General features: G+C 39.3%; 1 pseudogene, besides 3 other annotated features; it reads right to left on the bottom strand.

Annotated features, from left to right (window-relative positions):
• On the bottom strand, positions 12,928–13,032 carry RNU6-556P (RNA, U6 small nuclear 556, pseudogene; annotated as a pseudogene).
• Positions 24,206–25,097: an enhancer, noted in NCBI's record as "OCT4-NANOG hESC enhancer chr5:156229076-156229967 (GRCh37/hg19 assembly coordinates)". NCBI's record gives its function as "activates a minimal SCP1, AML or CMV promoter by ChIP-STARR-seq in primed H9 embryonic stem cells {active_cell/tissue: H9 hESC(primed)}" and the evidence as "EXISTENCE:reporter gene assay evidence [ECO:0000049][PMID:30033119]".
• Positions 28,496–28,997: an enhancer, noted in NCBI's record as "NANOG hESC enhancer chr5:156225176-156225677 (GRCh37/hg19 assembly coordinates)". NCBI's record gives its function as "activates a minimal SCP1, AML or CMV promoter by ChIP-STARR-seq in naive H9 embryonic stem cells {active_cell/tissue: H9 hESC(naive)}" and the evidence as "EXISTENCE:reporter gene assay evidence [ECO:0000049][PMID:30033119]".
• Positions 43,759–43,938: an enhancer, noted in NCBI's record as "active region_23494". NCBI's record gives its function as "activates an Ori minimal core promoter by ATAC-STARR-seq in GM12878 lymphoblastoid cells {active_cell/tissue: GM12878}" and the evidence as "EXISTENCE:reporter gene assay evidence [ECO:0000049][PMID:35858748]".

Genomic DNA, 52,754 nt, shown 5'->3' with positions numbered 1-52,754 from the left:
TATTTAAATTGATCAATGCTCACTCCAAGTTGTTTCATCTGGGCTACTCTACAGCTGAGGTCTTTATTTTGATTTCTTGGCTGGATTTCATTATTTCAACAAACAATTTTTTCTCTTTATTTTAAGGAGGGGTTATAGATTACTAGAGGTTTTGAGTTCATTTTCTGCCCCCAAGCTTGAAGAATTCTTTTATTTTTATTTTATTAATTTATTTTTTAAAGACAGTGACTCACTCTGTTGCCCAGGCTGGAGCACAGTGGCACAATCATAGCTCACTGCAGCCTCGACCTCCCAGGCTCAAGCAGTCCTACCACTTCAGCCTCCAGAGTAGCTGGGACTACAGGTCTGCACTAACATGCCTGGCTAATTTTTTAAATTTTTTTTGTAGAGATGGGGTCTTGCTAGGGTGCCCAGGTTGGTCTCAAACTCCTGGCCTCAAGTTATTCTCCTGTCTTGGCCTCTCAAAGTGCTGAGATTTCAGGTGTGAGCCACTGAGCCTGGCCCCCAAATATTCATCTTTTTAATTTCTTTTTTATGCTGTGCTGCCTTGGATATTTTCAGGTTAACACATTATTTCTTTTTGCATTACTCTTCTCTAAGAGATCTGCTCTGTATCTTACTTCCTCCTCTGATGTTCTGAATGAATTCTCTCGAGCCCTCCTTCCACCATTTTCTGAGACTAGCCTCATCCTCTGGCTGCAGCTGGAAGGCTCAGGGGTTTTTCCATCCCCCTCTCTCTAGCCTGTGGATGGGGTAGGGCAAGGGAACAGTCAGCTAGGATTGGGTGCAATCATTCTTACAGGAACTGGTTTCTGTTCCTCTTTCTTACATTTTGTTTTCTGTCCTAAACCTGCGATTGCTCCACTTAATGAAGTGCAGGGTGATACCTTCTAAATGCTTCCCCCAATTTAGCATGGAGTCTAGTAGCCTGCGCTTCTGCACAAGGGGGTCGATTTGACTATTCTCTTCTCTTTTCATTTTTCCCCACCTCAGGCCATTTCTGTGTACTTCCTTGAAATCAAAAGGGGCAAAGAGGACATCATCCTCCTTGCGTTTCTTATCCAATTTGGGAGTATCAAGGAACAGTCTCGGGAGTTTCAGCACCTTCTGGGAGCCAGCCTCCTTTCTTGGCCACTGTCTTTTGCATATTATGGCATTCAATTCTCTTTTTTGGTTGTGGCTGATTTATTTATTTTTCTATTTTTTCCACTAGTTTCATTGTGTATGACAGGACAGGGAGTCTGTGAGTCATTTTACTTTTTTTTACCTGAATGTCTGTCTTGAGCCTTTCATTTGTGTCATGATACCAGCTGTTGCCTTTTTCACTAACAAAAAGGCACGTTCCTTGGGTGTTTTTTTCACTAGCATGAAGTCTTCCCACGCTGCTCACCAATGCCATATTCTGAAGTCTGATTTAAAGTATTACAATGAGATGTCAGCTTATGTCAGCATTGGAAGGCCAGGCCACTTATCCTTTTTGACAAAATCAAAAGCGTTCAATGTGAAATAAAAATTACTAAAATACATTTTTTTTTACTCTTTTATTTTACTTCAATCAACAGTCAGACTAAATGTCATCAAGTGTTATATTTGAGATCGTGCTGATTTTAAAACTCTGGTAGTTATTAGCCTATTGGAAGTGAAAGACGTTCTCAAAATGTGTTTTTCCTGCCATTTCTGCCTCGGCCTTCACTGCTGTAGTAACCTCATTATTCCAAATTTAAGGATGTGAGGCTGTGGTGAGATCCTCACAGAAACTAGTCAAATGGAGTTCCTGTCCTCATAATCTCAGATGTTTATTATTTACTTTTCAGGGTTTAGAAGACTAATTAACAAATCAAAGAAATCATTATAAAACAGTTTAGGGTATTTGGGCTTTTACCTCCTGGGAAATAAGCCTTGTATTTTTAAAAGCGTATTTGTTTTCATGATGTAAGGGAAATACATTGTTGAATACAAATGCTTTGATATAATGAATATGTTTAAGCCAAACAAGATATAGCCAGATCCTCACCAGAGAGGCTTAGAAAACAAACCAGTACATGCTATCTTTTGTTTCAGTGTCATTAATTTTTGTTGATCTTTTGTTTCCTGTATCTTTGGGACATGAAGAAGGTTTTGGCAGCACCTAAACGTTTACTCAGCAGTCCTTGGGAATTTTAGGGCATTAAATGGAGCTGGTTAATGGACCACTGGGTGTCAGTATTGTCTTTACTTACCCTGGCAGGAACTGAATCAGGTTGTCCTTTTCAGAGACTTTTGGGTTTTGTTGGAATACAGAATCTTAGATTTTCTGTCCAAACCAGGAGGGGACCATCTAGCACAACCAGCTTTGTTCGTGGATGAAGGGGCTAAGTCATGGAGAAGGAACAGCTGATTCCTGTTCAGGGGTGGTTTCTACCACCCTGAGCTTCCCAAATTTCTACATCAGGATCTCAAACTTAAATGCCCCTAGGGTCAGACAGGCAGGAAAGTCAAGTGGACCCTCCTTAGCCTAATGAATAGAAGGGGTGCTCTTTTTTCTGCATACACATTTGCTGTTTCCTGTTTTCTTGATCAGGCCACTTGGTGTATCTTTACTATCTCCAGTACTGATTCAGAAAAAAAATTTCTTCTATGGTTTAAAAAAGGACTGCAAAAACATGATGATAAAACTCAAACAACCCTTGGCCGCATGTGAGGGAGGCAATAGGGAATGTATAAAGGCGCCAGCAGCGTCACATGCCAGCGAGGTGAGGGTGTCCTCACACAGGTGGGATCTTCAGATTTTTCAAGAGAAATGGGAAATCTGGATTTTTATGTGAATTTTTGTCATTTACATAGGCTGGTTCAAACTTAAAAAATCAAGACCCATCTGTGGGCCAGATATGACACTCCTAGGATAACAAGTTATAATCTCTGTGGACTATAACTTGGATGTTTTATCTTCTAACTTGAATTATTTTGCCTCCAACTTCTAGTTTGAGCTAATTGGCTCTAGCATGATGAGAGAAAGTTCCTTGGGAGATGCATAGGAATTCCTTGTCTTTGGCAACTGCATCTTTTTTTTTTTTTTTTTAATCCAAAGAAAAGAAAATGCATTGTTCAGCTGTCTGACGGGATGGTAGACTAGAAATGTTGAATATCCAGTTAACCTCATTTGATCTAGGAGAGGTTGGGAAAGTTAAGATTACTAACAAATTTTCAGTGCTAGGTAATTTTCTATTGTGAATGTACTAGGAAGGAAGCCATAGAAGGGAAGCACCTAGAAGCCTCTCCCAACCCTGAGAATCTGCCTCTTATAGACAGGAGAGCTGAAAGTCTGAGAGAGCCATTTTCGGACTCATAGCCACAGGACAGGCTTTGGAGATGGCCTACTCTAGACACTTTGATTTGACACTTAGGAAAGTGAGGTACAGATGGAGCAGTCATTTATTCAAGGTCATGTAGCTGATGGCAAAGCACTTTGGATTCCTGATCTCGGAGGGGGGGTTAGTGAGGAAGAACATGCCGTTCTGTCATTGGACAACACAGTCTGTTTTGTGCAAATATTCACAGACAATAGCGTTCAGGAGAAAAAATAGTCATATGAAGGAAGAAGTTGACTCTGGGAGAAGAATATTCCTATCTAGGAAGGAATAGACTCTCCAACAAATGCACAGAAAGGCAAATTGGTCATTTTTTTTTCTTTTGTTTTTTAACATTTAAGTTTGAAAGTCATCTGATAGTTCACCCACTGTGTTTCTCTGGTGTATTTTATTTAGTAAGAGTTCTTCTAGAGTTAGGAAGGAGGAAAATGATCTGTTATAATCTGCAGAATGAATAATGTTAATTATAAAGGAGGATGCAGGGATGGTACATGGGCTTAATTTGCAGCAAGAAAGACTTAAGTGAGATGCACTGAAGAACTTGACAGGGAGGGTTTCTTAAGATTGGAATGTAATCTTGGCAGAAATTATGGGATTTTCTTTAATTCTGTTATTATAGCTTTCATAGTGCAAGCTAACCATCTCTGCTTTTAGCATTATCTTTGTAAAACACCAATCTAACCATATTGATAGCCTTTTCTTATAAAATTATTTTAGTTATTTACTCCTGATGCCTGGGTTTGGCATGCAAGTGACATTATAACATGAATTGGTGTTATTTTTCTTATCTGGAGGTAATCTACTGGTTTCATTTTTGATTAAAAACATTAAATGATACTGTCTGTAGTTAAATACAGTTAGGAAGAATTATGTCTCCTAAAGATCACTTGAGGTCGGGAGTTCGAGACCACTCTGATCAACATGGAGAAACCGCATCTCCACTAAAAATACAAAATTAGCCTGGCGTGGTGGCACATGCCTGTAATCCCAGCTGCTCGGGAGGCTGAGGCAGGAGTATCCCTTGAACCCGGGAGGTGGAGGTTGCAGTGAGCCGAGATCGTGCCATTGCACTCTGGCCTGAGCGAAAAGAGAGAAACAGTCTCAGAAAAAAAAAAAAAAAAAAAAAAAAACAACAGCAAAAGAAACAGTCCTGAAGTTAGGAAAGCTCTGCCACGCACAGCTCCCCTACTCACTGCCTGTTGCTTGAATACTCCAGCCCTACTGAACTTTTCCTCAGATAACTGCTATTTTTCCTCTTCCTTGACTAACAAACTTTTACTCACTCTTTAAATCCAACTCAAATGCCAGTTTTATTTTGCCTTTTCTGTTAAGCTTTCTCCAACTCCCAATAAAAGGGTTGGATACTTCTTTCAGTAGTTGCATACCCCTTTGTTCATAGTGTGTTTATCACACTTATCATGTGGAATTATAATAGCTGGGGCTGCTCCCCACTGTAACCTTATCTGGCCCATCTTGGAATCCACAGGTCCTGCCAACAGGTGCTACCTAATACATGTTTGTTAAATGAATGAAAATTAGTCTAAATTAAGGAACACAAAAGCCAGGAAGCGAGTTCATGTCTATCTTAGTCATTGTTGTGTAGTTATTGTTGTGTTCCCTTGGCCCTCTGAAGTTTTGCTGAAAAAGCAGCTCACAAAAGGCAGATTAATTTTTTTAACGCATTTCTTTTCCTTTTTGAGATAGGATCTCGCTATGTTGCCCAGGCTCTATTGCCCAGGCTAGAGTACAGTGGTGTGATCACAGCTCACTGCAGCCTCAGTCTCATGAGTATCTGGAACCACAGGCACATACCACCATGCTGGCTATTTTTTTAAAATTAATTTATGTAGAACTAGGGTCTCCCTATGTTGCCCAGGTTGGTCTCAAACTCCTGGGCTCTTGCCTCAGCCTCCCAAAGTGTTGGGATTACAGGCGTAAGCCTCTGTGCCCAGCTAAAGGGCAGATTTATTGAAGAAAACGCATACATATTTACTTAATGGGTATACACAGAAGCCTGCAGAATGAAGACCCAGGATACAGGGGAAACTGTCCTTTTTTTTTTTTTTTTTTTTTTTTTTTTTCAGAGTCTCGCTTTTTTTTTCGGAGTCTCGCTTTGTCCCCCAGGCTGGAATGCGGTGGCGTGATCTTGGCGCACTGCAAGCTCCGCCTCCCGGGTTCACACCATTCTCCTGCCTCAGCCTCCCAAGTAGCTGGGACTATAGGCGCCCACCACCACGCCTGGCTAATTTTTTGTATATTTAGTAGAGACGGGGTTTCACCATGTTAGCCAGGATGGTCTCGATCTCCTGACCTCGTGATCCACCCGTCTCAGCCTTCCAAAGTGCTGGGATTACAGGCATGAATCACCATGCCTGGCCAACTGTCCATTTTTATGCTTAGGTTCAACAAAGTATGGACAGCCGTGTGGAAATAGGATTGGACAAAAATGTATAATCTACTGCTAATAGAGTGGGGAAACCCAGCAAGGCCTGTTTGTCTAGATTCTTGTCTATCAGATTCTGTCTGTGCAGCATTCCGTCCTTCTGGGTACGGGGTGGAACCCCCTGTGGAATGGGGTTATATGACCTACAGTCAAACAAGGTAGGCCAGATCATGTCTTTACGGCCAGTTTTTGCACAGAAAGGCAGAGGAAAAATAGAGTGATATTTTTAGGCTTTATGGTTGTCTTCAGGGAATAAAAGAGGGTTCTGGTTTCTATGACCAGCCTTGGGAAGAGGGATTCTAGTGCCTATGGCTAGCCTCAGGGGAGAATGGGACTGAGAGACAGAAGAGCAGAAGAAGGTCAGAAGAAAACCTTTTACTTCTGGGGCCTTCATTTTGAAGTGTTGTTTTCTGAGCCCTAACAGTTAACTTCTCTTCGAACATTTTCTAGATTTTTAGAGAAGGAAATGTTACTGAGTGCTGGGCATTTTAACCTAAGGAACAGACTTTTGGGGTGTAGCCATTAGCTTATGCATCCCTAGTATAGAGACAGGTACGACTGGAGGGTTTGTTTAATTTTACGCAGTCATCCAAAGCTTGCTGAGTGTGTGTGAATATTTTGCACAGTTTGTTTTTCACCTCTGGCTTTACAACAGGTCAACATTCTTCCACCTGCCTCTGGTCCTTGTGCTCCCAACTGACATGTCTAAGCCACAATCACCTCACTGCATTAGTGCAATCAATGTCTACTCTTCCCTTCTCTACTCTTGCACTTCTGTATCCACCCCCAACAGGACTCCCCACTGTGCTCCTGCCTCTGATCTCCATTCTGGTCCTTGAGCACTGCAGTTTTTCCCAGCCTCAGCGCCTTTCCACTGACTGTTCCCTCTCCTAGCTCTTCACCAGGTGGCTTCTTTCATTCTTCAGTTCTCAGCTCACATCTTCAGAGAGGCCCCTGTCTTACTCACGTTCCCCTCGGAGCACCCTGAGACAAGCAAGCAGATGGCAGCAGGTGGCTTGGGAGGCACAGAAGGCAGTAGCAGGGGAAATCAGTGGCAAGAGGCACCAGCCACCACCGCAGGCCACCAAGCTTCATCCTGTGGGAAGCTCTGGGAAAGGCATAAAATGCTGCCTCTGGGTTACCCCTATGAGTGCTGAGGGACTTGAACATTTACATACCCCCTCCACTGGTACTGGATCCTTGGGGAGGGAGAGAGCACTTCTGATTGCTCCTCGTTATGCAGAAAGAGCAGTGGGAATATGCAAATACGGGCAGTTAGAAACAGTCCTGAAGAGTAGTTTTCAAACTTTAGTGTGCTCACAAACCCTGGGGATCTTGTTAAAATGCAGATTGGTTAAAGAGTTCTGTTAGGAGGCCTGAGATGCTGCGGCTCTTAGAAGCTCCCAGATGATGCCCTTGCTGATGTTCTGAGGATCACATTGTGAGGAGCAAGCAGCTGCCGTGCATGGCCAAGGGACGTCAGAGGGACAAGGAGGCCCCAGTGGTGTCTGCTCTGCCTTCCTCCATGCCCATCCTCAAGTAGGAATCTCCAGACCCCCAAATTTGTTTCTTTTGCATCACAAGTCACTGTCTGAAATGACTGTCTTTGTGGTTTGGGTGTCTTGTTTAGTGCTGGGCTTCTTTATTAGAACGTAAGTTTCATAAGGGCATCATCTTATTGTGAGTCATTTTCCCAGGGACTAGCACAGTGCCTGGTGCACAGAAGACTGCTCAGTAAATATTTGTTGGATGATTTGCTTTTCACAGATGATATTCTCATAAAGACACTTATATATGAAGTATATATTTACATATAAGAAATGTTAGGGGCTCCTCCCCTGAGAAATGTTCTATGATTAACACAAATGATGTGGCAAATACCAAATGCCACATTTAGTTATTCTTTCTGAAGGTTTTTATGTTCTCTCTTAAGGCTATAATAAAATGTCAGTATTTAAGTTGCTCATGGTGCTCCATTACCTGTTGCAAATGTGAGTATAATTATGCTTTCTTTCTCACATCAGCAGTTTCCCAGCCATAGGGGCTCTTATCCTTCAAACCCTGCCACTTGTCTAGTTGGCTTCCAGGCGTTTTTCTTGCTGCAAGGTGGTAGTGTGTGGAGGGATCTGACATATAACGGGACATGCCTTGACAGCAGTTTCTTCTTTCCACCTAGTCCCTGCCAGGCAGATGGATGGGTGGCCATAGGAAATACACCTCCCTCTGTTCATCTCTTCTTCATTTTAGTGCCAGCAAAGCTGTGGTTCCCAGCGTAGTACTCAATGATCACTCACTGCCTCTCTTCCTCTGTTATTAAGTGTTCATTGGGAGCCTAGTATGTCCAGGCACTCTTACTCCTGCTTTGGCTACAGGAGTGAACAAGGCAGACAAGAATCCTTGCCCTGATAGAGCTCAGTTTGTATTAGAGGGATACAGGTGATGATCCAGATAAGGAAGTAAGGTATAGAATACCAGATTAGTGGTCAATGCTATGGAGAAGATAAAGCAAGGAAGGAAGGTGAGGAGGCAGGGGAAGGTATTATACTGGTGCAGAGAGCCATGGAAAATGGGGGCTCCCCTAGGGTCTGAGCTTCCTCTGGAAACAGGAATGAAAGGCATAGAGTGATTAGGCCTCACTGTCTCAAGGCAGAGAGTGAAGGAAAGGCAGTGAAGGTTGGGTTGGGGAAATGGTTGAGGGTCTTGGGGAAAAACACATGGAATCTCTCTTGGCTCTTGCTGATGGAGGTATTACAAAGGCAAAGGGCAAACTTCTTCGCCCTCCAAAGGTTCGCTGATAATCAACCAACGAAAGGCAGATTCATGGAAAAAAAGGCATACAAATGAATTAATGTGCATGGGAGCCTAAAGAATGAAGACCCAAAGATACAGGGGAAATTGTCCATTTTTATGCTTAGGTTCAACAAACTATGGACGGCCGTGTGGAAATAGGATTGAACAAAAAGTGTGAGATCTAATGCTAATAGACGGAGTGGGGAAACCGAGCAAGGCCTGTCTGTCTAGATTCTTCTTGGCCTCTCTGAGCAGCATTCCTTCCTTCTCAGTATGGGGCAGGACACTCTCTGGAATGGAGGTCTTACAATCTATAATCAAACAAGATAGATCAGATAATTTCTGTATGGTCAATTATTACACAGAAAGGTGGGGGAAAAGTTTGAGCAATATTTTTAGGTCCTATGGCTGGCTTTGGGGAAAAGTGGTTCTGGTTTTTTGATCCACCTTGGGGGAGGAGAGATTCTAGCTTCTATTGCTAGCCTCAGGATAGAATTGAGGGGTCAGAGATAGCAGGCCAAGAGAACGTCAGAGAGAAACTTTTGGAAGAGAAGCTTCTGGGCTGCTTCTGAAGCTTTCATTTTGGGGTATCATTTTAGCCCCAATAGTATAATAGAATTCTTTATTTTTTTTAAATTTTATGTGTGTATTTAAAAAAAAAATCAGCGATATACTTACATGGGTCAACATTTAAAAAGTACAAAAGGATATCTAACCAAAACAATAAACTCCCACCTTTATCCTCTAGGATCTCAGTTCCCCTTCTCGGATGTAACTTTCTAAACAGTTTCTGTATTTTTTCAAGACATTTTGCTCATATACACGGAAACACACACACACACTACATACACACATATATATGTGAATATCTGTAAGCCTATCTATATAAATATCCATAGAATATGTGTATATCATATATATACATGCACGTATGTATATTTGTACATGTATGCATGTATTAAATCAAGTTTAGCCTAAAGCTGCCTCCTTACATATTTAAGTTCAGCCTAAAGATTTTTCTGTACGTCATGAACTATAACAAGTGGAGGTATAAACCAACCATAACACACAACTGTACCAATCGCTGAGTTTCAGCCAATCAAATGTAGCCAACGTTATTTGAACCATGTTCAAACAAGGCAAACACGGAGCTGTAACCAAACCAGTTGTTTCTGTATCTCACTTCCATTTTCTGTATATCACTTTCCTTTTGCTGTCCATAAATCTTCCACCATGTGGCTGCACTGGAGTCTCTCTGAATCTTCGGTGATTCTGGGGGCTGCCCGATTTGCAAATCATTCATTGCTCAATTAAACTCCTTTAAATTTAACTCGGCTGAAGTTTTTCTTTTGACACGTGTGTGTGTATATATACACACACACATAAATATACGTATATGTATATATACATCTATATACATGTATATATATACATGTATATATACACATATATGTGTATATATATTTTAAATTTAAGATTATTTAGGAAGCTCTCATGTTATGAGGAGTCTGTTGGTTGCTGGATTCTTTCCACTGTAGGTAACACTTCCACAAATCAAATAAGGCTTTAGTAGGTTGCCTGTCTATTTCAATTTTAGGAACACCATGATCAGTTAGGCAATATCAGAGATATCTGCAGGGCAAAAACATTCTGAAAAATGCTTTAGCTTTTCTTCCCATTATGGTAGCTATGTCCATCTTGTGATTAAAGGCATAGACTGAAAAATCTAGAAGCAAATCCTAGTTGGATATCTATACTAATTTCCCATTACTGCTATAATGAATTATCATAAACTTAGTGGTTTGAAAATACAGTTTTATTACCTTACAGTTCTTTGTGTCAAAAGTCTGAAATGGTTTTTAATGGGCTGAGGTCAAGGTATCAGCAGGGCTGTGCTACCTCATGAGGCTCTAGGGAAAAATCCATTTCCTTACCTTTTCCAGCTTCTAGACGGTGCCTCCATCCCTTGGCTTAAGGTGCCTTCCTCCATCTTCAAAGCTGGAAATGTAGCATTTTCATTCATTCTCAGTCTGTCTACCTATCCCCCTTCCTTCTGTCACCTCTTCTTTCATCATAATGTGTCTTCTCTGACTCTGACCCAACCGCCTTCCTCTTATAAAAGCTCTTGTGATTACATTTGACGCACTAGGATAATCCAGAATAATCTTCCCATCTCGAGATCCTTAACACATCTGCAAACCGTTTACCCATGTGATGTAACATATTCACAGATTCTGGGGATTAGAACGGGGACATCTTTGGGGAGCCACTATTCACCTTATCAAAGGTAGTGTTAGAGAAACTTACTTAACTTCTAGGAGTCTGTTTCCTCATCTACAAAATTTTCATAAAAACAAAGCCTCTTCCCAGCAGATGGCAGTAGCAACTGTCCTCCCACTCCAGTTGTGACAGGGTTCCTTGGCTGGGGCCTGGGTAGGGGAATTACCAAAGGTTGAAAACAACTGCTGTAGTGATTACTGTATGCATCCTCAACTTAACACCCCAATTTATCACAAGAATCAATTAGTATTTCGCTTCTTTGCAAACAATGTAAAAACTTTGCACAAAAAATTCCACTAATCTCTCTCTAGTTCGTTGTGCTATTGATGTCACATATTTTATTTCTGTCTATATTATAAACCACTAAACTTTATTGTGTTTTGCTTTGGCTTTTTTGTTTGTTTTTGTTTTTGTTTTTTTGTTTTGAGACAGGTTCTTGCTCTGTTGCCCAAGCTGGAGTGCACTGGCACAATCTCAGCTCACTGCAACCTCCATCTCCCAGGCTCAAGCCATCCTCTCACCTCAGCATCCTGAGTAGCTCGGACTACAGGTGTGCACCACCACACCCAGTTAATTTTTGTATTTTTCATACAGATGGGGTTTCACCATGTTTCTCAGGCTGATCTTGAACTACTGAGCTCAAGCAATCCACCTGCGTCGACCTCCTAAAATGATAAGATTACAGGTGTGAGCCACTGTGCCTGGCCTGTGGTTTCTAATAGTCAATAATTTTGAAAATTTAAAGTATTCTTTTATGTTTATGCACATATTTGACCTTTTTTGACATTGTTCATTCCTTCCTGCAGATCTTTGCTTTCATCTTGAGTTATTTTCTTTTAGCTTCAAAAGCTGGTGACATATTTTCTCACCTTTTGTTTTTTTAAACATCTCTATATGCACTTCATTTATAGAATTCTGTTTTTCTTTCTTTCAGCACTTTGAAGATGTCAATTCCATTGTCTTTTGTCTTCTATTGTTTCTCTCTTTTTTTTTTTTTTTTTTGAGACAGGATCTTGCTATGTTGCTCAGACTGGACGTGAATTCTTCAGCTCAAGCAATTCTCCTGCCTCAGCCTCCCAGGTAGCTGGAACTACAGGTGCACACCATTATACCCAGCTGTCACCCATTGTTTTCTGATGAAAGTCAGCCATGATTTTCATTGTTGTTCTGCTAAATATAATCTATTTTCTATGTCTACATTTAATAATTTATTTTATGTGTGCATCTTAAAATTTTTCCTATATTTTTGATTTTCAACCAGTTTGTGATGACCTGGATAAAATGACTGATGCTGTTTTCTCTGCTGTGTCCATTCTGCTTTAGCTCTATAAATACATTTTTAATTTCATGCACAGTAGATTTTTTTTTTCAGTTCTGGAATTTTCACTTTGTTCTATTTTAGCAGTTTTATCTTTTGAAATTGTCATTCTTTTTATCCATTTTGTCAATCTTATCCTCAAATTTCTTTAATATATTTCAATAGTTATTTTAAAGTCTTTGCTTATTCCGATATTTGAACCATTAGTGGATCTGCTACTGTTCAGTTTTTTTTCCTTTTAATTAGGAGTACATCCCGCTTCTTCACTTATTTCATAGCTGTTTATTGCCTGCCAGAAATTGTATAATTAAAAATAAAACCCTACAGCCCTTGGTATAAATACTGTCTTCTATCTTATTCTTTTTTAACTTTTAAATATATATATATATATAATTTTTTAAAAAATTATACTTTAAGTTCTGGGATACATGTGTAGAATGTACAGGTTTGTTACATAGGTATACATGTGCCATGGTAGTTTGCTGTGCCTATGAACCCGTCATCTAGGTTTTAAGCCCTGCACGCATTAGGTATTTGTCCTAATGCTCTCCCTCCCCTTGCCTCCAACCCCCTGGCGATAGGCCCTGGTCTATGATGTTCCCATCTCTGTGTCCATGTGTTCTCATTGTTCAACTCCCACTTATGAGTGAGAACATGCGGTGTTTGGTTTTCTGTTCCTGTGTTAGTTTGCTGAGAATGATGGCTTCCAGCTTCATCCATGTCCCTGCAAAGGACATGAACTCTATTTTTAAAATATGAAAGGCTTCATGAGTTTGTGTCATCCTTGTGCAGGGGCCATGGTAATCTTCTGTGTCTTGTTCAAATTTTAGTATATGTGCTGCCAAAGTGAGCACAATACTATCTTCTAAAAGGGAGGGTGTGTTCTTTTGTCTGTAAGTTAGGGAAATGGGTCAATCTTTATAATCCAGAAAGAATTTGAGCTGATTTGTGGCTGGGATACAGCTTTAGTAAGCTTTATTTCACCTGTGTTTTCACATGTATTTAGGGCTAACTGGGTCTGTACTGTATATATTATAAACTACTCTCTCTAGTAGGACCTTGGGATCTAATCACCAGAAGACTACAGAGTTCTCTCTCTCTGCTTTTCCAGTTCCATTTTCATACCATTTCCACACACTCACCAAAAGTTTCATGGGGGAAAACTCAGCAGGTAAGAAGAACAAGTTCTTTGCATTTGAAACTCCTACAGACTTCAATCCATTTATACTAGCCCACAAGGTCTGCAGGCTTTCCTGTATCATAGCAGAGTTCCAGAGACTGTGATAAGCCCAGTCTTCCACCAGCCCCTGTGGAAATTCAGCAGAAGAGAATTTCGCCACTGATACCTGCTCAGCTAGAAATACCTTATCCTCCCCTGTAATTGAATTTTGGATCATTTTTGATCTGCAACCCTCCAATCTCTTAAATATGGGGGAGATGGGCAAGCTGATCCAGTAATTTTTGTGGTTTATCTAGTGGGAGAAATGGTCCATCAAGACCTTCTACATATTATCTGAAGGCTGGAAGTTCTTAACTTTTAAATATTTTAAGATCTCTAATGATGTCCCTTTTTAATTTCTGAAAATTTTAAGTATAGTTTTCTCACATTTCTTTTAATGAATCTTGATAGGTGTTTATCTGTTTTATTAATCTCCAAAAATACCAATTTTTAAATTGTATGTTTTTTATTTTTTTCCTCTTTAACATTTCCTTCTACTTTTTCGCATGTAATTTATTGTACTTTTTTAGCTTTTTAGGAGATTATTAAATAATTTTTTCAGTTTTTTTCCAAAGTGTGTGTTTGATTTTATAAATTTCTCTGTCAGCACTATTTTATCTACATTGCACAAATTCTGATAGCTATACTCAGTTCAAAATATTTTCTAATTTGCTCTGTTATTTCTTCTCTGACTTCAGGGTAATTTAGAAAACAATTCCTTAATTTATAAACATTTGGTGATTTTCTGTTTATCTCTTGGTTACTGATTTCTAACTTAGTTCCACTATGGTCAGAGTACTGATTCTGGCTTCATGGCCCATTTTGGTAAATGTATCATGTGCATTTGAAAAGAATGTGTGTTCTGCAGCTGTTTGGTATAGTGTTCTATATACATACCAGTTAGGGCAAATTGGTTAATTGGATTGTTCAAAAATACATCTTTTTATTTTTCTTTTTTTCTTTATTAAATTTTTTTTATTATTATACTTTAGGTTCTAGGGTACATGTGCACACTGTGCAGGTTTGATACATAGGTATACATGTGCCAGGTTGGTTTGCTGCACCCATAAACTCATTTACATTAGGTGTTTCTCCTAATGTTATCCCTCCCCTAGCCCCCTAACCCCCGACAGGCCCCAGTATGTGATGTTCCCCACCCTGTGTCCAAGTGATCTCATTGTTCAGTTCCCACCGATGAGTGAGAACATGCAGCCTTTGGTTTTCTGTCCTTGTATAATTTGCTGAGAATGATGGTTTCCAGCTTCATCCATGTCCCTGCAAAGGACATGAACTCATCCTTTTATGTGGCTGCATAGTATTCCACAGTGTATATGTGCCACATTTTCTTAATCCACTCTATCATTGATGGACATTTGGGTTTTTGTTTGTTTTTTTTTTTGCTATTTTCTTTGCTATTGCTAATACTGTCTTCTATTTTATTTTTTAACTTTTAAATATATATATATATAATTTTTTAAACAATTATACTTTAAGTTCTGGGATACATGTGCAGAATGTGCAGGTTTTGTTACATAGGTATACATGTGCCATGGTGGTTTGCTGTGCCTATCAACCTGTCATCTAGGTTTTAAGTTGCAATAAACACACATGTGCATGTGTCTTTATAGTAGCATGATTTATAATCCTTTGGGTAGATACCCAGTAATGGGATTCCTGGGTCAAATGGTATTTCTAGTTCTGGATCTTTGAGGAATCACCACACTGTCTTCCACAATGGTTGAACAAATTTACACTCCCACCAACAGTGTAAAAGGGTTCCTATTTCTCCATGTCCTCTCCAGCATCTGTTGTTTCCTGACTTTTTAATGATCGCCATTCTAACGGGGGTGAGATAGTATCTCATTGTGGTTTTGATTTGCATTTCTCTGATGACCAGTGATGATGAGCATTTTTTCATGTGTCTCCTGGCTGTATAAATGTCTTCTTTTGAAAAATGTCTGTTCATATCCTTTGCCCACTTTTTGATGGGGTTGTTTGTTTTTTTCTTGTAAATTTGTTTGACTTCTTTGTAGATTCTGGATATTAGCCCTTTGTCAGATGGGTAGATTGCAAACATTTTCTCCCATTCTGTAGGTTGCCTGTTCACTCTGATGGTAGTTTCTTTTGCTGTGCAGAAGCTCTTAGTTTAATTAGATCGCATTTGTCTATTTTGGCTTTTGTTGCCATTGCTTTCGGTGTTTCAGTCATGAAGTCCTTGCCCAAGCCTATGTGCTGAATGGTAATGCCTAGGTTTTCTTCTAGGGTTTTTATGGTTTTAGGTCTAACATTTAAGTCTTTAATCCATCTTGAATTAATTTTTGTATAAGGTGTAAGGAAGGGATCCAGTTTCAGCTTTCTACTATAGCTAGCCAGTTTTCCCAGCACCATTAATAAAATAGGGAATCCTTTCCCCATTTCTTGTTTTTGTCAGGTTTGTCAAAGATCAGATGGTTGTAGATGTGTGGTGTTATTTCCGTGGCCTCTATTCTGTTACATTGGTCTATCTCTCTGTTTTGGTACCAGTACCATGCTGTTTTGGCTACTGTAGCCTTGAAGTATAGTTTGAAGTCAGGTAGCATAATGCCTCCAGCTTTGTTCTTTTTGCTTAGGATTATCTTGGCAATGCGGGCTCTATTTTAGTTCCCTATGAACTTTAAAGTAGTTTTTTCCAATTCTGTGAAGAAAGTCATTGGTAGCTTAATGGGGATGGCATTGAATCTATAAATTACGTTAGGTACTATGGACATTTTCATGATATTGCTTCTTCCTATCCATGAGCATGGAATATTCTTCCGTTTGTTTGTGTCCTATTTTATTTCATTGAGCAGTGGTTTGTAGTTCTCCTTGAAGAGGTCCTTCACATCCCTTGTAAGTTGCTTTCTTAGGTATTTTATTCTCTTTGGAGCAATTGTGAATGGGAGTTCACTCACGGTTTGGCTCTCTGTTTGTCTGTTAATGGTGTATAGGAATGCTTGTGATTTTTGCACATTGATTTTGTATCCTGAGACTTTGCTGAAGTTGCTTATCAGCTTAGGGGGATTTTGGGCTGAGACGATGGGGTTTTCTAAGTATACAATCATGTCATCTGCAAACAGGGACAATTTGACTTCCTCTTTTCCTAATTGAATACCCTTTATTTCTTTCTCCTGCCTGATTGCCTTGGCCAGAACTTCCAGCACTATGTTGAATAGGAGTGGTGAGAGAGGGCATCCCAATTTTGTGCCAGTTTTCAAAGGGAATGCTTCCAGTTTTTGCCCATTCAGTATGATATTGGCTGTGAGTTTGTAAAAAATAACTCTTATTATTTTGAGATACATTCCATCAATACCTAGTTTATTGAGAGGTTTTTTTTTTTTGAGATGGAGTCTCACTCTGTCACCCAGGCTGGAGTGCAGTGGTGCAATCTCAGCTCACCGTAAGCTCCGCCTCCTGGGTTCACACCATTCTCCTGCATCAGCCTCCCAAGTAGCTGGGACTACAGTTGCCCGCCACCGTGCCCGGCTAATATTTTGTATTTTTGGTATAGAAGGGGTTTCACCGTTTTAGCCAGGATTGTTTCAAACTCCTGACCTCGTGATTTGCCTGCCTTGGCCTCCCAAAGTGCTGGGATTACAAGCATGAGCCACCACGCCTGGCCTATTGAGAGTTTCTAGCATGAAGTACTGTTGAATTTTGTTGAATGCCTTTCCTGCATCTATTGAGATAATCATTTGGTTTTTGTCATTGGTTCTTTTTATGTGATGGATTATATTTATTGATTTGGGTATGTTGAACCAGCCCTGCATCCCAGGGATGAAGCCCACTTGATCATGGTGGATAAGCTTTTTGATGTGCTGCTGGATTTGGTTTGCCAGTATTTTATTGAGGATTTCCACATCCATGTTCATCAGGGATATTCATCTAAAATTCTCTTTTTTTGTTGTGTCTCTGCCAGGCTTTGGTATCAGGATGATGTTGGCCTCATAAAATGAGTTAGAGAAGATTCCCTCTTTTTCTGTTCACTGGAATAGTTTCAGAAGGAATGGTACCAGTTCCTCTTTGTACCTCTGGTAGAATTTGGCTGTGAATCCATCTGGTCCTGGAGTTTTTTTGGTTGGTAGGCTATTAATTGTTGCCTCAGTTTCAGAGCCTGTTATTGGTCTATTCAGAGATTCAACTTCTTCCTGGTTTAGTCTTGGGAAGGTGTATGTGTCCAGGAATTTATTCATTTCTTCTAGATTTTCTAGTTTATTTGCATAGAAGCATTTATAGAATTCTCTGATGGTAGTTTGTATTTCTGTGGGATTGGTGGTGATACCCCTTTATCATTTATTGCATCTATTCTTCTCTCTTTTCTTCTTTATTAGTCTTGCTAACAGTCTATCAATTTCATTGATCTTTTCAAAAAAACAGCTCCTAGATTCATTGATTTTTTTGAAGGGTTTTTTGTGTCTCCCTCTCTTTCAGTTCTGTTCTGATCTTAGTTATTTCTTGCCTTCTGCTAGCTTTTGAATGTGTTTGCTCTTGCTTCTCTAGTTCTTTTAATTGTGATGTTAGGGTGTCAATTTTAGATCTTTCCTGTTTTCTCTTGTGGGCATTTAGTGCTATAAATTTCCCTCTACACACTACTTTAAATGTGCCCCAGAGATTCTGGTACGTTGTGTCTTTGTTCTCATTGGTTTCAAAGAACATCTTTTATTTCTGCCTTCATTTCGTTATTTACCCAGTAGTCATTCAGGAACAAGGTGTTCAGTTTCCATGTAGTTGTACCGTTTTGAGTGAATTTCTTAATCCTGAGTTCTAATTTGATTGCACTGTGGTCTGAGAGACAGTTTGTTGTGATTTCTATTATTTTACATTTGCTGAGGAGTGCTTTACTTCCAATTATGTGGTCAATTTTAGAATAAGTGTGATGTGGTGCTGAGAAGAGTGTATATTCTGTTGATTTGGGGTGGAGAGTTCTGTAGATTTCTATTAGGTCTGCTTGTTGCAGAGCTGAGTTCAGGTCCTGTGTATCCTTGTTAACCTTCTGTCTCCTTGATCTGTCTAATATTGACAGTGGGGTGTTAAAGTCTCCTATAATTATTGTGTGGGAGTCTAAGTCCCTTTGTAGGTCTCTAAGGACTTGCTTTATGAATCTGGGTGCTCCTGTATTGGGTGCATATATATTTAGGATAGTTAGCTCTTCTTGTTGACTTGATCACTTTACCATTATGTAATGGCCTTGTTTGTCTCTTGATCTTTGGTGGTTTAAAGTCTGTTTTATCAGAGACTAGGATTGCAACCCCTGCTTTTTTTGCTTTCCATTTGCTTGGTGGATCTTCCTCCATCCCTTTATTTTGAGCCTACGTGTGTCTCTGCACGTGAGATGGGTCTCCTGAATACAGCACACAGATGGGTCTTGACTCTTTCTCCAATTTGCCAGTCTGTGTCTTTTAATTGGGGCATTTAGCCCATTTACATTTAAGGTTAATATTGTTATGTGTGAATTTGATCCTGTCATTATGATGTTCGCTGGTTATTTTGCCCATTAATTGATGCAGTTTCTTCATAGCATCGATGGTCTTTACAATTTGCCATGTTTTTGCAGTGGCTGGTATGGGTTGTTTCTTTCCATGTTTAGTGCTTCCTTCAGGAGCTCTTGTAAGGCAGGCCTGGTGGTGACAAAATCTCTCAGCATTTGCTTGTCTGTAAAGGATTTTATTTTTCCTTCACTTATGAAGCTTAGTTTGTCTGGATATGAAATTCTGGGTTGAAAATTCTTTTCTTTTTTTGAGACGGAGTCTCGCTCTGTCTCCCAGGCTGCAGTGTAGTGGTGCAATCTCAGCTCACTGAAAGCTCCACCTCCTGGATTCACGCCATTCTCCTGCCTCAGCCTCCCAAGTAGCTTGGACTACAGGTGCCCGCCACCATGCCCGGCTAATTTTCTTTTTGTATTTTTAGTAGAGACAGGGTTTCACCGTGTTAGCCAGGATGGTCTCGATCTCCTGACCTCATGATCCGCCCACCTTGGCCTCCCAAATTGCTGGGATTACAGGCGTAAGCCACCGCGCCTGGCAAAAATTCTTTTCTTTAAGGATGTTGAATATTGGCCCCCACTGTCTTCTGGCTTGTGGGGTTTCTGCTGAGAGATCTGCTGTTAGTCTGATGGGCTTCCGTTTGTGGGTAACTCGACCTTTCTCTCTGGCTGCCTTAACACTTTTTTCTTCATTTCAACCTTGGTGAATCTGACGATTATGTGTCTTGGGGTTGCTCTTCTTAAGGAGTATCTTTGTGGTGTTCTCTGTATTTCCTGAATTTGAATGTTGGCCTGCCTTGTGATGCTGGGGATGTTCTCCTGGACAGTATCCTGAAGAGTGTTTTCAAACTTGGTTCCATTCTCCCATCACTTTCAGGTACACCAATCAAATGTAGGTTTGGTCTTTTCACATAGTCCCATATTTCTTGGAGGCTTTGTTCATTTCTTTTTATTCTTTTTTCTCTTACCTTGTTTTCTTGCTGTATTTCATTAATTTGATCTTCAATCACTGATACCCTTTCTTCTACTTGATCGAATCGGCTATTGAATCTTGTGCATGCGTCATGAAGTTCTCGTGCTGTGTTTTTCAGCTCCATCAGGTCATTTAAGGTCTTTACGCTGTTTATTCTAGTTAGCCTTTCATCTAATCTTTTTTTAAGGTTTTTAGCTTCCCCACGATGGGTTTGAACATCCTCATTTAGCTCGGAGAAGTTTGTTATTACCAACCTTCTGAAGTCTACTTGTGTCAGCTCATCAAAGTCATTCTCCATCCAGCTTTGTTCCGTTGCTGGCGAGGAGCTGCAATCTTTTGAAGGAGAAGAGGTACTCTGGTTTTTTAGAATTTTCAGCTTTTCCTCTCTGGTTTCTCCCCATCTTTGTGGTTTTATCTACCTTTGGTCTTTGATGTTGGTGACCTACAGATGGAGTTTTGGTGTAGATGACCTTTTTGTTGATGTTGATGCTATTCCTTTCTGTTTGTTAGTTTTCCTTCTAACAGTCAGGTCCCTCAGCTACTGGTCTGTTGGAGTTTGCTGGAGTTCCATTCCAGACCCTGTTTGCCTGGGTATCACCAGCAGATGCTGCAGAACAGCAAATATTTCAGAACAGCAAATATTGCTGCCTGATCCTTCTTCTGGAAGCTTCGCCCCAGAGGGGCAGCCACCTATATGAGGTGTCTGTCGGCCCCTACTGGGAGTTGTCTCCCAGTTAGGCTACACAGGGTTCAGGGATCCACTTGAGGAGGCAGTCTGTCTGTTCTCAGAGCTCAAACGCCATGCTGGGAGAACCACTGCTCTCTTCAGAGCTGCCAGACAGGGAAGTTTAAGTCTGCAGAAGTTGTTTGCTGCCTTTTGTTCAGCTATGCCTTGCCCACAGAGGTGGAGTCTAGAGGCAGTAGGCCTTGTTGAGCTGCGGTGGGCTCTGCCCAGTTCGAGCTTCCTGGCTGCTTTATTTACCTACTCAAGTCTCAGTAGCGGTGGAGGCCCCTCCCCTAGCCAGGCTGCCATCTTGCAGATTGATCTCAGACTGCTGCGCTAGCAGTGAGCAAGGCCCTGTGGGTATGGGAGCTGCCTAGCCAGGCACTAGAGAGAATCACTTTGTCTGTCGGTTGCTAAGACCTTGGGAACAGCACAGTATTTGAGCGGGAATATCCTGTTTTTCCAGGTAGTCTGTCATGGCTTCCCTTTGCTAGGAAAGGGAAATCCCCCAACCCCTTGTGCTTCCTGGGTGAGGTGACGCCCCACCCTGCTTTGGCTCGCCCTCTGTGGGCTGCACCCACTGTCCAACCAGTCCCAATGAGATGAACCAGGTACTTCAGTTGGAAATGCAGAAGTCACCTGTCTTCTGTGTCAATCACGCTGGGAGCTGCAGACCGGAGCTATTCCTATTCTGCTGTCTTCTCTTTTTATTTTTCTTTTTGTTCTATCAGTTACTGAGATGGGAGCTGTTCTCAACCCTATAAATGTATATTTTTGTTTTTCCTTTTAGTTTGATCAGTTAGTGATTTATATATCTTGAGCCTATGTTATTAGGGGTATACACAGTTATGTTCTACCAAAATTAGCCTTTTTTTGTTACAAGCTCTGCCTTTTTATTGGTAATAATACTTCTCATCTTGAAATCTTCTTGGTTTCATATTAGTATACCTATGGCAGCTTTCTTTCGATTTGTATTTGCAAGGATCTTCTTTTTTGCCCCCTCTGGTTCTTATTTATTAGATATGTCTCCTGCAAACAACATTTGGTATAGTTATTTTTTTTTGTTATTTACCAATATGGCCATGTTTGTGTTTTTAAAAGATATTTAATGTCCATTTATGTTTAATGTAATTGTTGATATATTGGGGTTTAAATCTGTTATCTTACTGTGCTTTCTATGTGTCCCAGCTGTTATAATTTTTTCTGCTCTTTTAGTCTTTTAATCAAATATTTTAATATTAGTCTTTTTCCTCTATTGTCTTCTCTCTCTTTTTTTTTAAGAGTCTTGCTTGTTGCCCAGGCTGGATGACAGTGGCAAGATATGGCTTACTGCAGCCTCAATCCCCTGGGTTCAAGTAATCCTCCCACTTCAGCCTCCTCAGTAGCTGGGACCACTAGCATGTACCACCATGCTTGGTTAATTTTTTTTTTTTTTTTTGCAGAGACAGAGTCTCATCATGTTGCCTGGGCTGGTCTCAAACTCCTGGGCTCAAGCAATCCTCCTGCCTTGGGTGTGATCAGCATCTTCTCTTTTTAAAGTTTTATTTTACAACTATACATTTTAAAATTATATTTTAGTTCTATCCTAAACAAGATAAATTTTTGACCTAGACTACTTCAAATTTTAATTTTACTATTTCTAGGATAAATCAAACCTTAAAAACTTTAACTGTATTTACCATTCTCCCATTTTTTGTGTTATTGTCATATGTTTAAATTATATATAAAATATACTGTATTTGTGTGTGTATAATTTATTTGCACAAGATGACTTATAGTAGTCATTTATTTAAATTTATCCATGTATTTACTCTTATTTTCTGCAAGTGTTCTTCTACCAGGAATCGTTTTCCTTCTGCTGAAAGAACCTCCTTTAGTAGTTTTCTAATGTCACTTTGTCAGAGGTGTGTAAGCCAGAGCAGCTCCATCTTAGATAGGGGCTGGGTAAAATGAGGCTGAGACCTACTGGGCTGCATTCCCAGATGGTTAAGGTATTCTAAGTCGCAGGATGAGATAGGAGATTGGCACAAAATACAGGCCGTAAAGACCTTGCTGACAAAACAGCTTGCTGTAAAGAAGCCAGCTAAAATCCACCAAAACCAAGATGGCCTCGAGAGCAACCTCTGGTCATCCTCACTGCTACACTCCCACCAGCACTATGACAGTTTACAAATGAAATGGCAACATCAGGAAGTTATCCTATATGGTCTGAAAAGGGGAATCCTGAATAATCTACCTCTTGTTTAGCATATCTTCAAGAAATAACCATAAAAATGGGCAACCAGCAGCCCTCAGGGCTGCTTTGTCTGTGGAGTAGCCATTCTTTTATGCTTTTACTTTTCTAATAAACTTGCTTTCACTTTATGGATTCACCCTGAATTCTTTCTTGTGCAAGATCCAAGAACCCTCTCATGGGTTCTGGATCGAGACCCCTTTACTGTAACAACTCTACTAATGACAAATTATCACACTTTTAGGGACGTTTATCTAGAAATGTTTTTATTTTCTGTTTAATCCCAGCTTCCTGGGTAGCCCTGAGCTCATTTATTTTGATTTTTCCAATTCAGTGAGGTTGCCAGAATCTCTTGATTGCTAATTTCTGATCGGCCTCTATGCTTTTCCCTAAAAATTGGCAAGAGCATTATGGAGGGAAAAAAATAATGAATATAGAGATTTTCTCAATACATTTTCCTTCTCTCCAGGATCTTGATCTATTGAATCCCGGCTGCTTTAGTTATTCTCTGATTAATGTAAACAGTTTTTTTTTATAATGTTAATTTTTCCTAGATTTTATAGTTGTTTTCAGTGGGGAGTTTACTGTGAATGAAACTTCTCTGTGACAGCTAGAAGTACAATCTACAAATTATTGTTTGTTTTTAATGAAACATGTATTAAAAGGAAGTCTCTCCTCACCCATATGGTGGCCTTTCAGATATTTTCCCACAGCTTCTATAAAGCCTGCCAAGCTTCTTCTCTAGATTACATGGCTAAAGTTCTTTCATGTGACGAGATCTCTAGAGCCCTCCCCATTCTGGTTTCCCAACTTATCTTTTCTCTTTGTTTTTAAGTAGACAGCGCAAAGATTATTCCTGGTTATAGAGTCAAGTTACTTTTAAATCCTGGACCCCTCATATTAAATGCTTGACCATGAACAAGTTAACTTATTTAAGCCTTTGATTTTTCACCTGCAAGATGAAGGGTATTACCTAGCTTGCAGAATCATTTTGAATTAAAAGGGTGCCTCAGTATAGTAGGCACTCAGTAAATTTAGCTGCTGCAGCTGCTTTCATGTTCGCATACTTGTTATCGCTTTGACAGGATATCCAATTGGGATAAATTCTTGGTATTGTTCTTAATGGGTTTCTTGAATATTTTTGTGTATCTGTTTTTTACATGTACCTGGTTTAGTTTTTACTGTGTAAAAACTGTAGAATCGTCCTCAAAGAAGGTATAAATTTGAAGATATGTCTTTCCTCCTCCTTAACACCTCCCTCTTCTTGGCTGAACAAGTGGGAGAAAAGATGTTTTTGGAAGAATTTAATTTAACTACAGGAATACCATTTAAACGGGAAAGTGTTCTCCCCCTCTTCACAATGACCCTTTATCAGGATTTCATTTGGCTTCCCTTTGTTTTAGAGAAGAAAATTAATAAACGTTTTGGATGCAATCTTAAGCTAAGGTCGGCAGCAGCTGCTGTGCACTTGTTTAAAATATCTATTTTCTTACACTCGTTTCTGACCCTTCTGAATCCTGTTATCAGTGCCTGCACATTTTTGGTAACTGATTGTCATTACATTGTAAGGATGCTGCCCGGATGATTGCTCCTCAACCAGAGATGTCAGCCAGCTGAAACATACCAGGAGACAACAAAGGACATTCCTGACTTGGGGAAAAATGGAGCAGGAGAAATTTACATGTGTTTGACATTTATATTCTTTTGAGTAGCTTTTGTCTCTTTGAAAATTCCCTGAACTTACTACTCAAGCAGAAGAATAGAATCTAAATGCAAGGGAGAAAAGAAAGTCTGCTTTGAAGATGGGGAGTAAGATGACGAATTAGAGGTTCGTCTTTTTCTTTTAAGGCCTTTTTTGGTTATGGAAAAGGACAGAATTGTAAAATTAACAAGATCACAATAACTTTAGTTCCTGATGTATTGGGGAATAGTTCTATTAAAAGCATAATGTATTTAAAGGCTTGTCATACCAATGTTTCCTAGTAGCCTCTTTCTACCTCTCCTTTGTATCAAAGAGTGCGAGCCCAGGTGTTTTTTGTATTATCGATTACATGTAAAGAGAATGCCTTGAAATGTTACTTATGTATGGAGGTCTCTGTGTTGGAACAATAGAGGTTTATTTGCATGCTGAACTTCTGATCTCAAAGGTGGAATTTCACATAAGACTGATGATAAGCCCAAGTGATTAAACCCCAGAGGCATCACTAGTGCCCTGTCTCAATCTTTATTTTACTTCTTAATAAATGCAGAACTCATCGGTTGGTACATACTCTGGAAAGCAAGATTAACAGAATCTTATTTTCTAATAAAGGGTTGGCAGACATGGGGTGATGCTTTTAGATTAATACACTGAACGCAATTTATGGTGCCAGAGGTACTTTCATCTACGTAAAAGCAGTGGTACCTTCTTCCATTATCTAAGACCTTCAACATCTGGGTTAAAAATGCATTACCTGGATTTATGCTATTTATATAGTTAAAGCAGCTAGTTTCTAAATTTTTTAGACAGTCCCAATCCTTTTTCCCCTCAGTTTTCTTTGGGAGCCCACTACATAAAAGATAATTTTTTAAAAGAGAGATTCTGGTTGATGCAAGGCAGCAAGAGGACAGAGGTCCTATTGCATTCCCCTTTTTTCCTGACAAAGTCTCTCTGCTGCATCTCAACACAATTCATGGGATACAGGAAACAGAGCTGACAAAACACTAGCCTAAGGAAGCCAATGAGACATGTGCATTATTAGAAAAGGGTTGCAGTGACCAGACAGGACCCTTACAGGCTAATTAAAGCAGTGCCATCACTGGGAGGAGCAGGCTTTCCTGTTCTTTTCCAAAATCGTTTTTCAAAAAAATAGGATTGTTTTGGAATTTTGTCATTTCCCTAGGATGTTTCTAGAGACTGAAAGAGGTGGCTAGGAATCATATGAATATTTTTCTGTTTTCTTTTCTTTCAAAATGGCTTCATGTAATTTCTCTCCCATTTTAGCCATCTATATACAGTGTGAAAGGAAAATAAAATATCAGGACCCTAAATTCACTATGCCAAAGGGAAAAGTTAAGCTTGGAAGCTGAGTCACAAAAATACCCAAAAACCTGCCATTCCTTTTGTTCCTAAACTGATAGCTACAGATAGAAGGCCACGTGTCTCCACAGGGGGCCCCCCTCACACTGACAATGTAAATGAACAGCTTGTCTTCACAAATATGGAACAAGGGGAGACTAGAAATTGTCCCTCCCGTCCCAAGATGAATACGTATTTGACTGCATCCTCTACTGTTTATCTTATGTAAAAATTCAGACTTACTGAGTATGAGATGAATACATAATTGTTTCTTCTACCCCCTCCTTTTCATGTGCAACATATGGGCTAAGTAAGCCAAATCAAAGCCTCACAAGAATGTGACTATAGCCTTCCCCCTTTTTTTCTTTCCGCTTTCCCCTCCTGCTTGCTTTTCCCCTTTAAATATTGAAGTCTTCAAAATCCTCTCTGGAAAAAGAACAGGCTACAGATTCTACTGTGGCTTGTGTCTTTTTCCCAGGCACATCCTCAACCTTGGCAAAATAAACCTCCACAATGATGGAGATTTGCCTCAGTCATTTTCTTTGATGTACAGCAGTCATCACTAACAGGTATATTTGGTCTCCTGTGAATTTATGTGAGTTTTAATCTGGGCTCCATGCAGTACAAAAGATACAGATGACTGGTATGAAATCCATTTCTAATGTAAAATGGAAAACTTTGTTTCTAGCTTATGAAATCTATGGCAGTGGGTGGGAGGCTGCCGAAGAGATGAGGATTCCTGAAGAACATCAAAGTTAGGCCTGTCTCTAGAATTTGAGACTGATCATTAGGTATTGTCCTAAGGAAATTAGATTTTTTTTGAATTTGAAATGACAGACACTGGCTTCAGCGAAAGGAATTTATTGGTTCACATAACTGAAAAGTCTGTGAGTAGGGCAATCCTCAAAATTCATAAAGTCACCTGCCCTCTTACTCTTGCTTTCTGTGCAATGTTTCTCTATATGGGCTAGCCCCGGTTTTTGCTTCTTCAGATTAGATTCATTCTTGCATCAGGTACAGGGAAAGGTATGGACAGTGGCACTGCTGCAACAGTTTTAGGCTTTACCCAAGCCGATTTAGGAACCCAAGAAACAAAAGAGACAGTTTCTTTCTTTTTTTTTTTTTATTCATATGGCCCAGAACACTGTTTTATTTATTTTTATTTATTTATTTATTTTTATTTTTATTATACTTTAAGTTTGAGGGTACATGTGCACAATGTGCAGGTTAGTTACGTATGGATACATGTGCCATGTTGGTGTGCTGCACCCATTAACTCATCATTTAACATTAGGTATGTCTCCTAATGCTATCCCAAAAGAGACAGTTTCTTTCTCTAGCTTCAAATTACAAAATCCTAAAGAAGGATTCTCTTGACTAGTTTGGGTCACATCCCAAATGTAAGGTCAATCAGTGGTCAAGGGGCATGGAGATACTATATTTACTTCTGTATCTCAATCAATATTCCTAATATTTACCTCAGTTCCCTCAGCCGAGTCTATTCTAGCTGTCATTTAAGAATGCTACGTGAGCCTGGGCACTATAGCTCATGCCTGTAATCCCAGTACTTTGGGAGGCTGAGGCAGGAGGATCATTTGAGCCCAGGAGTTTGAGACCAGCCTAGGCAACATGATGAGACCCTGTCTCTATAAAACATACAAACAAAAGTGAGATGCTGTCTTTATTAAAAAAACAAAACAAAACAAACAAACAAAAAAAACAGAAAAGAATGCTACATGACTGTAAGAATCTCTGAAAGAATACCAGTATTTTCATGGAACCCTCCAGAGGCTCCACTCAGAGGTTTTGGCAATAAAGACACAGTAGCTACTTGGGATTGATGTGGCTCTACCAGGAAGAATGAGAAAACGAAAGCAAACAAGGTGTCTGAATGGAATTAAACAATGAGTATAGTCTTTCCACAACTCAATAACTCAGAAAGGGCAAATTCCACCCTTCCCATGCAGTTTGCAGACTTCAGACATCATACTGCTCTTTTCTGCAAAGTCCAGACATGGCCTCAGAATCCTTTCAAAATAGCCCTCTAGGAACTCAATATTGGTAGGCAAAATAAGCTTATTTAGCATCCCTGGCATACTCAGGAGTCCCCATACTTCATCCTTTTCTCTTGTTCCTCTCCAACATTCCAGAACCTTGGGGACATCTTTGACATTCTAAAGACCGGTGGATTTAAATTGCCTAGTAGGGTCTATATGGGTATGTTTAAATCACAGGATGCTGCTCTACTTGTTTTTGTTCCATTTAAAAGAATAAGGCAATTGACTAATGCAAAACACAGGATGATGAAGCAAAAAAGAAGTTTTGGAGTGTTTTACCTCTCATTTTCTTCTAAAATCCACTTTTATAATGCTCTTAACTTGATGGCTGGCACATTTTTATTGATGTCAAGAAATAAGCCATCCCCCCACGCCACACACAGATTACTACTCTTCACATTATTGTAACTTTATTATTCTACCGTCTTCATCATTATGAATTTACTCTTCCAAGTGAAGGCAATTAAAATATTTTAGCCCACAAATGTATTTCTTTGACATATTTTGACATGGCTGCCACTTGGCCAGCAAACAGAAGTGGCCTTGCAAAGTTGTCTTTTTTTTTTTTTTTTTTTTTTAATTGTATTTTAAGTTCTGGGATACATGTGCAGGACATGCAAGTTTGTTCCATAGGTAAACATGTGCCATGGTGGTTTGCTGCACCCATCAACCCATCACCTAGGTATTAAGTCCCACATGTACTAGCTATTTATCCTGATGCTCTTCCTGCCCCTGCTGCCACCACCCCCCTACTGCCCCCAGCCACACCCAAGCTGTTGAAACTGGGGAAAATGTGTATCTGTAGAGAATCTCTGTGCCCCCTCCCCTTTCCAGGGGAGGCTTTATCTACATAACAAGGCCACCTTTGCTAGCCAAGCCTTTCCCTTTGTCTGTGTCCTAACCTGTCTTGCCACTAAACGTGTTTCAGGCCTTGCTCTGAGTGTAAACTCTTTACTGTGGTCTCAGGGTGGTATATAAGTTTCTGTAACTCATTGGAAAATTGGGTCTTCATTCTGAAGGCCACCATGTATATATATTAAATAAACATGTTATGTCTTTTCTCCTATTAATCAACCTCATGCCAGTGAATTTTCAGTGAACCTTTAGGGGGCCAAGACCCAATGACCCCCACACAGGAAATGCTTGCCCAAGAAAATAAATATTATAAATAATATTGTATTATTAATAATATAACACCACTCTGTTAAGGTGGTGTTCTTCCTTCCCTAGTAAGAAGAAACTCAGCTTTGTCCTATAAGTTGTTTGGATGATATATTAGAATAGTCAGTATTTGACAATGTCAATAGCTACTTGGCTAGTATTTAAGTCCAGCATGTATTAGGTGACTTCTATTGTAAAGAACTTAGAACTTCAGTCAAAGGAGCTCAAGAAAAAAAAAAAAAAAAAAAAAAAGGCACAGCTCTTGTTCTCCAAATCCTCACAAACTAAGAGAGATGTATGAGGCAAATAAGTGCCATAATAAAGTAATATTAACAGGTAGTTTGAGAGAAGAAATTAATTCCAACCAGGACATTTCAGAAGCCTTCTTGGAGGTGGTATGTTTAAACTTTGCACTGAAGTTTGGCCAATATGTCCAAAGGGGAATGAAGTCAGGGAGAACAATCTAGACTGAGGATACAATAGCATGAGTCGGGGCAATGAAGTAGAAAAAGCAGGAATGCATCTCGAAAACTCAAGTAGGCATGTGCTAGTATGAATAGTGACAAATGAGGCTGAAAAGTTAGATATAGATCAAAGTTTTACATACTTGGAATGCCAGAAAAGAGTTCCAAGTCATTTTATGCAATGAGAATGTATGGAAGATTTTTGAGCTCATTCTCTACTTCCTCAGTCTCCCTGTTCTTTTCTTTCCTTCTTTTCTATCTCTCAGGCTGTCTGCTTCTGTTCCTTGCTGTCTCTCTTTTCTTCCCGTTTTCCACAACCTGCAATCCCTCAATCCCTCTTTCCTTTCTCCCTCACCCACTCCTTTTCCCTTAATCGAATATCTTCCTGATTATCTTTCCCATCTCTTTGGCTTGCAACCTTTTATTCCCTTTTGTACTTTCCTTCCCTCTTTCATCTTCTCTCCACAGTTTGCGCTTGCTCCAGCTCTTGCACTTCATCCTACTTGCTAGTTATCCCCCTACTATTAGAAGTCTTGCTCCTATTGTCCCCTGTTCGCTTGCTTGTTGCCTGAGGCTCCTGGCCCTGCCCAGGGCCTCCTTTCTCTCTTCACTCAGTCTTTCTCAAACACTCCCCTTCTATACTTCTATATGTGCTTTGTCTTCATTATTGTTTTTTTTTTTTTTTTTTTTCAAAGAGTTACTTGACAATCCTTATTTTTTTCTACTGCAGCAAGTCTTTCTCTTTGTGACTAGGATGATGGCACCTTATTTTCAGCCATATGACCCAAAGGCAAAGGCCCTTTTCCTGCAGCTCCAAGCTGAAAAATCCCATGGAAAGACTCTAGTTAGCCAGCCTTGGCATAACTGTCTGCCCCTGTATTAATCATGGTGGCCAGGAGAATGGGTACTGACAGTAGCAAGGCTTTGTACCCATGCACAAGTCTATGGCTGGCAGCTTTTCCAGAGCCACAGAGACTAGGGAAGAGATGATTCCCAAGTCAGTAATGCTGGATAGACCAGGAACAGTTGATGTTCACTTTGTGATTATTATAGTTTCATTTTGCACATGAGGAAACAGACTCAAGATATTGACCCTCCCTATCACAAACACCCTGATTGAAACTGACTTAAAATTCATTTCTTAACTTCCATATGATGTCTTCATTCTCTTATTAATTTTAAATGAAGTGTCTTTGCACTGAAGTGTGCTGCTGCTTCTGTATTACAAATGTAGCAAATGATTTTGGGGGAGCATTTGAATTATGGTAGCTGATCTGGTCTGCTCTTTCCATTTTCTCTCTCTCTCTCTCTCTCTCTCTCTCTCTCTCATTCTCCTTGTCTCTTCCTCTATTTTTCTTTTCTTTCTTCCTCTTTCCTCCTAAGAGGATAGCTGAGGGGAAGAAACACAACTAATTCTTTTTTTATTTTTTTTTTGAGGTAGAGTCTTACTCTATCGGCTAGGCTGGAGTGCAGTGGTATGGAACTCGGCTCACTATGCAACCTCTGCCTCCCGGGTTCGAGTGATTCTCCTGCCTCAGCCCCGAGTACCTAGGATTACAGGTGTGTGCCACCACGCTCAGCTAATTTTTGTATTTTTGGTAGAGTTGGGATTTTGCCATGTTGGCCAGGCCAGTCTTGAACTGCTGACCTCAGGTGATCTGCCCATCTTGGCCCCCAAAATGCTGAGATTACAGGTGTGAGCCACCGTGCTCGTCCACAACCCATTCTTCATTTGATTCTTTAGTATGCATTTTCTTCTTCTTTACAAATATAACATCCTAACATTTCCAAGTGCTGATTTCTTAATACTGAAGTACCTGCTTGCCAGGCTGCCAGAGTCCAGCTGGGTAGCCTGGTGAGAGACTTTATAATGATCAGACCAGAGCATGATTCTCTTCAACAGAACAGGGAGTGATGCCACAGGCTGTGCATTCTAATGTCTAAATAAGCAGAATATCTTATTTTTTATCAAGATTAAAACTTTAAGCAGACTCAGCGTGTGTCAAAACAGAATGGAAAGCATTAGTTAAGTTCTAAGACAGAGAAAAGTGCCTTTGGTAAACTACAATTTGTTTTTACGTTAGAGAAGAGGTGCATTGCTCTTTTCCATTTTAATGTGTCTTTAATAGATTTATTTCTAAATTGAATAGGAATATATGTGCACACTTTGAAAGTTTGGGAAAGTATGTAACGGTACAGAGAAAAAGGAGAGAAAAACGCTGAGTGAGAGATGTTTCTTGCCTTTCCACCCCCATTGACATTTTTACATGATTCAAAAAATGGTGCTGTTTTAATTTTGCATCATGTTTTCCAGTTAGTTTTTTATAAAAAATTGCAAGATTTGCTACTGTTCTATGTCATCCATGCAGTCAGAAAACATGATTTTTAATTACTGAATAAAATATATGATTGTACCATGATTTATTATTTCCCTGATGCTCAGTTTGTTATGGTTTTCAGCCTTTTCTCAATGATAAGCTGCTAAACCTGGCATATTCTTTCTGTGTGCTTTTTATTTCTCCCTGACTTCCTTGACATGCATGTATAGGAGGCATAAAGTTCGTAATGCAATTCTGTAAGAAATGTTTTAAAAATGTTACTTCAATAAATCTAGTTTCAACTACGAGGTTCTGTTCCTTTAAGGTAGACAGGAAATATGCTCTCAATCATAATTGGAGCCCTTTAAGTCTCCAAGGTAGCCCCAGAAGTACAAAGCTCATGCTCCTGTCATCTGGTAACAGGGGAGGGTGAGTATGGAGAGACAACTGATACTGGGAAGCATTGTTTTCAAAAAAAAGAAAAGTACTTTTATGAAACACTACAAACTTTTCTGTAAAGTTCAGAGGTTTATGTAACAAACAGGCACCTAGACTTAAAGTTATTTTGTGATGGTTGCTTTAGATATTTTGTTTAAGAAGTTTAAGAAAACAAACCATACTAATACAGTTGAAGCTCACAATTTATCCCTTCCTAGAAGTAACTGCAATTTTAACATTGCTGAGAATTATTTCTATTCATATTTTTATACTTTTAAAAACACAGGTATTCATAAAGAATAATTAGTATTCTTTCTGTATATGAAATGTGTATTTCAGCATTGTCATGTTGTAGATATCATTTTTGTTGTTTCCTCAACAATATGTTTTGAGAATCGCTCCAGTTTGGGTTATTAAGCGGAGGGTCTTTCGTCTCCACTTCTGTGCTGGATAGACCAGGAACAGTTGTTCACTTTGTGATTATTATAGTTTCATTTTGCACATGAGGAAACAGACTCAAGATATTGACCCTCCCTATCACAAACACCCTGATTGAAACTGACTTAAAATTCATTTCTTAACTTCCATATGATGTCTTCATTCTCTTATTAATTTTAAATGAAGTGTAATATCCTCTTTGTATAAAGACACTATCATTTATTCACCCATTGTCCCTTTGATGAACAATTACGTTCATTAAGTGATGGCCACACTTATTATCATCAGATTTCCTATTTCCAGCCCATCTGAGGAGTATGGAATGCTATTTATTGTAAATTTGTTTCCTTTTTTAGTAGTGTGGGGAGAGCATCTAGTCATGTATTTATTAGTCATTACCATTTCCTCTTCATTGAATTACCTTTGCCCACCCTCTTTTTTCTTTCAGTTGAGTTGTATATCTTTTACTTATTTTAGTAACTTAGAGAATTGTTTATATATTCTTGATAGTAGCTCTTTGTTCTTTGTTACTCAACAAAGAAAAAGGATTTTTTTTCCCCCGTTTGAGACAGAGTCTCACTCTGTCACCCAGGCTGGAGTGCAGTGGCGCTCACTGCAACCTCAGCCTTCCAGGTGCAAGAGATTCTCCTGTCTCAGCCTCCTGAGTATCTGGGATTATAGGCGCCTGCCACCATGCCCAGCAAATTTTTTTATTTTTAGTAGAGATGGGGTTTCACCATGTTGGCCAGGCTTGTCTCAAACTCCTGACCTCAAAAGATCCACCCACCTCAGCCTCCCAAAGTGTTGAGATTACAGGCGTGAGCCACCACGCCTGGCAGACTAAAGGCTTTTTAACACCTCTTTAAAGCCTGTGGCATGCATGGTTGGTGAAGAAGTAATTCTGATTTCAGACCATGAATTTTAAATCATTATACCTAGGCTCAAACACATCTTTATTAACCAAAAAAGGAACTATTACAATGAACACATTTTTGCCAATGAGAAATAAGTTTGTTTTTTCCTGTAGCATAAAAATATGTGCTTTGGGATTTGACAAACTCTTGCAAAGCATTTTCTGCATCCTGCTGGTTGTGGAAGTGTTTTCCCTGCAAAAAGTTATTGAGAGTGGTAGTCGCTTGGCAAAGGGTCAGGTGAATATGATAGATGAGGCAAAACTTTGTAGCTCAATTCATTTAACTTTTGAGGCCTTAGTTGTGTGACCTGCAGTCAGGTGTTATCATGAAGAATTGGGCCCTTTCTGTTGACCAATGCTGGCTGCACGCGTTGCAGTTTTTGGGACATCTCATCGATTTGCAGAGCGTACTTCTCAGATGTAATGGTTTCTCTGGGAGTCAGAAAGCTGTAGTGGATCAGACCGGCAGTGGGACCGCTGAACAATGACCAGTACTTTCTTTGGTGCAACTTAGGCTTCGAGAAGTGCTTTGGGGCTTCTTCTTGGTTCAGCCACTGAGCTGGTCATTGCTGATTGTCAAATAGAATCCGCTTTTAGTTGTACATCACAATCCAATCAAGAAATGGTTCCTTGTTTGTGCATAGAATAATAGAAGATGACACTTTAAAACAACACTTTTTTGAAAGATTTTCGCTCAGCTCATGAGACACCCAGTTAATGAGCTTTTTTACCTTTCCGATTTGCTTCAAATGCTGAACAACCATAGAATGGTCAACGATGAGTTCTTTGGCAACTTCTCCTGTAGCTGCAAGAGGATCAGCTTTGATGAATGCTCTTAATTGGTCTTATCAACTTCCGATGGCCGATCACTATGCTCCTCATCTTCAAGGCTCTGTCTCCTTTGCAAAACTTCTTGAACCACCACTGCACTGTACCTTCGTTAGCAGTTCCTGGGCCAATGAGTCGTTGATGTTGCGAGTTGTCTCCGCTGCTTTATGACCCATTTTGAACTCAAATAAGAAAATCACTCGAATTTACTTTTTGTCTAATGTCATTTCCATAGATTAAAATAAACATATAATAAACAGCAAGTAATAAGTCGTTAGCAAAAAAATAAAAATAAAATGAAGCGAGAGATGCCCATTAAAATGATGTGTAACATAATCACATTTAAGAATGTATTCCAATTTCAAATGGCATCATATGAATGACTCTACTAAGAAATGCCAATATAGTTTCCAAAGTAGGTACACTATTTACAATCCCTCTAGCATCATATGAGAATTTTAGTTTTGCCACCTCCTCACCAACACTTGCTGTTTTTGTTTTTGATTATAACCATCCTAGTGGGTGTGAAGTTGTATCTCATTGTTTATTTGCATTTTCCTAATGATTAATGATATTGAGCATCTTTTCAAATGTCCAATAAGTGCTTATTGGACATTTGTATATGTTATTTGAAGGAAATGTGAATTTAAATCCTTTACCCATTTTTAATTGAGATGTCTTTTTATTTTTGAGTTGTAATAGTCCTTTATACAAGTATATGTATATCGGTATATAAAGCACCTGTATAACAGATAAGTAAATTGTAAATGTTTTCTTTGGTTCTGTAGTTTGTCCTTTCGTTTTCTTGATGGTGACTTCGAAGCACAAATGTTTTAAATCTTGATGTTTTCTATTTACTGTTGTCTCTGTTACATGTAATTTTGGTGTCATCTCTAAGAAACAATTGCCTTACTCAAGGTCACAAAGATTTCTATGTTTTCTTCTAAGTGTTTTATCGTTTTAGAGCTTACCTTTAAGTCTATGACACATTTTGAATTAATGTTTGTATTTAGTGTGAGGTAGGTGTCCATTTTCCCTCTTTTTTAAAATTATACTTTAAGTACTAGGGTACATGTGTATAACGTGCAGGTTTGTTACATAGGTATACATGTGCCACGTTGGTTTGCTGCACCCATCAATTCGTCATTTACATTAGATATTTCTCCTAATGCCATGCCTCCCCCCAGGCCCCCACCCCGCAACAGGCCCTGGTGTGTGATGTTCTCCTCCATGTGTCCACGTGTTCTCATTGTTCAACTCCCACTTATAAGTGAGAACATGCAGTGTCTGGTTTTCTGTCCTTGTGATAGTTTGCTCAGAATGATGGTTTCCAGTTTCATCCATGTCCCTGCAAAGGGCATGAACTCATCCTTTTTTATGGCTGCATAGTATTCCATGGTGTATATGTGCCACATTTTCTTTATCCAGTCTATTATTGACGGATATTTCGGTTGGTTCCAAGTCTTTGCTATTTGAATAGTGCCACAATAAACATACGTGTGCATGTGTCTTTATTGTAGCATGATTTATAATCCTTTGGGTATATACCCAGTAATGGGATTGCTGGGTCAACTGGTATTTCTAGTTTTAGATCCTTGAGGAATCACCACACTGTTTTCCACAATGGTCAAACTAATTTACACTCCCACCAACAGTGTAAGAGCATTCCTATTTCTACACATCCTCTCCAGCATCTGTTATTTCCTGACTTTTTAATGATCACCATTCTAACTGGTGTGAGATGGTATCTCATTGTGGTTTTAATTTGCATTTCTCTAATGACCAGTGATGATGAGCATTTTTTCATGTGTCTTTGGCTGCATAAATGTCTTCTTTTGAGAAGTGTCTGTTCATATCCTTCACCCACTTTTTAATGGGGTTGTTTGTTTTTTCTTGTAAATTTGCTTGAATTCTTTGTAGACTCTGGATATTGGCCCTTTGTCAGATGGATAGATTGCAAACATTTTCTCCCACTCTGTAGGTTGCCTGTCCACTCTGATGATACTTTCTTTTGCTGTGCAGAAGCTCTTTAGTTTAATTAGATCCCATTTGTCTATTCTGGTTTTTGTTGCCATTGCTTTTGGCGTTTTACTCATGAAGTCCTTGCCCATGCCTATGTCCTGATGGTATTGCCTAGGTTTTCTTCTAGGGTTTTTATGGGTTTTTTTTTCTTGCATTTAAGTCTTTAATCCATCTTGAGTTAATTTTTGTGTAAGGTATAAGGAAGGGATCCAGTTTCGGCTTTCTACATATGGCTAGCCAGTTTTCCCAGCACCATTTATTAAATAAGGAATCCTTTTCCCATTGCTTGTTTCTGTCAGGTTTGTCAAAGATCAGATGGATGTAGATGTGTGGTGTTATTTCTGAGGCCTCTGTTCTGTTCCATTGGTCTGTATATCTGTTTTGGTACCAGTACCATGCTGTTTTGGTTACTCTAGCCTTGTAGTACAGTTTAAAGTCAGGTAGCATGATGCCTCCAGCTTTGTTCTTTTTGCTTAAGATTGTCTTGGTAATTCAGGCTCTTTTTTGGTTCCCTATGAACTTTAAAGTAGTTTTTTCCAATTCTGTGAAGAAAGTCATTGGTAGCTTGATGGGGATAGCATTGAATCTATAAATTACCTTGGCAGTGTGGCCACCTTCACTATATTGATTCTTTTTATCCATGAGCATGGAATGTTCTTCCACTTGTTTTTGTCCTCTTTTATTTCATTGAGCAGTGGTTTGTAGTTCTCCTTGAAGAAGTCCTTCACATTCCTTTTAAGTTGCATTCCTAGGTATTTTATTCTCTTTGTGGTAATTGTGAATGAGAGTTCATTCATGATTTGGCTCTCCGTTTGTCTGTTATTGGTGTATAGGAATGTTTGTGATTTTTGTACATTGATTTTGTATCCTGAGACTTTGATGAAGTTGCTTATCAGCTTAAGGAGATTTTGGGCTGAGACAATGGGGTTTTCTAAATATACAATCATGTCATCTGCAAACAGGGACAATTTGACTTCCACTTTCCCTAATTGAACACCCTTTATTTCTTTCTATTGCATGATTGCCCTGGCCAGAACTTCCAATACTATGTTAAATAGAATGGTGAGAGAGCGCATCCTTGTCTTATGCTGGTTTTCAAAGGGAATGCTTCCAGTTTTTGCCCATTCAGTATGATATTGGCTGTGGGTTTGTCATAAATAGGTCTTATTATTTTGAGATATGTTCCATCAATACCTAGCTTATTGAGAGTTTTTAGCATGACGGGATGTTGAAATTTATTGAAGGCTTTTTCTGCATCTATTGAGATAATCATGTGGTTTTTGTTGTTGGTTCTGTTTATGTGATGTATTACGTTTATTGATTTGCATGTGTTGAGCCAGCTTTGCATCCCAGGGATGAAGCCCACTTGATCGTGGTGGATAAGCTTTTTGATGTGCTGCTGGTATTTTATTGAGGATTTTTACATCGTTGTTCATCGGGGATATTGGCCTAAAATCCTTGTTTTGTTGTTGTGTCTTTGCCGGGCTTTGGTATCAGGATGATGCTGGGCTCATAAAATGAGTTAGGGAGGATTTCCTCTTTTTCTGTTGATTGGAATAGTTTCAGAAGGAATGGTACCAGCTCCTCTTTGTACCTCTGGTAGAATTTGGCTGTGAATCCATCTGTTCCTGGACTTTATGTATGTGTGTGTGTATGTGTGTGTGTGTGTGTGTGTGTGTATATATATATATATATATATACACTTTAAGTTCTAGTGTACATGTGCACAATGTGCAGGTTTGATACATTGGTATACATGTGCCATGTTTGTTTGCTGCACCCATGAATTCGTTATTTACATTAGGTATTTCTCCTAGTGCCATCCCTCCCCCAGCGCCCACCCCCCAACAGGCCCTGGTGTGGGATGTTCCCCACCCTGTGTCCAGGTGTTCTCATTGTTCAATTCCCACCTATGAGTGAGATCATGTGGTGTTGGTTTTCTGTCCTTGTGATAGTTTGCTGAGAGTGATGGTTTCCACCTTCATCCATGTCCCTGCAAAGGATATGAACTCATCTTTTTTTATGGCCGCATAGTATCCCATGGTGTATATGTGCCACATTTTCTTAATCCAGTCTGTCATTGATAGACATTTGGGTTGGTTCCAAGTGTTTGCCATTGCGAATAGTGCTGCAATAAACATACATGTGCATGTGTCTTTATAGTAGCATGATTTATAATCCTTTGGGTAAATACCCAGTAATGGGATTGCTGGGTCAAATGGTATTTCTAGTTCTAGATCCTTGAGGAATTGCCACACTGTCTTCCACAATGGTTGAACTAGTTTACAGTCCCACCAACAGTGTAAGAGCATTTCTATTTCTACACATCCTCTCCAGCATCTGTTGTTTCCTGACTTTTTAATGATCGCCATTCTAACTGGTGTGCAATAGTATCTCATTGTGGTTTTGATTTGTATTTCTCTGATGACCAGTGATGATGAGCATTTTTTCATGTGTCTGTTGGCTGTATAAAGTCTTCTTTTGAGAAGTGTCTGTTCATATCCTTCACCTACTTTTTGATGAGGTTGTTTGTTTTTTTCTTGTAAATTTCTTTGTGTCCTTTGTAGATTCTGGATATTAGCCCTTTGTCAGATGGATAGATTGCAAACATTTTCTCCCATTCTGTAGGTTGCCTGTCCACTCTGATGATACTTTCTTTTGCTGTGCAGAAGCTCTTTAATTTAATTAGATCCCATTTGTCAATTTTGGCTTTTGTTGCCATTGCTTTTGGTGTTTTAGTCATGAGGTCCTTGCCCATGCCTACATCCTGAATGGTATAGCCTAGGTTTTCTTCTAGGGCTTTTATGGTTTTATTTCTTACATTTAAGTCTTTAATCCATCTTGAGTTAATTTTTGTGAAAGGTATAAGGAAGGGATCAACTTTCATCTTTCTACCTGTTGCTAGCCAGTTTTCCCAGCACCATTTATTAAATAGGGAATCCTTTTCCCATTGCTTGTTTCTGTCAGGTTTGTCAAAGATCAGAAGGTTGTAGATGTGTGGTGTTATTTCTGAGGCCTCTGTTCTGTTCCATTGGTCTATATATCTGTTTTGGTACCAGTACCATGCTGTTTTGGTTACTGTAGCCTTGTAGTATAGTTTGAAGTCAGGTAGCGTGATGCCTCCAGCTTTGTTCTTTTTGCTTAGGATTGTCTTGGCAATGTGGGCTCTTTTTTGGTTCCCTATGAACTTTAAAGTTGTTTTTTCCAATTCTGTGAAGAAAGTCATTGGTAGCTTGATGGGGATGGCGTTGAATCTATAAATTACCTTGGGCAGTATGGCCATTTTCACTATATTGATTCTTCCTGCCCATGAGCATGGAATGTTCTTCCATTTGTTTTTGTCTTCTTTTATCTTGTTGAGCAGTGGTTTGTAGTTCTCCTTGAAGAGGTCCTTCACATCCCTTGTAAGTTGGATTCCTAGGTATTTTATTCTCTTTGTAGCAATTGTGAATGTGAGTTCACTCATGATTTGGCTCTCTGATTGTCTGTTAATGGAGTATAGGAATGCTTGTGATTTTTGCACATTGATTTTTTATCCTCAGACTTTGCTGAAGTTGCTTATCAGCTTAAGGAGAGTTTGGGCTGAGACATGGGGTTTTCTAAACATACAATCATGTCATCTGCAAACAGGGACAATTTGTCTTCCTCTTTTCCTAATTGAATATGCTTTATTTCTTTCTTTTGCCTGATTGCCCTGTCCAGAACTTCTAACACTATGTTTAATAGGAGTGATGAGAGAGAGGGCATCCTTGTTTTGTGCAGGTTTTCAAAGGGAATGCTTCCAGTTTTTGCCCATTCAGTATGATATTGGCTGTGGGTTTGTCATAAATAGCTCTTATTATATTGAGGTACATTCCATCAATACCTAGTTTATTGAGAGTTTTTAGCATGAAGGGATGTAGAATTTTGTTGAAGGCCTTTTCTGCATCTATTGAGATAATCATGTGGTTTTTGTTGTTGGTTCTGTTTATCTGATGGTTACATTTATTGATTTGCATATGTTGAACCAGCCTTGCATCCCAGAGATGACGCCGACTTGATCGTGGTAGATAAGCTTTTTGATGTGCTGCTGGATTTGGTATCCCAGTATTTTATTGAGGATTTTCGTATCAATGTTCATTAGGGATATTGGTCTAAAATTCTCTTTTTTTGTTGTTGTGTCTCTGCCAGGCTTTAGTATCAGGATGTTTCTGGGCTCATAAAATGAGTTAGAGAGGATTCCCTCTTTTTCTATCGATTGGACTAGTTTCAGAAGGAATAGTACCAGCTCCTCTTTGTGCCTCTGGTAGAATTCGGCTGTGAATCCATCTGGTCCTGGACTTCTTTTGGTTGGTAGGCTATTAATTATTGCCTCAATTTCAGAGCCTGTTATTGGTATTGGTCTATTCAGAGATTCAACTGCTTCCTGGTTTAGTCTTGGGAGGGTGTATTGTCCAGGAATTTATCCATTTCTTCTAGATTTTCTAGATTATTTGGGTAGAGGTGTTTATAGTATTCGCTGGTGGTAGTTTGTATTTCTGTGGGATCAGTGGTGATATCTCCTTTATCATTTTTTTATTGTGTCTCTTTGATTCTTCTCTGTTTTCTTCATTAGTCTTGCTAGTAGATTATTAATTTTGTTGATCTCTTCAAAAAACCCACCCCTGGATTCATTGATATTTTGAAGGGTTTTTTGTGTCTCTATCTCTTTCAGTTCTGCTCTGATGTTAGTTATTTCTTGTCTTCTACTAGCTTTTGAATTTGTTTGCTCTTGTTTCTCTAGTTTTTAAAATTGTGATGTTATGGTATCAATTTTAGATCTTTCCTGCTTTCTCTTGTGGGCATTCAGTGCTATAAATTTCCCTCTACACACTGCTTTAAATGTATACCAGAGATTCTGGTACATCATGCCTTTGTTCTCATTGGTTTCAAAGAACATCTTTATTTCTGCCTTCATTTCATTATTTATCCAGTAGTCATTCAGAAGCAGATTGTTCAGTTTCCATGTTGTTGTGCAATTTTGAGTGAGTTTCTTAATTCTGAGTTCTAATTTGATTGCACTGTGGTCTGAGAGACAGTTTGTTGTGATTTCTGCTCTTTAACATTTGCTGAGGAGTGCTTTACTTCCAATTATGTGGTCAATTTTATAATGAGTGTGATGTGGTGCAGAGAAGAATGTATTATCTGTTGATTTGGGGTGGAGAGTTCTGTAGATGTCTATTAGGTCCACTTGGTGCAGAGCTGAGTTCAAGTCCTGGATATCTTTGTTAACCTTCTGTCTCGTTGATCTAATATTGACAGTGGGGTGTTAATGATTGTGTGGGAGTCTAAGTATCTTTGTAGGTCTCTAAGGACTTGCTTTATGAATCTGGGTGCTCCTGTATTGGGTGTATATATATTTAGAGTAGTTAGCTCTTCTTGTTGACTTGATCCCTTTACCATTATGTAATGGCCTTCTTTGTCTCTTTTGATCTTTGTTGGTATAAAGTCTGTTTTATCAGAGATTAGGATTGCAACCCCTGCTTTTTTTTGCTTTCCATTTGCTTGGTAGATCTTCCTCCATCCCTTTGTTTTGAGCCTATGTGTGTCTGTATATGTGAGATGGGTCTCCTGAATACAGCACGCAGATGAGTCTTGACTCTTTATCCAATTTGCCAGTCTGTGTCTTTTAATTTGGGCATTTAGCTCATTTACGTTTAAGATTAATATTGTTATATGTGAATTTGATCCTGTCATGATGATGCTAGCTGCTTATTTTGCCCGTTAATTTATGCAGTTTCTTCATAACGTCCATAGTCTTTACAATTTGCCATGTTTTTGCAGTCGCTGGTACCAGTTGTTTCTTTCCATGTTTAGTGCTTCCTTCAGGACCTCTTGTAAGGCAGGCCTAGTGGTGACAAAATCTCTCAGCATTTGCTTGTCTGTAAAGGATTTTATTTCTTCACTTGTGAAACTTAGTTTGTCTGGATATGAAATTCTGGGTTGAAAATTCTTTTCTTTAAGAATGTTGAAGTTTGGACCCCACTCTCTTCTGGCTTGTAGGGTTTCTGCCAAGAGATCTGTTGTTAGTCTGATGGGCTTCCCTTTGTGGGTAACCCGACCTTTCTCTCTGGCTGCCTTTAACTTTTTTTTTTTTTTTTCATTTCAACCTTGGTGAAGCTGACAATTATGTGTCTTGGTGTTGCTCTTCTCGCGGAGTATCTTTGTGTTTCCTGAATTTGAATGTTGGCCTGTGTTGCTGGGTTGGGGAAGCTCTCCTGGATAATATGCTGAAGAGTGTTTTCCAACTTGGTTCCATTCTCCCCATCAGTTTTGGGTACACCAATCCAATGCAGATTTTGTCTTTTCACATCCTCCCGTATTTTTTGGAGGGTTTGTTCATTTCTTTTCACTCTTTTTTCTCAATTTTGTCTTCTCACTTTATTTCATTAATTTGATCTTCAATCACTGATATCCTTTCTTTCACTTGATCGAATCGGCCATTGAAGCTAGTGTATGCTTCACAAAGTTCTTGAACTGTGGTTTTCAGCCTCATCAGGTCATTTAAGGTCTTCTCTACATTGGTTATTCTAGTTAGCCATTCATCTAACCTTTTTTTCAAGGTTTTTAGCTTCCTTGCGATGGGTTAGAACATGCTCCTTTAGCTCAGAGAAGTTTGTTATTACTGACCTTCTGAAGCCTACTTCTGTCAACTCTTCAAAGTCATGCTCTATCCAGTTTTGTTCTCTTGCTGGGAAGGAGTTGTGTTCCTTTGGACGAGAAGAGGCATTCTGTTTTTTGGAATTTTCAGCCTTTCTTCTGTGGTTTCTCCCCATCTTTGTGGTTTTATCTCCCTTTGTTCTTTGATGTTGGTGACCTACAGATGGGGTTTTGATGTGGATGTCCTTTTTGTTGATGTTGATTTGATTCCTTTCTGTTTTTTAGTTTTCCTTCTAACAGGCCTCTCAGCTGCCATTCTGTTGGAGTTTGCTGGAGGTCCACTCCAGACCCTGTTTGCCTGGGTATCATCAGCAGAGGCTGCAAAACAGTGAATATTGCTGCCTGATCCTTCCTCTGGAAGCTTCATCCCAGAGGGGCACCTGCCTGTATGAGGGTCTGTCGGCCCCTACTGGGAGGTGTCTCCCAGTCAGGCTACACGGGGATCAGGGACCCACTTGAGAAGGCAGTCTGTCCATTATCGGAGCTCAAACGCCATGCTGAGAGAACCATTGCTCTCTTCAGAGCTGTCAAGCAGTGATGTTTATGTCTGCAGAAGCTGTCTGCTGCCTTTTGTCCAGATATGCCCTGCCCCTAGAGGTGGAATCTAGAGTCAGTAGGCCTTGCTGAGCTATGGTGGGCTCCACCCAGTTGGAGTTTCCCTGTTGCTTTGTTTATACCATGAGCATTGAACCACCTACTCAAGCCTCAGCAATGGCAGATGCCCCTCCCCCGGCCAAGCTGGGGCATCCCAGTTCGATCTCTGACTGCTGTGCTAGAAGGGAGCAAGGCTCTGTGTGCATGGAACCCACTGAGCCAGTCACGGGAGGCAATCTCCTGGTTTACCAGTTGCAAAGACCATGGGAAATGTGCAGTATTTGGGCTGCACCATTCCTCCAGGTACAGTCATTCACAGCTTCCCTTGTCTAGGAAAGGGAAATCCCTCAACCCCTTGTGCTTCCTGAGAGAGTCGGCGTCCTGCCCTGCTCATTCTCCATGGGCTGCACCCACTGTCCAAGCAGTCCCAATGAGATGAACCAGGTACCTCAGTTGAAAATGCAGAAATAACCCGTTTTCTGCATCAACCTCAATGGGAGCTGTAGACTGGAGCTGTTTCTATTCGGCCATCTTGGAAGCGACTCCTCTCCTCTTTTAAAACGAATAGAGATATCTAGCTGTTCCAGCATCATTTGTTGATTCTCATATTCTTGTTATTCAGGTGAAAATATTTTCTAATCTTTGAGTCATTATGAAGTCATATGGACCCCTTCTTTACACCATATACATAAACTAACTCAAGATGAGTTAAAGACATAAATGTAAACCCCAGAAATATAATATAAAAATGCTAGAAGATAACCTAGGCAGTACCATCCAAGACATAGGAGAACAGGCAAAGATTTCATGACAAAGATGCCAAAAGCATGTGCAACAGAAGTTAAAATTGGCAAATGGGATCTAATTAAACTAAAGAGGAGGTAGAGGATCAGGAAAAATAACTAATGAATGCTATGCTTAATACCTGGGTGATAAAAATAATCTGTACAACAAACCCCCATGACACAGGTTTACCTAGCTAACAAACCTGCACGTGTATCCCTCAACTTAAAAAAAGTTCTGTTAATTTCCAATTAGTTGAGGATTCAATTTTGTATATGTGTTTATGTCTGTATCCGACTATACCTAGATATGTGTAAATACATAATACCTATATAAGTGTGAATATATATATCACACACATATATGTATATATATATTATATATATATATTATATATATATATATAGTTTTATTTTTTTAATTCTAGCTTAACTATACTCTTTCTTTACGGCCCAGAAAATGGTTCTCTTTTGTACATTCCCAGGTAAATTTGAAAAGAAAATACATTCTATAATTGTTAGGTAAAATGTTCCATCTCTGTCAAATACATCGAGTTAATTAATAGTGCTGTTCAAAACTTCTGTATCCTTACTGATTTTTAAAAATAGGCTCGTTAACTCAGTTTCTGAAGCAGATGTTTTTACACCACCTCTGTTATGTTTTTTCTTTTCTTTTTTTTTTTTTTTTGAATCCTGGCAATTAAGTTTTGCTTTTTATATATTGAAGGTAAATCATTGGTGAAATTTTTTAACTGCTATGTTTTGCTTGCATTGACTCATGTATTATTTAAAAATATCCCTTTTATGTTGAATTATACTTGTCTTAAAGTCTACTTTGTCTGATACTATAAGATTGATACTATCTACCTTTGGAAAGTTTGTGCATGCAATACCTTTCTCCATCTTTTAACTTTGACTTTTCTTATCCTTATATTTAATATATCTATCTTGTAAGCAGTCTGTGTATATGTGTGTATATATATGTGTATGTATATGTGTGTATATATATGTGTATATATATGTGTGTATATATATGTGTATATATGTGTATATATATGTGTATATATGTGTGTATATATGTGTGTATATATGTGTATATATGTGTATGTGTGTATATATACACACATATACACAGACTGCTTACAAGGTATGTATATATACACATGTATTGCATATATGTATATATACACATATGTATATATGTAAATATATACACACACATATGTACACATGTAAATATGTATACACACATGTACATATGTAAATATATATTCTGTATATGTATGTAAATATATATTTAAATTTAAACTGAGAATCTTAATTTTTAATTGGAGTAATTTATAGTTACTAATATATGTTGGTTTTAATCTGTACTCTTACTACTTTACAAAAACTCATATATTGTTTGTTACTTTTTTTCGTACTGTCTTACCAATTCTTTCCTCCTCCAAGGGTAAATTTTCATCATAATTTGCTGGGATTTTTTTAGAGAGGTCTTCTAGAGGGTTTCCTATCCTCTCAGTCATTTTATGTAGAAACATTTATATTCATTTTCTCCTGCCCTCTCGCTAATGATAGTTTAAATGTGTATATAATTTTGTATTACTAATTATGTTCCACTGGCACTTTAAATGACATAAGCTGATAGTGTTTATCATTGTTATTATGCCTTCTTGGTTGTAACTCTTTTTTCCTTCCTCAGGTAGCTTTTAAGATTTTTTTTTCTGTATCCATGATTTCTGCAGTTTTAGTTCAATATATCTATATATGAATTAATTTTTATCTTGCTCAGTGTCTGTTTACACTGAGACTCCTTGCATATTTTTTATTTTAGAAAATCCTTAGTGTATATCTTTTAAAATATTGCTTATTTAACATTTCCCCTTCTGTTTTTCTGAAACTCCAGTTAGATGCATATCGGTCCTCTGAATCTAATCTTCGTAATACTTTAAACATTGTTATTCCCTTTTTTCATGTTGTATTTTAGTGAATTCTTCAATACTGTTCTCTAATTTACTGATTTCCTTTTTGACTGGGTAAATTCCATTCCAGAGTTTATTCTGTTAACTGTTAATTTCAGAGACTGCGTTTTTTATTTACAAAAATTTTACCTGATACTATCTACTCATCTATCCTATATCCTATATATGTGTGAGAGAGGGGAGGAATTTTTCTTCCTTTTTTTTTTTTTGACGGAGTCTTGCTCTGTCACCCAGGCTGGAGTGCAGTGGCCTGATCTCGACTGGCTGCACCCTCGACTCACTGCAACCTCCACCTCCCAGTTTCCCGCGATTCTCCTGTCTCAGCCTCCCGAGTAGCTGGGATTACAGGCACGCGTCATCATGCCCAGCTAATTTTTGTATTTTTAGTAGAGATGTGGTTTCACCATGTTGGCCAGGCTGGTCTCGAACTCCTGGCCTTGTGATCCACCCGCCTCAGCCTCTCAAAGTGCTGGGATTACAGGCGTGAGCCACCGCACCCAGCTGGAATTTTTCTTTTTCTTTTATAATTGTTTTCTATTTTAAAGCATGTTTATCTTTCATTTTTCCTTTGAGGATTTTAAAGTCCTTTTCAGACTCCTCTATAACATTAATTCTTATGGATTGAATGTGTCATTGCTGAATTACCATTTGCTTATCTTGGTATTAGTTTCTTGTATATGTTTTAGATATTTTTCCTGTTTCAGATTTTTGTTTTGATGATTTTCTCTGACTCAAGTGATTTTTTATCTGTCTTTTTCTTAGGTCCCCAATAGGCCTTTGTCCAGAGCCAGGTTTTATATTACTTACTAAGGCTCTTTCTCCTGAGCAATGTGGAGGAAATTCTGTATCCTTCCAGGAGCAGGTAATGAGGCTGTGTCTAATCTCTGCTGTAGGCGGGGAGCTTCTCTTTACCTGTTGTGTAGGTGCAGCAGTAGGAAGCAGGGGCTCAGGCGCTTTCTGCCGCTCTCCTCTGTCGTGTCCTCAGTGATAAATGGTGAGCATATTGCCCTCAGGCAACCTCTGCCAGCTCCTAGTCCTGGTCCCCAGCAGCCCTGCAGCCTTAGCCTTACACACTTGGCATTTTCATCAGTGTTTGCTTTTCACTATGTTTATCTCATTTTAGAGACCATTTTATCTCTTTTTATATTTTTCCTCTTTTTATATTTAATTTTGATTTGTGGTTAAAGCAGAGAGCAGGCCTTGAGATATAAGCTCATTACATCACCTTGACCAGACTTTGAAGTGCAAGACTTTCTCCTGATGTGGGAGATTCTGGTCCCAGAGTCCAGCCACCCTTGGCAATCCATGGTGTTTACTAAATCTTGGCTTATGAAGTTCTGGCCTCTATCTTGGTGTGGTGTGAAATGTCTGCTACTAGTGACTTCTGTCTTCCTCCTTCTTCTTGTAAACTTCAAAGGACCTCTTTCTCTCCCTTCTTGTTGGCCTCAACAGCACTCTGTGTATGTTTTGATTCTTTTATTATTGTCCTTGATGGTCAATTACAGAAGCTGTGTTTAGCACCTAAAAAGTGTTCTTCTTTCCTGGAGAACAGATTAATATTCACACTCTCCCAGCAGGTGAAAGGCAACAACTGCATCTCACATGTCTAATTCACAGAAGAAAATGAAGATGAGCAAAGCATTTGAATGTACGGTCTTTCTAAGTAATGAAACTAATTACCTGCTACGTTTTTCTAAGAACTTTCCATTCTCTCTGCTTGAATACTTTTCTCCTAAATGTCTGTGTGCCTGACTTCTACCCATCAAATCTCAGATGTCACCTCCTCAGGGAGGGGTTTAATTCTTTTACTGTACTTTTCATTGTCCAGAAGTTATCTTGATTGATTGCTGGTATATTTTTATATTGCCTCTTTCCATTAGATTGTAAACTCCATGATGGTGGAGGCCATGCCTACCTTGTTTGTTATAATCCTCAAACACATAGAAGAATGGCCAGCACTCAGTATGTGTTCAATACTTGGGCAATGAATGAATGAGCTACTTTTGTTCAAGATTCAGCACTGGTTACTCTGATGATATGTAGTTCACAGAGCACCATGTAAAATCACCAGATGTGAGGGCTGGCAGAGATCATTCATCTGACACTTTCATTTTACAGAGGAGAAGGAACTGAGGCTCAAGGCTTTTCACAGTCATGTAACTAGTGACCATACTGGAAACAAGGTTGAATTTCTTTTATTCATGCCACATCAATAGTTTTTAAGGAATGCTAGCCCTTGGAATCCCTGTCACATGGTCAGTGTTCAGTAAATATAGAAGCACTGAACAGATTCCAAATCTGCCTCCGCTGCTTTACACATGCCAACTTGGATAATCACTAAGTCTCTCTGGGACTTAGTTTCTCTGTTTGCAAGATGATATAGGTGTCTTGTAATTTAAAAGGTAATTTAAAAGATTATTTGGCAATGCATGTGAAAATGTATTTTGACAGAGGCAGTAAAAGAATAATATAAAAAGAATGTCACTGCTCTTGTGTCACCAATCTTGTATAGCAAAGAATGATTGATGGCCAAGAGCTGGGAAAGACATTACAGGAGCCCCAAGACCTGAAGAAAGAATTAATAGGCATAGTAGTTCAGTTTCTGTTGCTTACAACAGAATATCTGACACTAGGTAATTTATAAGAAGAAGACTTTATTGCTTACAGTTACGGGTGCTGAGAAGTCCAAGGCGGTCAAGGGGCTGCGTCTGGTGAGAGCCTTCTTGTTGATGAGGACTGTCTGAAGAGTGGCACAGGGCATCACATGGTGAGGGGACTGAGTGTCCCAGTGTGCCAGCTAAGGACTTTTTTCTTTTCTTTCCCTTTCTTTTCTCTCCTTTTTCTTTTCTTTTCTTTCTCTTTTTTTTTTTTATTTTGCTTCCTCTTTCTTTTCTTTTTTGAGACAAGGTTTCACTCTGTCACCCAGGCTGGTGATTGTGCAGTGGCACAATCACAGCTCACTGCAGCCGCAATCTTCTGGGCTCAAATGATCTTCCCACCTCAGCCTCCCAAGTCAGTTCACCACTTTCTTCCTCTTCTTATAAAGCCACCAGTTCTCCTTTCATAAAAACTCATTAATTTGCTAATCCATTTATGAGGTCAGAACCCTCATGATCCAATCATCTCTTACAGGCCCTTCCTCTCAGTACTATCATGTTGGGGAATGTATTTCTTTTTTTTTAAATTTTAATCTATTGAAAATCTTAGTCTTGTTTTATGACTCGGGAATAAATCTCAACATGAGTTTTGAAAGGAACAAATATTCAAACCATAGCAATAGGTAAGGAGAAAGACATGACGAGATGTTGGTATTAGAAACTTATCCTTGTGACTGAGAAGCTGGGGAGTGGGCCCTCTTTGATTTCTCTAAGACACTGTTTTTGTAGCTATCAGAATCATAATATAACTGTCAGAAGGAATAGAATTAACTATGCAATCGTAACACATATGTCAGAGATCTGTCTGGGATGCCAGGCAATCAGCAAATTTTTCTCAAAATGGAAAACAAAAGCCAAAGAAGCATGAGTGCTTTCATGTGTCTATTGTTTATGGATAACATTTTATTTTCCCTGAGTTACGTGGATGTCATGGGAACAGGGTGGGTGCCTCATCCAGATGGGTTCTGTAAGGAAACAGGATGGGTAAATGGATGCTGAGGAGGCCACCAACAGAGTCTACTACAACCTGAATTTCGGACTAGATTGTGTCAAAATGGAGACATGGCCATTGGAAAACCTTCTGATTTGACCATTTAGGAGGTCAGTGGTGACTTTAGAGAACCATATTATATTAGAGGTAGGGACAATGATTAGATTGGAGGATATCTTTAAGTGTGCAAATGGTGAAAAAGTAAACATAGACTATGATTTTAAGAATTTGGGTGGTGAGGCCAGGCACGGTGGCTCACGCCTGTAATGCCAGCACTTTGGGAGGCCGAGGCAGGCAGATCGCTTGAGCCCAGGAGTTCAAGACCAGCCTGGGCAACATAGTGAAACTCCCTCTCTACAAAAAATACAAAAATTACTCGGGTGTGGTGGTGCATGCTTGTGGTCCCAGCTACTTGAGAGGCCAAGGGGAGGATGACTTGAACTTGGCAGGCAGTGGTTACAGTGAGCAGTGATTGTTCCACTGCACTCCAACTCTGGGTGACAGAGCGAGACCCTGTTTAAAAAAAAAAAAATTTGGTTGGTGAGTTTCTTGAGGTGGGCAGGATTGAGAGAATACTTTTGGGTCTGTGTATATTATAAATGACCTTTCCTACAAATAGGAAAGATCTGACAGTTTTGGTAGGTCCAGAGTGGCAAGATTCAGGAGAAAAAAAAAAAAGGGCATGAAGAGAAGGAATGTTTCCTTCCTCAAGGAAGAGAGCAAACTATACACACAGTGCTAAAGAAAACTGAATTTAAACACTGAGTGGGGATGGTTGAAGGTGTCAGGAGCCCAGGTTATTGAGATCAGAACTTGGAGGCATTCTATAGGAGGGAACGTGGTCTTAAACACTGGTCTAGGTTAGACACAGGTTGATATGGTTTGGCTGTGTCCCCACCCAAATCTCATTTTGAATTGTAGTTCCCATAATCCCCAAATGTGGTGGGAGAGACCCCGTGGGAGGTAATTGAATCATGGGGGAGGTTACCCTCATGCTGTTCTCGTGATAGTGAGTTCTCACGAGATCTGATAGTTTCATAGGGGGCTTTTCTCCCTTTTGCTTGGCACTTCTCCTTGCTGCCACCATCTGAAGAAGGACATGTTTGCTTCCCCTTCTGCCATGATTGTAAGTTTCCTGAGGCCTCCTTAGCCCTGTGGAAGGGTGAGTCAATTAAACCTCTTTCCTTTATAAATTACCCAGTCATGGTTATTTCTTAATAGCAGTGTGAGAATGGACTAATACACAGGTTTAGCTGACAACATAACCAATACCTTTCCTCACTGTATCCATTACTCTGTGTTAAGTCTTTCCTCTTACAGGGCATAATTTGGTTGGAGAATACCCATTTGGCTGGAGGAGAAAAATTAAAAAAAGATGAGCTAGTTGGGCCAGATTATAGTGTATCAGTTATTTAGCTTTTAAAGAGTAGAGAAGGACCCCTGTGGTAACTGTCTGGACTGTATGGTAACTGAACTGGAGAAGGGGTTGATTATAGAATTTTGGGGGCCTTGGTAGATTATCTGTGAAGGGGTCTTATAGAGAGCAGCAAGATCAGTTAGATTTTGGAGGGGACGTAGGTTATGAAGTGTAGAAATCATGGAAAGGATGGATTTAAGATGTACTAATCTGTATGAAACCATTTGGAATTAGAATTGCAAGGTTTAACTTGCAATAATTGCAAGGTTTAACAAAACAAACCTGGAATGTTGAGACAGGAGGAGTAGTTATGGGAGTTTGAGGAATGAAAGTGAATGAAAGGTAACAATGGTCAGAAAGGATGTCCAAGACCTGACTACATCAGTTATTACAGTCACAATTTATAGGCAGCTATCCCTTTCCAGTTGTGGTTAAATTTTCTTTGGTTTCTCTTCATGTCTCTTAAAAGGGGGAAGGGTTGGGGCCTTTCTCACCTAGCCCTTGCCTGAAATCCAGTAGGGGAGCTAAGCTCCTACCACCTTGTTGCCCAAACTTAGTTTAGATGTGTGGCTTGTCCTTTGATGTCAAATCTGTAGTAGAGCTTTGTAGCCATCACAGAGGCCAGCAGAACATTTTCAAAGGTTTTATTCTTCTGTGGAATAGAAGGAGAAGCAACCTTAAATCCCCAGGTATTCTCTGTGTTCAGAAGTCTTTTCAAATTTGACTCATTGGTAGACTTGAATAAAAGAACTGAAAATTACAAATTAAATAATTTTTAAAGCCAAGGTTAAAAATGATTTTTGTTCATCCATTTTATAAAATTAATGGTAATAAACTAACTCTACTTAGAAAAACAAAAATAAACAGCCTGATTCATATTAATGCCATCATTTAAAATGATCAGTGATCCTTATCCTTAAATATATATATTTTTTCACATAGCTTGCAAGGTACTGAAAGTTTGTGTTCCCCCCAAATTTGTATGTTGAAATCTAAGCCCCAATGTGGTGGTAGTAGGAAGTGGTGTCTTTGAGAAATGATTAAGTCATGTGGGTAGGGCCCTCGTGAATAGGATTAGTGCTCTTTTAAGTGGGACCACAGAGAAATCATTTGCTCTCTTTCTGCCATGGGA

Source organism: Homo sapiens, chromosome 5 (assembly GCF_000001405.40).
Source record: "Homo sapiens chromosome 5, GRCh38.p14 Primary Assembly".
In the NCBI taxonomy this organism is placed as follows: domain Eukaryota; kingdom Metazoa; phylum Chordata; class Mammalia; order Primates; family Hominidae; genus Homo; species Homo sapiens.
This window is presented reverse-complemented; position numbering and strand designations above follow the sequence as displayed.